At 39.3% G+C, this 72,089-nt stretch overlaps 2 protein-coding genes and 1 long non-coding RNA gene across 14 annotated transcripts; 1 reads left to right on the forward strand and 2 right to left on the reverse strand.

Moving 5' to 3' along the window:
- Positions 1–16,112: 16,112 nt before the first annotated feature.
- hook3 (hook microtubule-tethering protein 3) lies at positions 16,113–46,128 on the reverse strand. 7 transcript variants are annotated; one of them, XM_083531100.1, is made up of 24 exons: positions 45,515–46,128; positions 38,012–38,097; positions 37,667–37,739; positions 37,527–37,577; positions 36,386–36,518; positions 36,146–36,213; positions 35,954–36,016; positions 34,746–34,829; positions 30,076–30,239; positions 29,755–29,859; positions 29,182–29,322; positions 28,846–29,047; positions 28,654–28,764; positions 27,325–27,409; positions 27,143–27,215; positions 26,830–26,970; positions 26,469–26,556; positions 24,040–24,074; positions 23,833–23,915; positions 23,566–23,666; positions 23,317–23,421; positions 23,138–23,209; positions 21,618–21,754; positions 16,113–18,638 (listed from the first exon to the last, which is right to left on the reverse strand). In XM_083531100.1, the coding sequence occupies exons 1-24, from the start codon at positions 45,569–45,571 to the stop codon at positions 18,623–18,625; spliced, it is 2,274 nt and encodes a 757-aa protein (XP_083387226.1). In that variant the 5' UTR covers positions 45,572–46,128; the 3' UTR covers positions 16,113–18,622. The 7 variants fall into 7 exon arrangements, 5 of the variants coding, with proteins under 5 accessions (XP_083387226.1, XP_083387227.1, XP_083387228.1 ...); XM_083531101.1 differs by having other exon boundaries at positions 27,143–27,212; positions 45,515–46,126; XR_014531759.1 differs by lacking the exon at positions 29,755–29,859 and having other exon boundaries at positions 16,113–20,997; positions 21,095–21,754; positions 27,143–27,212; positions 45,515–46,122.
- On the forward strand, positions 41,275–51,890 carry rnf170 (ring finger protein 170). 4 transcript variants are annotated; one of them, XM_083531159.1, is made up of 7 exons: positions 41,275–41,711; positions 48,929–49,135; positions 49,298–49,373; positions 49,725–49,836; positions 50,307–50,380; positions 51,092–51,223; positions 51,613–51,890. In XM_083531159.1, the coding sequence occupies exons 2-7, from the start codon at positions 48,984–48,986 to the stop codon at positions 51,880–51,882; spliced, it is 816 nt and encodes a 271-aa protein (XP_083387285.1). In that variant the 5' UTR covers positions 41,275–41,711; positions 48,929–48,983; the 3' UTR covers positions 51,883–51,890. The 4 variants fall into 4 exon arrangements, with proteins under 4 accessions (XP_083387285.1, XP_083387286.1, XP_083387287.1 ...); XM_083531160.1 differs by having other exon boundaries at positions 41,656–41,677; XM_083531161.1 differs by lacking the exon at positions 41,275–41,711 and adding an exon at positions 44,066–44,137.
- Positions 51,891–65,442: 13,552 nt separating this feature from the next.
- LOC310720548 lies at positions 65,443–71,172 on the reverse strand. Of its 3 annotated transcripts, XR_014531769.1 has the most exons (4): positions 70,832–71,172; positions 70,291–70,579; positions 67,281–67,396; positions 65,443–65,709 (listed from the first exon to the last, which is right to left on the reverse strand). It is a non-coding gene; the product is annotated as an uncharacterized lncRNA (long non-coding RNA). The 3 variants fall into 3 exon arrangements; XR_014531770.1 differs by having other exon boundaries at positions 65,443–65,704; positions 70,291–71,172; XR_014531771.1 differs by having other exon boundaries at positions 70,291–71,172.
- Positions 71,173–72,089: the final 917 nt, after the last annotated feature.

The following is a 72,089-nucleotide window of genomic DNA, read 5'->3' on the forward strand; positions in this document are numbered from 1 at the left end:
GTAGCCTTTAAAGCATTCAAGGTGAAAGAAAACTCAAGTAAATCAAATAATTGCATTCTGTTACCTCCTCCCTCTGAATCGGGGTCTGAATAAACCTGCAATTCACGAACGAACAGCGTTTTTTTTACCCCTGATGAAAAAGAATACGCAAACTATTGTGAACGTGTCATTAATCACAGAATGTCACTGGATTGGAATAGTGAGCGGTGTGTTTAGGCTGAGAGTTTAAGATTCATTGCCGTGCTGAGCTCCGGTCGCGTCTGCGGCCTAATTGAAAGCGAGCGCCTCTGCGTTGAGCGTAATGACGATGGAAGTCTCCTTTCTACTTCTCGGTTCAGGTTCTACGCTTCACGACCGCAAGGCTATACAACATCGCCCTGCTTGCGTTTTTTTCCCCCCTAAAAGGTAAATATGTCATAATTTGGCTATAAAGTCGTTGTACAATGACCAGCACTGGATTGTTTTTGTCTGTACCTTAATCCCGACGTCAGCGTCCTCATCAATCAAACGCACGTGCGGCAATGTTTACAGCGCTCCGTTTGAGGGGGTTGGAATCGATCGATGTGGGTGTGCGGTGTGTGTGTATTGGTTTGAGCTATGACACACACTCTGGAGTTTATTTTTACAAACTATAGTAAAAAAAAAAAAAAACACATAGGTGGCCATTCCCAGCGCACAGGCCCCGGGAGCTGAGGCTTGACAGCAGATGCGTAATCAAGAGCAGGACAAATGACCCTGCTGTACAGAGCTTATGTTAAACGTCTGCTGTGAATAAAAACACACACACACACACTTTTATGGGTTTCTGTTTCCATTTACGCAGCGATCCCATCTGGAGGCGCGTAATTAGATTCTTATGGACGTGCATGCCTTATGGCTACACTGAGTCAAATTCATTGCTCTCATGTTATTGACTCGTGATCAGTACGTGAAGGACCACGGATGACGATGTACAGTGTGTGTGTGTGTGTGTGTGTGTGTGTGTGTGTGTGTGTGTGTGTGTGTGTGTGTGTGTGTGTGTGACAGCTCGAGCTCTGCTCACAGCATCGCTACACCGATTTGCAACGGATTTACTGTACTTGCGTTTTTAGCATGACGTTACGTGCGCACTTTAATAGCACACCAGCAAAATGACGACACCACCGACGACACGATGACGTGAGCACACACGTGAAAAGAAAATAAATAAGACATAATAATGCAAACATGAGGCCTATCAAATAAGCAATAAAATGCTAAATCTGTCTATTGCGATTTATACAAATATAAAACAACACGTAACATTTTCAAGTCACGATGTACAGAACATCAAATATATAGAGAAGACATTGCATCGAACGAAAGCCCAGAAGCATCTCTATTTCCTGAGAAATGCTGTTGAAGGTAAAGTTTCTACCACCTGTCCTCATCATGCTCATCATGCTCACGCCAGAGATGGACCATCGACACAATCCTGGGCATTAATGCTCGGTTTGGGAATGAAGCGAGGATGGCTGAGAAGATCAGGGGTCTCTCTTTCCACCATCATAGATATTTACACAACATGATGTGTCCAGCAAGCATTGTGGCTGAACACACACACACACACACACACACACACACACACACACACACACACACACACACACACACACACACACACACACACACACACACACACACACACCCTTCACCCAATCTTCAATCTCCAGCAAAGAAGGACCGAAGCAATGGGGCCCTCACAGCTAAACAGTTTCTTCACACACACACACACACACACACACACACACACACACACACACACACACACACACACACACACACACACACACACACACACACACACACACACACACCATGTGTTCTGGTGGAACTTTGTTTTGCTTCACTGAAAATGACAATCAAGGCCACTTGACCTAATTCACATATTTAAATGCAAAAAACTGACTTTAAATGTAAATCATTAATTAAATTACTATATATTTTTTTTAAAATGTTTATAGTTGACTTTAATTAAAAATATATAATAATTATAAATGATATAAACATACTATATGCAATTATGCTCTATTACTATTTTACATTTATTTATTATTTATAATTTTTTGCTATAACAAACTACTATTTAAATTCAGTAATTAACGAATACGTCTCTTAATTGTTTAATTATTTCAAACACATTTAACATTAAAACCTCATTTGTACATTTTCCAATTCTTGTATTTATTCCTATATTTGACCAGTAGGTCTAATCAAATTTAAAGCTGCTGTAATGACTGGGAAAAAAAAGTACTTGGATACCTGACTTTTCCAGCCTTATGTGATTCTTCCCCAAAACTGTTTCCACAAATTTGGAGACACACAATTGTATAGAATGTATTTGGGTTTGGTAGCATGACATTTTCCCCTTCACTTGAAGTAGGAAAGCCAAACCTGTCTCAGCATTACAATTCCAGACCTGTGCACAAAGCCAGCTTCATGAAGATGCACTTTACATTGGTTGGAGTGGAAGATCTCCGTCTATAGAGCACAGACCTCAACCATATTAAACACCTTTGGGATGAATGTGAACGCTGACTGAGGCCTCCTTACCCACATCAGTACCTCCTTTTATTAATGCCCTTGTGGCTAAATGATCACAAATCTCCACATAAACACTCCAAAATCTGGTGGAACATCTTCCCAGTAGAGTGGAGGTTATTATTACAGCGAATGCGAACTAAATGTGGAACGGGACACAGACATGTGTAGCGTCTGGCAAAGAAACAGAAATATAGAGAAGAACAGACACAGCATCATCAAGGGTGTATAAGACAGGAAGATCTGAAGGTAAGTAATGCACTTCTTGATTCTGATTGGTCAGAAGATTTAGTGTGGGGTGAGGAATCTCACAGCAGACTCACCAAGACTTTTGCTCACTGTATGAGCGTAAATGAATCATCAGCAGGTCTTTGAAGATGAGAAGGTGGGCGGGGCTTCATGTCTGTCGTCCAGGTGGACGCATGTTCTTCACCTGTAGCTACAGCTGCTTAAGGCTGAGCTTCACTTCAAAAGGAGATATGAAACATACGAACAAGGACACAATCAGTGAGAGAAAGAGCGTGCATGCGTGCGTGCGTGTGTGTGTGTGTGTGTGTGTATGAAAAGAGTGAGTGCAAACACCTGCACTCGCCCCCCTCCTCCTCCTTTAATCTCAAAAATGTCCACAGATGTCATGTTGATTTGTGGAGCACGTGACCTCATTTCTTCTCTGTTTTTTTGTGATTCATTTCCATGTTTTCACGAGATAACTGATGGAGAAAAAGAGATTGTGAATTCTGGCTCACACACACACACACACACACACACACACACACACACACACACACACACACACACACTGTTTTTCTGGAACGCTCTTCAGTCTGCTCTCTGTGATTTGGCACTGAGGAAATCCTCAGCAGGAAACTAGCAAATATTTGCACGCTTTTTAAAGCTTTATAGAAAAATCACAAGCAACTTGATGATGAACCTGATGTGGCCTGAAATGTAAGCAAACACACACATGGGAATAACGAGGGACAAAATTCCCAAACTCTAAATGTAGTGTGACATAAAACAGATCATGTAAATAAAAAAAATCACAAGCAAAAAAACTTTGGAATCGTTTAGAAAAAAATGCAAAATCGTATAAATTGGATCATTTGAAAACAAAATCACGTGGAATATTAAATGTGATCAATTCACAATACAATCATATGAAACAAACGTGATAATCATTAAAAAATTCATACAACTAAAAATGCAATGTCATAAATAAAATTAATAAAAAAAAATTTAATTATTAAAAAAATTTAATAATGTGGAAGAAATTTAATTATATAAAATTCTATAACCTGAAAAATAAATGTGAAATAAAAAAAATATAATAATAAATTAAAGAGATAAATAAAGCATGTAAGGAGAAACATTTGTGAAATCCAATTAGACATAAACTAAAAATATATATATATATATATATATATATATATATATATAAAATAGCACGATATAAATAAGGTGAACAATGAATCGTCAATTAAATAAAAATAAAAGGAAATTATAAAAAAAAAAGAATCACATGCAAAAAAGAAACACGCGGCAAAACGTGTAGCACAAGGAAACTGATTAAATACAAAAAAATTTAATCCATTAAAAAATATTACAAATATAATAATTGTAAAAATAATGTCTTAAAATCTAAATTTAAATGTGCAGTATTAAAAATAAATAAGATAAAAAATAAAGTATAAAATGTCTAGATGTGTGACTAGTCTGTGTACTTTGTTTCTTAATTCGCAGCTAAAAACAATCTTTTTCTTTTTTTTTTATTTAATATTAAAAGCAGAAAAAGAAGAACATTTGTTATATATTTCTTTTCTCTATGTGGTGAATCACACACAGACTGTTGTCATCACACAATCACACAATACCAAATACTGATCAATGCAGTAAAGTGCACAATTTTTCCAATCTATCATCTAAAATAAAATTTCACTGGTGGTCTTTTCTGAGGAAGAAATGTCCACTTTGGTGCGATTTACCAAATAATAAATAATATGATACATTCTAGAGCAAAATATTCAGAGATTGCAGACAATCTAGTAGGAAACAGGGTAGGTCGGGCAGGGTTGGGCAGGGCAGAGTTGGGCAGGGCTGGGTTGGGCAGAGTTGGGCAGGGCAGGGTTGGGCAGAGTTGGGCAGGGCAGAGTTGGGCAGGGCTGGTCAGGGCAGGGGTTGGGCAGGGCAGAGTTGGGCAGAGCAGAGTTGAGCAGGGCTGGTCAGGGCAGGGTAGGGCAGGGCTGGGCAGGGCAGGGCAGAGTTGGGCAGGGCAGAGTTGTGCAGGGCTGGGTTGGGCAGGGCAGAGTTGGGCAGGGCTGGGTTGGGCAGGGTTGGGTAGGGCAGGGCAGAGTTGGGCAGGGCTGGACAGGGCAGGGTTGGGCAGGGCAGAGTTGGGTTGGGCAGGGTTGGGCAGGGCAGAGTAGGGCAGGGCTGGGTTGGGCAGAGTTTGGCAGGGCAGAGTTGGGCAAGGCTGGTCAGGGCAGGGCAGAGTTGGGCAGGGCAGAGTTGGGCAGGGCTGGTCAGGGCAGGGTAGGGCAGGGTTGGGCAGGGCAGAGTTGGGCAGGGCAGAGTTGGGCAGGGCTGGGTTGGGCAGGGTTGGGCAGGGCAGGGTTGGGCAGGGCAGAGTTGGGCAGGGCTGGGTAGGGGAAGAGTTGTTTTGCCATGAGTGTATGAAGATTTTGAATGTGGCATAACACTGTAAGAAGAGGACATTGTTGGACAATGTTGGAGTTCCTGTCGCTCTCTTCAAGCTTTTGAAAAGCACCTAGTGATCCATATGAACTTCTCAGAGTGAAGCCAGAATGTTGGATGAAGCCACTGATGGTTAAACAGTTATTTTATATCTGGATTGTTTAAGAGTCCCACACAATGAGATGCCAAGAAACCTAAAGTGAAGCAAATGTAAAAAAATGTGTAAATATTAAACGTTCTGAGCAATAAATTCTTTTATTCATCATTATTTTATCATTTGGTTTTCATTTTCGAATTAAAAAACACGTTTTGTGAATTATGTGATGATTCATGTGTGACTTCTCGGGAAGGATATTTATTACAGATCTTTTTCCTTCATCAGCAGTAAATCCATTTCAGAGCTGATTTTATCACACACGCGCACACACACACACACACACACACACACACACACACACACACACACACACACACACACACAGACACACACACACACTACTCCTCCTTTGAGGTTGAGGAAGTCGGCCTGTGGCTTTGATAAATTATTCATCGCACTTTTAATTCATATGTTGATCGCATCTGCTCTCGGTCTTCCACTCCAGCTCGTAAAAAACGATTGCTCTGACCACTGAGCGCTTCAGCAGCAAGCCAGGTGGACACAAATCTACTTTCCAAATCTGCACATGAAAATGATTTCACCTCCAGTCCATTTCTTTTAGTTATTTTGAAAAAGAGACAGGAGAGACGCTCGACTGCCAAAGATCCGAGTGTAATTTTTATCAAAGCGGGTCTCCGGGCCAATCTGCCAGGATTTATTCCAAACTAAACAGGTAAGACATATGCTCACTTGTTTGTCGATCTGAAAGGGCCATCGTTTGGCTCTGGTGTGAGCGTGCAGTGCCAGTTTCCCAAACGCATGGAGCCAAGCTCTGGTCCTCATTAAAATCCTTTCAGCATCATGGTGGATCTAATCGGCAGCTCGTCTGTGGCTAGAAGGCCAATCAGTGCTGTTAAACCTAAACATCACATGTATGACAAAGTGTTCTGTCTGTGCTCACAAGACCAACTACAGCTAAGGAAGGAACGCTGAACAACAGAAAAGAACGAGGAAAGGGCAGGACAGGACGGGGAAGGACAGCATGAAACCGAATACTACTGGACAGAAAAGGAAAGAAAGGAAAAGGATAGAGCAGGGCAGGGAAGAATAACAGAGCAGGGAGGGACAGAACAGGAAAGAAAGGGACAGGAAAGGAAAATGGACAGTACAGGATGAAATTAAAACAACAAAAAGGACAAAACTGGGGGAAAAAATGCAGTACAGAATGGAAAGAACAGAAATGGGACAGAATGGGAAAAAGTCCTGTAGAGAACAGAAATGAAAAACGAAAAGAAAGTAAAGAAAAAGGGTACAAAATAAGAAAATGAAAATAAAACAAATGGAAAATAAAGGACCATAATGTTTTAAAGAGAGATTTCAAAACAATGGAAAGTAAATGAAAAAAAGAAAAGTGAAAGAACTAAGAAATAAGATGGAACGATAAATATTTGCTAATGCACAAATCAAAACAGAGTTCCTGCTGTATCACACCATTTCAGTATAAAATCCCAGACCTTATCATTCCTTATTTACCCAATTCCACCACAGTCCCTGAGAGGGTAGAGTCAGCATCTGAGCAGATCACAGAGGATGCCGTTTTCTGCTGCGCTGAACACACCTACTCAACCTCCTGCTCTGAGAGCAATGCTTGAAGTGGAGGCCAAGGACCGCAGGAGTCCCGGGGAGTGTCAGCAGACCTTAGGCATGCTAATGTGGTCTGAGGTGTATAGGCTTTCTCTTCAAAGCCCGAGAGGCAAAAAGAGTCGCAGCATGAGGGTGAAAAAGCGAGGCGGTGGGCAGTTTACAGCCGTATTCCGTTACCGTTAATATTAATACGACAAAGCAAAAGCAGCCCAACTGAATACTGAATGGCCGTGTGAAAACGAACAAGGCTGAAATGTTGCCATACAGCTGCAATGGAGCCATTGGATCTCTCACTAATGTAAACGTGGTTGAGCTTGCGGTCTGCCCGAGAAAGCCCCTCAAAAGATAGTTGTTCAATCGATTTTGGCAGTTTGTGCTTGTAAAAACTGGGAAGGGCATTTTTTAAACATTACTCATTTACTCAAATTATAATGTTTTGCCAAAAGTCTTGCGTGAGGAAGTGTTCAATAGAACAACAGTTTTAAGACAGTCATACCTCTGCAACAGACCATGCAACCACATGAAACAAGTTTTCCAGTAAAGAGCGTGAATCAGAAGGTCCAGATGGGCAATGAACTGGAGTAGAAGTTAGTCAAGCTTGGCAAGGACACCTGATGGTATCAGTGGACTTGGGAATAGTAGTGTCCAGCCAGAAACAATTTCAGTATATTTTTATTTTATTTTGAAAAAGATCCATCACAGCACTGGTTTGTGACTGGTCATGGCACCAACCTCTTTTATGAGAAGTTGCAATTAGTCAGTCAACCAGGCTTGGCAACAAATGGTGGTGTCCGGGCAAGAAGTAATGATCTGATATTTAAAATGATTTTATACCGAAGTTTTGTGAGCCATTTTTGCTCTTACAATATTCTCCACTTTTCTGGAAAGGCTTTTCAGATTTTCAAGCAAATAATCATGGAGTTTGCACAGTGCAAAGAAATATTATCAATCTTAAACAGGTTTTAGTCGTCTTAGTTCCAGTGAAGAGAAATTGCAATGTAAAATAAAATAAAATAAATACAATTTATACAATTCAGCACTTCTTTCTAGCAACAACTTGGAGAGGAACCACATATGGGTGTGATAGTCAGTGGTGGATGAAGTACACAAAGCATGTAATTGAGTAAAAGTAGAGATACACTCTGTAAAATATTACACAGTAAAAGGATAAGTGTCCCTTTAAACTTTCACTTGAGTAAAAGTACAAAGGTATTAGCCTTTAAATGTGCTTGAGTATCCAAAGTTCTATGATTTATTGTAGCTATAATAATGTCTTATAATAAATTGTGTCACAAGACTTATTGCTTAATAAACTCAGTTTATGTTAAAAGACTCTAATGTTACTTTAAACACACAATTCTATTAATAGAATGATATTAATAAGTCAAACACTGATTGATATCTAATAAATTATCATGAGCCCAAAATCCTCTTTTCATCCCTGTTTGAGTTTAAGTCAGGAGTTTCTACCATCATTTTTTTCTCTCCAAATGTTTTGCTTGCTGTTGAACTGATGCTAAACTGTATATTATATACTATATTATATTATATACATACACACTCCTAATATATCTATTAGGGGTGTAATGGTACACGTGTTCATACAGATTTTTTCTGGTAAAGGGCTTTCGGTTCGGTACCCATGTGTACCAAATGCAAAACTTTTTACGTGTGGAACATAATTAAAATCTGAGTTTCCTCAGGAACGTATAAAGTGGCGGAACGCAAGTTTGTTTAGTCTCTTCGTCGCACTTTTCAGCGCTTTGAGATATTTAGTGTTTTAACGTCAAAACATACACAACAATGCCAAGGGTTTTAGAATGAGACTTGAGTTAGCGCTGAGCCACTGTGGCTTCTTACTCCATACCAGAAATAAGATTTGTTTTTTCACATGCATGAAAACGCTAAACAATCAATAGCGCTAGCGTTATGGATTCAAGATTCAAGATTTTTTATTTATTGTGATGTATGTAATTTATTTATACAAACTCTGCTTTGAAATTTTACTCCGAACCTTCGATTCACTCGTGGCTTCTCGCAAACTATCGGATTTTTTCCGTTGTATAATTTATGTCCAGTCTCTATAATGGTTGGGTGGCAACATTGTAGTACTGACCCCCAAGGTCTCTTGGCTTGATCCTGAGTTTAGGTCACTGCAGACTTTCACACATTCTTCCAATTTCCCACAGGTTTCCTCACTTCCCATCACATGCCAGTACAATGGCTTCAACAAATTGCCCCTTCGTCTGATTGCATGTGCATGCTGCCCTGAGATGGACAGAACTTTCGTCCAGAGTGTATTCCCACATTACATCCAGTGTTTTTAGGATAGACTGCAAATAATGTGACACCATAACTCAAAGTTGTTTGTCTTTTTGTCAACAAAGCTCCATGAAACTTTCCACAGACCCAGAGCTGTCCATCTCTTTGGCTTTAATTAAAACGTAACGTATTTTAAATAAAAAGATAATCACTATTATAATATACATTTTCCACTTCATTTAGTACACCGGCATTCTGTTGCAAACTGTAAAAATTTTCATGTCAAGATTTCAATTCCGAGCTTTCCGAAAAATCCAAAACACTCCCAAATGATAACTAGATGTTAAACATAAAATGTTGAATAGTCCAAAAGTTTTTTTTTTTTCAACTACTCATTCAGAAGCTTGCAATTAACATAACTGAGACATGATGTAAACACTCCATTTGTTGAGAGCGTATTCACGATGCGGGTCATCCGTGGAAAATGAAACGATTGAATGGTGAAGAGAGTAAATTATAATAACACTTCTGTCAGAAGAACGATATGAACTTTGGAACAGACAGCACTGGCTGTAGGCCTGATGTGTGTAATTACTGATGGAGTAATTAGAGTTTGGCCTCTGCTTTTTTGGCTGAGGCGTGCTCCAGAAGGCCAGACAGGCAGGAGGGAGCGATATTTCCGAGAGAGAATGTGACTGATTTGGACCCGGAATGGATGTAGAGACAATCTTAGTGAAGGAGAATGAACTATTGCTCAACCTGGCTTTATCTTCTCTCTTCTGTCCTCCCTTTTGGGATTCTCACACACCTTCGCGGTTATAGATTTTGCGTGATCTATAGCGGTTTCATTTTTACACGTTTATTTCCACACTCCCAAAGACACAATGACTCACATTATAGCGAGACAGAATTGGGACGCACGGTTCGGTTCAGAGTTCTTTTCTTTCGTTAAATCACGGTTGTCGAGACTTGAGGCCGTAGTTCCAATTACACATTCTTATCCATCTGCATGAAAAATTGACACAGAGTTTTGGATCCATCTACACATCTTCTGAATAGATAGACACTGGAAATGAACTGTATGTGCAGGACAAAAAGCATATAAGGACATATGGAAAGAGAAAATGCAAATTACCTCAATTTCCCATTTCTCTTGGAAAAGTGTGGAGATGGAAGGTCCAGGATTTCCAGCACTGGGTTTTCTGCTCAAGCAGAATTTCTAGCAAATTAATTACTGGAACCTTGTGGTGGAAAAGCACAACCGCAACCTCATGGACTGTTAACTCTGATCCAGAAAGAAGCATTTCTTTGATTAGTGGTTGACCGATTGTTCAGTTTGGCCAGTTAATGAATCCAGGCAATTTATCATGATCTACATCAAGCATACGGAAGTCTTAAGAGGCAATGCCTTATAATATTTGTTTTCTTTCTTGTTTTCTCATGATTACAAACTAATTTTCTCGTGATCTATATAATGAGATTCAAACGCTAAAAGTGAAGTATTTACTGCTAATACGTTCATATGACTGACATTTCCAAGCCTTATTGTTCTACCTTTTCTTATTTGTCACATTTTGGGTTACTGTCCACATTTTTCTGGAACTTTCTGATTTAAATTTATTTGCTGTGGATTTTAAAAAAGGCTGTTTATCGGCTTTAGCTCCTTGTGTTGCGTAACAGCTACTGTCAAAATAAAACTATTTTCTGTGTAAAACTTTGATTTAAACCCCAAATTGAACAGTTATTAACCTCACATTAGTTGAGCATTGCAAGTGCAAACTCGGCATGCTCTTTAGCCACAATCGTTTGATTCATTCAGCAGGACTTTTCTTCTTTTTTTTTGTATTTAAGTGGCTAAGAATGCGAAAAAGTAGAAATATCTTAAACAAACATCAAATTTACCCAGTTTTGCCTGATATAACAGTAAACCAAATATTTAAAACAAAAAGCTTGTTCTATTAGCATTTATTTGTAAAAAGAAAAGCTAAATTCTCTGCCTCGCAAAAAAGAAACATTTTACTAACAGCCTGAAATGATTGGTAAGATCCAGAAATACAATATATAGTCAGAAGTTTTGTGGACTAACCATTAAATCGGCTGAAGGTATTTGAAGTGTGCTTGTGGAGATTTGTGGAGATTCATTCAGCAAGGTTGTTAGTAAAGTCTGGTACTAATGTAGGTGAGGTGACGAGCCGGTCAGCGGTCACATTTATTTCAAAGGTGTTGAATAGGATTGGAGCTCAATAGCAGGCCACTCGAGATCTTCCAGTCCAATCCATTTAAAGCATATCTTCATGAAGCTGGTTTTGTGCACAGGGGAATTTTTATGCTGGAGCATTTTGGGGCCTCAAGAGATTTAAGTTGAGTTGTTCCAATACTTTTGTCAGTCCTATCTCAGTGCTGAGATTTTAATCCAAATTTACTGAAAATACCAGAGCTTTACTTAAAACTGCAGCAATAAATCAGACACATGTAACCCTAGACCTTCTATCTCCCATCATTACATTTCCACAAGGATGGCAATTCTAAAGCTAATTGAGCTTATGGCTAACTTCAAGACATCCAACAAAAATGGAGCAAAGTCCAAAATATTCGATCCCAGCTCGCCAGGACTAGCTCAGTGAACAGCGAACCTGCACGCTTTACTGGTTAGCTATGCTTATTCAACGCTTCTGTGAAAATTTCCCTGTTTTTTTTTACTGGAACGTCATCCGGCATGGGCGTCTGCACAATCGCACATAAATCAGTTACTCTAAAAAGTGAAGGATGGCTCCTGTCACATGCTGTGTCACCTCATTTGTGTTTTTAATCAAGGCCCAGAGAAAAAGCAACAAGCACAACAACACAACAAAAACGCAGATCTGAATATATCAGTCTTTAAAACGATTGCATTCATCAAGCAAGAGATGGAAAAGTTATTGGATACGACATCTGCATCAAGTGGATGCGCTCCAAAGGAATGGGGTTTCAGCAATTAAAACTGAAGTCACTGGTTTGGCTTTTCGTCAAAAGTTCAAAGGTCATTGTTTTCCAAAAAGGTGCAGTCACTTGAATGAAGTTCTAAGTGACTCAGAGAAGTACATTCTTCAGGCTTGATTTTGAAGACCCCTCCAATTCAACAACCCCCCACACACCCACACCACCACCACAAAACCGACAATCTCACCCTTAGAGCACTTTGTCCTTCCATCGCTACACCACATTTGAAATTCGAACTAAAGACTTTTTTTTAATGAGAACATTGTGTGGTCAAACTTTCCCCAGGGGTTACCAGAATATAAGTATTATGCGCTTGCTTTGAGTGGCAGGGATAATTTATCTGTTTTCCAAATGACATCAATAGGCCTATAGGGAGTCAGGGTAAGTGAAAGCAGCTCAAAGTTACGCGTCAGGTTTGGCAGATGGTCTTGATTGCGCAGTGCGTCGGCTGATGAGAATCATATTTTAACACTAAGTCAAGGCTTCAAAGTCTGCTTTACCACTTGACCACTTAATTCCTGCCATAGCTGGAATTGTTGCCACATCTTTCTCTTTACGCTTACATTGGCAGAATTCAGTCATACCCTTAAAGATTACAAATAAGCAAGCTGGAGAAAGGCTACTCATCAACTAGTCACTGACCACCACCGTCCTCACTGACCAATTACGGACCACCAAATCATGAGCCCAAAACCTTCTTGAAAAAAAAATTACGCAAATGAGGCCACAGGTGTTGTGGCAAGTAAGAGTCAGGAGTTTATACACTTAAAATGTTGTTCTTGCTGTTGAACTTATGCTGAAATGTATGTTGTTGATAAGTAGATACCACCAAGCACCAATTAAAATAAGTGATTGGTGATTTGCTGCGTGTTTGACCAATTGAAATTTTATAAACTCATTAATAAAAAGGAACGACTGATTTACCAAATTGTAGTTGAGTAAAAAGTACGATATTGGATATGAAATGTGGTGAAGTAAAGTAAAAATCTCTGAACGCCAGCGCATACATCTACTAATAAATGATCTACTAATTCTTGTCAAGCAACCACCACAGTTCTCACTAAACCAACCTCTACTGTCCTTACTTAAGCATTGCTGTTTTCTTCAACCAATCACTGACCACCATTGTCCTCATTGACCAATCAGTGACCTCCATTGTCCTCATTTAACAATCCATAAGCACTAGAGTTCAAATTGGCCTATCACTAACCACCACCATCATTGGTGACTGATCACTGTCTCACTGCATTTACATCCCATAATTAACTGAACTTAACTGTCCTGCACCAGAGAGGGATTAATCTACAAGTGAACGATTTCAGACACGGGACTATTTGTGCAAGTGTGGAGATGATGCTCTGAGGTGTAGCTGTGGAAGAACTTGCGAACTTCCAAAAACGAAAAAAATCAAGGTGGCCTTTCGCCCTCTGGACACTGAGAGCACATAGAACATGTGGCACAGGCAAGGTTTTTGAATAGAAATAGTCCAAATTACAGTATTTACGCCACAGTCTGCAGTGTGTGCTCATAATGTAAACAGCACATGGGTGATATTTCAGTCTGTAGTCTGCAGCAGCAGACGTTATGGAAACTTTGTGAATTTTTTTTTAACTCCACTGAAATCACTGTAACACACGTGAGAATGAGGAAAAGAACCTGCCCCATCACCCCCCCCCCCCACTTATGCATTTTTAAGCTACTTTTTAAATGTAGATGTAATATATATAATGGGTTTTGCATTGACCTGGCAACCCTGCCCATATATATATATATATATATATATATATATATATATATATATATATATATATATATATATATATATATATATATATATATATATATTTGACTGCACCCCAGGCCTCATCACCACACCGACACATCAGTATCTCACTTTACTAACTTCCTTGTCACTAAATAAATCTCCACAAACACACAATCTCCAAAATCTAGCAGAACATCAATACGCCTCGGCCCATGACCCTATTAGACCACAAGAGCTGAGTTTTGGAGACGCGCTGACCCAGTCGTCTAGACATCACAATTTGTCAAACTTGGTCAAATCCTTACGCTCACCCATTTTTCCTGCTTCTAACACGTCAACTTTGTAAACAAAACGTTTACTTACTGCCTAGTAAATTAATCCCACCCACTAACAGGTGCCATGATGAAGAGATAATCAGTGTTATTCACTTCACTGCTCATAATGTTATAATTCCATAATTTTAGGCTTGATCGTGTAATTGACCAATCACAATTGAAAAATCGACAAATGTAAAATATCACCATATTTGCATTATATTTATTGAGAAGGTCTCAAAATAATAGCTACAAGAGCTCAACAGTTAAACTTTGTTTTCTGTTAAACAGCTTAAAAAAGAGGCATTATGGGTATTCGGTACCAGCTGGATCTCTTCATCGGATCACATGTCTGTTATAGACTTCAGCGTCCTGATTGCAGTGGATTTTCTCCTCGATGTTTTTGGATATGATTACAAATTTTGATGAGTGAAATTAGTCACATGATCAAACTTTGGACTCCGATTGGTCGAGTGTATGAACTAACCTACCAGACAGAGATTTTCTAATTTGGTTTACTGAATAAAATTGTTGAGACCTTGGGGTCAAAGTTTAAACGCCGGTCATACGTCATTGTATTTAACGAGCTCCAGCTTGTCTTTACCTACAGACACACGGTGAAGCCGAAACTCCAAAACCGGCCCCATTCATACCGCTACAGTAAATTGGTGTCCTACATCCATCCAACACATATGATAGTAATCAAAGTGTGTTCAGTTCTTTGCTTCATCTCCGGTCTGGATTATTCCAAATTGCTCCATGGAAGGAAAATCATGTAGCCAGTGCAGAGTTCTGTGCATGATCTTGTGTCTTTTCTTTCAGGCCATGACCTGTAAATAACTCCACATTAAAACTCTGATCTCAGGCTGTGATGATGTGATCTCTCAGCATACGGTAAATCAATTAATATGTGTACGATTTAATATAAATACACTATACAGACCCAACATTTTGGACACCTGAATAAATAAGGTTTGTATGTGCTTTCTCATTTCACATTGATTTCCCCATTTGCTGGTATAATTACCACCACTCTTCTGGGAAGATGTTCCACATGATTTTGGAGTGTACTTGTGGAGATTTCTGGAGTTTCCTTCAGACGCAAGGGTGCAGTGCAGTCAGTGTTCACACCCATTTCTCTATTGCATATTCCGTCTCCAACCATGTAGAGCATATCTTCATGGATCTGGCTTTGTGCAGAGGGGCATCATCATGCTGGAACAGGTTTGGGTCAATGAAGTGAAGGGAAATTTTCATGCTACTACATCCAATGTTTGTCTCCAACTGGCTGGAAAAGTCATGTGCCCCAATACTTTTGACCACAGAGTGTAAACACATACATTAATAAATAAACCAACACATGAAATTAATAAAGAATTACATTATATCTAGGCACTAACATTTATTATTATATATATATATATATATATATATATATATATATATATATATATATATATATATATATATATATATAAAATATATTTTTTAGATTATTCTATCCATATATTATTTGGATATAATTTGCTTCTTTAAATCTTTTTACTATTTAGACAAATTTACTATATATATATATATATATATATATATATATATATATATATATATATATATATATATATATATATATATATATATAGTAATCTTTATTTATTTATCCATCTGCAGTGTGAATGTATGTATAAGTACATGTTCATGTTTAATGGTTTATGGTTTACTACCACATCATAATCAAATACAAATACATTATTCACAATCATCGCAAATATACGTATAAAATACAGAAATGCACACATTTGCACACAGTTTTATACAAGCTTTATTTACAACTTGATTACCAACTGTACATTTTTGCAGCATAGGAAGCACATTGTTTTTCCTCTCAGAGTTCAAACAGTGAATAATCCGTCAGAAAATTATCCATCATCTTCCCTTTTTTAATATATATGTAGAAACTAGTGAGCAGGAACATCCTCCACTGTCTTACACACACACCCACACACACAGAGTATGTACATACTGTATACAAGCGATATAAAACTTGGCAAAATGGAAAGATAATTTGCTACTTCGACTAAACGTAAAATCTTCCTATGCATAAAAAACACACACCCCGACCGTGAAACAAACTGTAGTCAAATGTCATATTTGAGTTCTTCTTGTATTTTTTGAGGGTTTTTGACCGAGGTGAGGAGTCTGACTGGAGCAGATCCACTGCTAATGGACGGTTATACAAGTTAATTTCTTTTATTGATTGAATTTCAAATGCGCCAACACTGTTACCTACTTGTGCATTCATCAACTCAAAAACACGCCCATAAATCTTAAACAAAATGGTGCTGTGGTGCATAAAATGGATATCATGAGGCATAACAGCGGAGTAACAAGAAGCAGCGGAGAAAGTGTCAGGACTTATAAAGGGCACGTAATTTTCAGCATTAGTCCGTATGAGCTATTGTTTGATTGGAGGTTTAAAAAACAAACAAAAAAACCCCATGAATAAAACAGGACACGCCCCTTTTAATCGTCTTCAACACTACTGGTTGGGCAATTGACCTTTTGTAAACCTTGACACAAATACCAGAGACCTTCCGGCTGATGATGTCATACTTTGAGTCCGAGCACTAGAGGGATTTTTAGGTAGCTATGTTAGCTAGTTAGTTATTTTAGGCTGCTTTTCAACTTTTTTTTTTCTTCTGCAGAAACAAACAAATTCTAAATGCTGCTTACGCATAAGTTCAGTGTCACCATGGAAACGATTTTACAAATCGTAGCTAGTATCAGATACCTAACTGACCTAGCTCGAATTCGACACGTATTATTAGCATTAGTAAATTAAATGGAGATCGATTTCGGAAAAAAGGTGAACTGATCACATCAAAAATGTTTGTATTTAACGTGTTGTAGATCTCTTATTATTAAGACTTCACTTTCATTCTTCATGTTGGTAGCTTTTAGTTGTTTTTTGGTTAGGGATTTTTTTAAAGCAAATGTCAATTCTTTTATTTATATATTTTTTTAATCTTCAAATAAACTTTCTCGGATAAAGTAATTTTTTTTTATTACAAATAATTTAGTTTTGATGCTTGGATCCCCCTAACTTGTGATCTGATTGGTTATTAACAAAAAAAAAAAAAAAAAAAAAAAAAAAAAAAGAATATAGCAAATTTTTCACCACCAAATTCTTTCTTTGTTTTTGGCTTGGCCCCTTAACTTGGGATACGACTGGTCAAGAGAAATTTAAATATATATAAAATAAAAAATTTCACCATGCTGACTTGCGTTCTGATTGGTCAAGAAGAAAGAAAGAAAAAAAAAAAGCACTCAACTTTTTCTTTTTCATAATTTGTACTTATCTACTATGGAAAAGCTTTGCGGTAACCAAAAACAAAACGGTAGCATTTTGAAAGGCTCAAACCACGTAGCCATTTCCTATAAAAAATGACCCATAAAACATCTTTTTATCGGAAGAAGAAAAAAAAAAAAAAAAAGTGTGTGAAAGCAGCCTCAGCTTCAAAATGTAACAATTTACACGTCACATATTAGTTGCGGAGATCTGATTGGGGGTCGTGGTATTTCACAATCAGATATGTAGAAGAAAAAGACATTTAATACCTTTGGAAATAAATCCTTGTCCTTTAAGTAGTGCACTTCCTGTTAGGTGTCTATCCATGATTTATACGCTTTTCATTTCACGTGTAAACTCCTTAATGACCTTTTTTTCCCCTCCAAAATACTGGTAGAAAAGCGATGGAAATCTGGGAGCTTTTTTTAAAATACAGTACTAAGAATTTCGTGCAGAAGCTCGCGATTTGTTCACGATGCACATAAAATGAATAATAATAATAATAATAATAATAATAATAGTAGTAACACTTTGCTCCAAAGAAGAAGGACTGAAGATATAAAAGAAGAAATGATAATAAATATGCAAAATAAAAAATACAAAAGTTTTGACCTATTGATACATTATAACACTTATTACATCACTTTGAGGCGAATTTCAGGAACCGCCCAGTGACTGGTGCATGCTGGGTCCTAAAGACAGTTGTTCCGGCCTGCGTTGTGTTGATACGTCATAACGGTTATTACATCACTGTGCAGTGACTTGCAGGCCCTGCCGCCAGAGAGCCCCGGACCGGTGCATGCTGGGATGGCGGAGGAATACAAGCGGGACACACGTGCATGCTGATGAAACGGGACCGGAAGCGGGCGGGTGTTAGTGTGTGTTGAGGTTTTTGTTATTCGAGAGCGGAAAATCTGTCATGCAAGCGGCGACGTCATGCAGCCGCACTGCCTCGACCCAGACACTCATGCCTTTACATCACTGCGGAGGAAGAGAGAGAGAGAGAGAGAGAGAGAGAAAGAGAGAGAGACAGGATATGGACAGCGGTCAAACAAAATGGCTTCATGATGATTTCTGAATGTTAATGACTGTTAGTGGATTATCATTTTATGTATGTTTTCTGATGCAGGCACAGAAAAAGAAAAAAGAAACCATGCCAACATCAACGGTTCGAGACGGTCACATGCAGACGATTCCTACAAAGTTTTCGATTTCACATCACATCTGGTTGCCTTCAAGTGAAAAATTAAGTAGGGGGAATAATAAAAAAAAAAAAGAAAAAAAAAAAAAAAACAAAGCTACGTGAAAAGTGATGATTGGATATTGATTTATCGGTTTCAGATTCTGGTGCTTTTTGAACGTCCCATTCCACATCCCTTTGCTGCTATAATAATTATTCGGTGACAAGGGTGTTCGTAAAGTCACGTAGTGATGTAGGTGAGGTGAGGAGGCCTGGAGGCCAGAACTTTAAAGCAGGAGATCTTCCACTCCAAACCATTTACAAAATATCTTCACCAAGCTTGAACAGGTTTTGATCTTCTAGTTCAAATGAAGGGAAAATTTCATGCTACTGCATCCGAAGGAATCCTATACAATTGTGTGCCTCTAAGCAGTTTGAGGAAAAGAAGCACATAAAGCTGGAAAAGTCAGGTGTCCCAATACTTTTGTTTATACAGTGTATATTTTCTTATTCCCCCTCAGACTTTTAATATTTTATTGTCTATTTTAAAAAGTATATTTATTATTATCGTTATACAAGCACATTATTATATTATTGACGTTTTTGAGTAAAAGCCTTGATGCTGCAACTGTATGTTGCACTGGATTACAGAGTAATAGCGCAGATTTATAGCATGTTTTTTGTTTTTCCTATTTTTAAAATTTTTTTTAAAACAAACACCGTCTTTTACATTCTTCCCCTCGCAAAACCTCCAAAAGAGAATCCTATACTAGAAATGCAAATATATAATATGTACTATAAAGCTGAAAATAGTGTTTACTAGAAAACCTAATGAAAGACTGAACGATGAGTCAGCATTTCTGAAATTTGTTTAAATTAAGTTTGTGTTGTTTTAATGAAACACACAAACACACACACACACACACACACACACACACACACACACACACACACACAACCACACACACACATATATATAGAAAAATTACGAGAAAATGCCTATACTTATATCACATTTATAATCAGTTATGCTGGGATTTAAACTCACAACCTTCTGAGGAGAAGTTTTAACCATTGCGCCACCTCGTAGCAATAATAAATGGGTCGAGTCGGATTGGTGTGTTTGAGAATCTGAGGTTGATCCGACGAATTAAGGTGTGGCGAATGAGAGGTCATGGAGGTCACAACCATACAAATTCACTTTTTCCGCACCAGCGTGGAGTCGACATCTTCACAGCGTTACAACTGGGAAAACTTGAGGCTGCCAGAACCGTTTTGTCGCCAGGACGGGTTATTTAGTCGACCCGTACAAACGTGAACAAATCGCAATAAATTTGCTGTAGTGGGCGGTGCATGTTTTTTTTTTTTTTTTTTTTTTTTTATTCATAAATAAGTAACTTCTTTCTTTATCTCATCCACAGTGAACGATTTGTCTTTGGGTGGTCCATAGGATCCTATAGCATTATTTTCACACTGCTTATTAGTTTTTTTTTGGCCATTTCCAGACATCCAGAGCGACTTTTCAATTATCTTACCTATCTAAGGGATAAGGGCCTCGCTCAAGGGCCCAGCAATGGCATTGCACCCCATTTTTTATCAAATGCAACGCAAGAATTTCACACGTTTTCCCCCCAAAATGGCTCTAAACGGACGTGACTCCATCAATTTTCAATAGATTCAACGGATGACTGTCTTCTTGAAGTCTGCTGGGACTCGCGACGAGTTCTTATTGCACGTAATGCACATTCTTTCATTTAAAAAGGTGACATGACAGAGTATGAATAAACGAAGCCCTGATGTAATCTTTGAATGAACGGTGGCGGGGGAGGGGGGGATTAAAATTATATCGTGACCGTATCGTTGCTACAGCATGGAGGAAATCTGAAGCCCTGTATATTGTGAAAAACGTTTATTGACTAATCGCTATGACAATCCCAAAAAAACAAACAAAAAAAAAACGTTCTCATAATTTTTTTAACGTTTGAGATAATTTTCTCGAAAATATAAAATGTGTTTGCTTTTATGCATAGATAATATCGCTAGGCTCAAAACACTGCAGGATAAAAGGAAAGGATGAACCCCAGAGGGAAAAAAAGAGAGAGTGTATAAATGCTCGTATTCCCTTATGTGGTTATTTTGGAGACGAGTCGTAGCGCTGATCTGGGATCAGCTAGTTTGGGATTTGTACAAATCCTGCACTGTGATATGGAGGAAAACGAGCCGATCCCAGATCAGCGTTCTGAGATAAGGCTTTCACTGAAAGGGATGTAATCAGAGACGTTGTAATGGCTGGAGGACTCCTGTGCATCCTGACAGCGTGAGGATGTGGTGATGATAAAAAAATAAAATAAACGAGCGTTGTTTATGTAACAGTCGACAGACTACATCACTTCCTGGACTTGCAGAAGAGTGCATGTAATAAACACTGCACCAGTAAGCGATCACTTAAAGAACAAAACAAAACACACTTTCGAATAACAAGATATGTAAAAGTCAAGGTTGCAGTAAGAGCAAGCTTTCACTCCTTTACATCTACATCATCATCTACATCATCAGCCTCACCCCCGACTTGCATCTCTACTTAAAATCCCCCAGAGTTTTTATTTTTTTTTTAAAGGGAGAGTGGGATTGTAAACAAGATTCAACACCCTGTGTTGATGCTCTGCTGGGAGAAGAAGAAAGGGAGACGGACGAATAGCGAGGAACAGCCTCAGGGAAAGAGACAGGCGTCCTGTTTGACCACAGTGTTGCCGTGGTGATGTCGGAGCGGGGGGGTCTACCTGGCTGTGGCGGGCTGCACGTGGCCCGGGTACGAGCGGCGTGTGCTGGTGGCCTGCCGCTGACGTGCCAGGAACGACTGACCCGATCCTGTGCTGGCTAAACGATCCTCCGCTGCCTTTTTCTGGAGAGCCATGCCCTTAAAAAATAAGTAAAGAGAGAGAGAGAGAGAGAGAGAGAGAGAGAGAGAGAGAGTGAGTTTAGGAACATAAATCAACAGTCCCATAATAAATAACAGAAATAACTATTAAATGGGTAGCAATTTGGCAAAAACAGGCCTCCTCTTTATTCTGACTGAAAGGTATCAAGGCCATGCCTCCTCCAATGTGACTGACAGGTGCAGAAGCCACACCCCTCTCTCTATTCAGATTACACCTCCTCTTTAATCAGACTGACATAAATCTGACTGTCCTCAGATTAGATATTGAGGCCAAACCTCCTTCAATGTGACTGACAGGTGCATAAGCCACACCCCCTCTTCATTCAGACTATTTAGTTATTGAGGCCTTTATTTCAAAGTGACTGACCGGTACAGAGGCCACACCTCCCACAAAATGACTGACAGGTGCATAGGCAACATCTCTTCCAAATGTGACTGACAGGCAGTGGCCACACCCCCTATTTATTCAGACAGAGTGGTACAGAGTCCACACCTTTAAATGAGACTGACAGGCACAGTGGCCACACCCCATTTTATATCAGACTGACAGGTAAAACCAGAGAGCCACGCCTCTTTTTCTGTGACTGACAAGCAAAATAGCCACACCTACACTGGGACTTACAGATAAAGAGGCCATGCCTCCTTTAAAAGAACAGACAGGTGCTGGAGTTATTACTGGAACTAACAGGCAAAGGAGCAACATCAGCTTCCATGTTTGATCAAATAATGCCGAAGAGCCGATTCACGTATTTTTAGCTGTTGTCAAAACATAGTAAAGAAAAAAAAAAGGAAATTTCAAGCATAAAAAAATAAATAGAAAATTCGGGTTTCTGTATTTATGACTTCCATTAAGAAGTTTTTTTTTTTAAATACAAGTTTAAATTTGAGAATACCGGTCAGTATGACAATGGCGCCATCTATAGGACAAAACTCTCCATCACTTTAAACATTATTGATTACTGAGAGAAAGTGAATCGAAAGTGGATCGTTTTTAGACAAAAACAGCGCTTGTAATGAATATTTGGACAATTTATAATTTTTTTTTAAACAAATTGGTAATTTTATATTTTAGAAAATCGAATTAGGCGATACTATAAATCTTTTTTTTTCCCATATTGATCCAGACATGAAAATTCACTCAAATCAAATTCCATACTTTTTCATACTTTTCCCATCATGAGTAGGAACCCTGTACCTACAGGAGCATCCAAAAGAAGAAGATATGAAGTGTTTAATCTTATTGGTGACTAATTTCTACTATTAAAGGAATATGATATAAACTGCCTCTTAAACCACCTTTTTGACCAATCAGATTTGAGAATTGGAAGTTGCTGTGGTCATCATTAATGTTCACATGCTTACCATATTGTACCAGGCAGACACAATCAGTTTCTCCTCGTGGTCTCGCTGAGACTTCGCCTTGTCATACTCCTTCTGTACGCACACACACACACATCACTGTTAAACACTGGAAACACTATAACGGAGACACTGTGTGTGTGTGTGTGTGTGTGTGTGTGTGTGTATGTATGTTTAAACACCTCCAGGGAATGCAGCATCCTCTCCTTCTCCTGTAGCTGGTTCTTTAGAGCCTGTACCTCAGGAGCTGAACCCTGGTTCTGTTTGGGGTCCAGTGTTCGAATGACCTGATCACACACACACACACACACACACACACACACACACACACACACACACACACACACACACACACACACACACACATTAAAAACACACACAGGCTTTAAAAAAATCATCACATAGGCTACACACCATGAGGTGTCTCTTACACTCTTTGCTTTCTCCAGATATTTCTTATATCTCTCTTCCATCTGCTTCATCTCGTCGTCCTTCTTCTTTAGAGCCTCCTCCAGTTCCTCAATCCTCTGAGCTGGAAACAGATGTAGGTGTTAAAACATATGGTACGGAAGAAATCTGTCTGGTTTCAGGATCAATTTCATGCTCTATTTTTTGTCAAATCATGTTAAAAACAACACTTTATTCAAGATTCAAATTCGTATGCGGGATTTGACTCCTTTTTGCGCATCCGAGCTCACCTCCTGCGTTATATTTGGGCTCCAGGTCTTCAATAATTGCGATCTTTTTCTGCAGCTCGTTTGAGGCGTCACTCAGTTTCTCTCTAAAACATCCAGAGTAAAAAAAAACAACAAAAAACAAAAAAAAACAGTGTGAAAACCAGAGCTTTCTTTGCAAAGATGGAAAAGTCATGCCAAATATATACAACTTTATATATAACAACTCACAAATGTTCCTCGCACTTCCGCTTGAGCAGGACCGACTGCAAGAGACCAAAAAAAAAAAAAACCATTTTTTTTTATACATTTATACACATGCAGTGACGTTTCAACTCAGCAGCTCCCTCTAGTGGAGATGAAACACATTACCACATGTAATGACAATAAAATTATGACTATATACAGTAGTATAACATGCTCTTGAACACAATACATATTAACATAATTGAACATGGGGCAGCACAGGGGGCAAAGGGCCAACAGACGGCCAACAGGGGGCAGCACACATTCATTTCTGTTCATGTAAACCCACTGGGCACTTTTTACTGCAGTTTCAGCAGCACCAGATTGACTGTTCAGGCCTGTTTGCTGACCGCATCACCATGTGTACCCGAGTGTGACATAGCATAAACCATTACAAACTGGAAAAAATGCTGCCTGTGGGTTTATCTCCCCAAACTGAATGAGATTAGCGATTGCGAGAAAATTGCCTCATCAGCGTTCATCAGCTAATGAGTAAGCACACAGTCAAGTAGCTACAGAATAGCTACAGTTATTCTCTCTCTTTCTCTAAAAGAATGAACAAAAAGCTCCAGTCAGAAGACTCATTTGCTTGCTCTTTGGAACTGTCAATTCACCGACGCTTTATAATACAGTTGTGTAGTTTTTAAAGTGGATACTAGATTGAAAAACAAACAAACACTAAAATAGTACTGAACTTTATTACAAAAGAAAAAAAAAAAAGAAAATATAAATATATGTAATAAATTGTTAAAAGAGTGCCAAACAAAACAGTGGTGTCAGTGATTCGCCTCTAGAGGCCGCTCTCATACTGTATAATGACAGCAGACCTTCTCAGGCACAACCCGGAAAAACTATCTGTATGGATTTTTGCTGATAGCCGATAGTTCCTGCAAACAACTATCAGAATCACAATCCCACACTATCACTATTCTTATAAAAAGGTTTTATAGCGAACGCTCGTTGCGCACTATTTCACTGCTCCAAAATAACTAATGACAAGGGGTTCTAAATAAGCTCACACTGGATCCACACAATTGCCCACACCCCAGGGTCGTCAACTTCTTGATTTAAAATTCCCCCTTTCCCTGCAGCCACCCTGTATTAATAAAAACATCGAAATTCACGTGAATTGAGCTATAATTCATTCAGCCCTGACTGAAATACCAAACTGAATCCTGTCTTATAACAATACTAACAACTCAATCGTCTACATTTCCAAAAAAAGTGGATATTGAAACGCTGATGTACGGAAACACAATCTGACTGGAGCTTGAATCGATCATGCAGCTGCTCCATGGGTGAGTTTTAGCATCGGCATGCTCGCCGCATCACGAAGTAAAAGATGGAGGAAAAGAAAAGAGGGACAAAGTGGCTCCATGCTGTACTTACAATCACCTGAGGGAAGAGCAAGTGTGAGATAGAGAAAAGAGGACTCGGATTGTGACAGTCCTGTCCGCAAAAGAGAGACAAAGAGAGAGACAGAGGGAGGATGTGTGGAATGGATGAAGTCAAATGAGAACCAAACTAGAGGATGAAGAGAGACGTCTGTGGAAGGACAGATGACCTTTACGCTAAATAGAATGAACTCCATTATAGGCCTGAAAGTAATTTGAATACAAAAAAAGCTAATTATTTGCCTCAATTCTTCGTTCAGTCCATTTAACTACTCATGGAGCACCATGTTTCTCCACGGACTGTTATTACTGAGGCACCATCCGCTAAACTCTGGACCGCTCCGGGGTCTCATAAATAAAATGTGTCATACGCACAAAATGGGGGGTGAAAACGTACAAATAATTTGAAATCGATTTTTATATTTTTAGTTATAATTTTTATTTATTTATATAATTTGCAGTTTGAGGTAATATGGCAATTTAAATGGGTTTAGTTTTCACAGGTTGCAATTCCGGTAATAATAATTTGACTTTTTCTAAAAAAGGAATTTAATTAGGATTAGAATTTATAATAATAAGCTTATAGTTTGCTGTAACTTATAGTTATAAGCTTTATGACATCACTGGATTTCGCTGTACTTTTTTGTATTTAACATTTTGTATACATTTGTATTTAATGTATTTTAAATTATTATTATTATTTTTTCTAGAACCTTCTTAAATACGGCTGTTCTATTGTTTTATTGCGAGTTACTTGATGTACTGAGTGACCGAAATACACTGACATGAAATCATTTGTGCTGCGTCCAAACAAATTCACTCTTAGTTTATAATAAATATTCATCTTGTATTCGTATCTCATATTCGTTCTACTTTAGTTGCAGCCGATTTCAGCTCGATTAAGAAGCTAAACAAGCAATGTTAAGTCCATCGCACCTTAAAGCAGCTAAAAGCGTTTTTATTAAGGCGTGAAAATCTGTGATTTTGTGAGTAGTGTGAAATGTCGGGAGCGTCACTCACATCGTCTGCTTTTGAGCCCTGCTCCTGTAAATTCTTCTGCAGCTCCTCCACCTGACTCTGACCTGCCATGAGCCTCTGATTCACCAACCTGAGAGGTAGAAGAAATACAGCGATCACACACACATTATATACATGCACTATATGGTCTTTACACAGTATATTACCATATATACATAAATTATTATCTACTGCACCTTCTGTACATTATTCACCCTCATCCCTGTACGTATATATATATATATATATATATATATACATATATATATATGTGTGTGTGTGTGAGTGTGAGTGTGAGAGAGAGAGAGAGAGAGAGAGAGAGAGAGAGAGAGAGAGAGAGAGAGAGAGAGAGAGAGAGAGAGACCTGTTCTCCGTTTCCAGTTCGTTCTTCCTGGCGTTTGCGTCCTCCAGCAGACTCTTGAGGAGCGCGATCTGCTCATTGTCCGAACCCTCCTGATTCAGCTTCAACATTTTATTCTCATGCTGCAGACGGATCAGTCGCTCCCTAAACACACACACACACACACACACACACACACACACACACACACACACACACACACTGGATAAACATCTATCAGAAGGCATGCTTCCCAGTTTCTGGTTCGAGTGCCCATGCTGTAGGGTATGTGTGTGTTTTTTCTACCACTAAAAAGTATCAATAAAGTGGAACATACCGGATCTCTGGGGTCACGATTTCTGCCGCTAGTGAATCCGAGGCCTCGCTGCTGCCCAGTGGAACCAGACCTACTGACACGCAAACAGACACGCATCAAAAACGGCAAGCGCACACAAGCTCCTCCCACACCATTAAACTCCGCCTGTAATGCGGTATAATTGAGTGTAGACCGTTTCTGACCTGAGGTGAGCTGACCCTCCTGGGCCTGAACACAGCGCAGCTCCTCGATCGTTTCCTTCAGAGAGTCGCGCTCCGTCCTCATCCGCTGCACACACACACACACACACACACACACACACACACACACACACACACGTTATACTCTATACTCAAACTGCAATTATAAACCCATATCTAAATCATAAGACAATACAAGTTATAATAATCTAAATATATAAATGGAGGATCTCACATGGGTTTTTTATACACTGCTAATTTAACACAGTTCCACCTCTAAAAGTGCTGTGCAACTTATCCAGAAGTGGTAGCTCAGCGGTTAAAGATGTGGGTTACTGATCAGAAGGTCGGGGTTCAAGCCCTGATATAGCCAAGCTGCCACTCTTGGGACTACAAGACGTTGCAGTTCTGCTGCGTAGCCTTCGCTGGCATTAGATTTCAAATCCTGGTACTCGCTTACTAAACAAGAATTGGTTCAAAAGCTCCCTCTGATCATCAAACACTGCTTAACTGGCGCCAACATCTCATCATCTGGTCTCAACATATTTTAAGGCTACAAGGAAGACATGCGTCCAGACTCTTCACTTTTCTGGCACAAAGATGGTGGAACGAACTTGCATTTGATCTAAAGACCAACCTCTGGTAACTATTTTTCTGATGGTACTGATGGTAAGTCCAGGTCATAATAAACCAGGATTAGAATGTATTTATTAATAAGAATAGTTTTTGCTGCTCTTTAATGACATTTTAATTTATAATATTCTCCAATAATGTTTTTTTTTTCTTTTTCCTGATGCAGTTTTGTTCTTTTCGCTTTTTCTTTTCTTTCTCTTTTTGTTTTTTTGAACTGCTTTAAGATCAACTGGCTTAAAGACCGAACAAAAGATGAAGGGAAAAAAAGACAGAACAGGAAATGTGTGTGTCTGCATGTGATAATGGCACAGGAAGAAACTCATCAGGACGGAAATGACAAAAAAAAAAAAAGAAAAGGAGAAAAGAAAGGAACGTATGTATCGTGGGGGCAATCGTCTCTCTCGCGGCATGGAGATGTAATCTGCGTAATCAGCTCGTCTCTGCAGGTTCTTCCTGACTTTCTGATTCTGTCGACACGCACACTCTCATCGACACTAATGCACTGCCATACCATCAGAGACGTGTTTTTTAACAGAGGGCTGATAACAGGACAGATCGTCCCTCTCCTCTTCAGTATGGAGGACGTGGTGTCCATGATTCTTCTCAACGCACACTCGCATTCTATTTTATTCTAAATCAGATCTTCACGTTCGCTCTGAGGGAGTCTGGGAGACATTATGCGAGACGGCTCGTCCTTACGTCTTTCTCTTTCTGAAGCGAATCCACTTTCTCCTTCAGACGCTTGCACTCGAACTCCATCTTGTCAGCTTTCTTGGATTCCTCGGACAGCCGGTTTTGGAGCTCGACCACCTGCAGAGACCCAGCATCATTATCTTGAGCGATAAGGAGCATGCGGAGTGTGAGTTCAGAATAGTGTGTGTGGGGGGGAACCTGTCTCTTGTAGGTCTCCAGCTGGGTGCGGGTTGCGTTGGCTTTGCGGAGCTCCTCCTCCAGGCTCACGGTGTTCTGCATGTAGCTGGTGTTCTTCTCCTCCAGCAGCTTCACCTGGCGCCGCAGATCCCCCAGATCCTCCAGCTTCTTCTTATACGACTCAACCTGCGCCTCCAGCTTCGACACCTTATCAGATGAGTGTCTGCAGGACAAGAGACAGAAAGAGCAGACAAATAGATCAAGAGTCGGACAGGGAAACAGAGAGATGGACGATCAGAGACAGACATAGAGAAAATACAGACAAAGGTCATGACCGCAGAACTGCAGGTGTCTCACCTCAGGACGTCCATTTCATCTTTGAGTGACTGAGCTTCGTCAGCCAGAGATGTTAGGTCCTCGTTCTGACCTTTGACCTCAAGGAGCTCCTTCTCAAGCTCTTCGCAGCGGATACGGTAGTCGTCTTTAGCCGCTTCAAGCCTGGCGCGTGCGCGCACACACACACACACACACACACACACACACACACACACACACACACACACACACACACACACACACACACACAGACTTCTCTAAAGCTACTGTTTAAATAAATTAAAATAAAATTCTAACATAATACAATAATATATAATAAAACAAATCAATAAATATTATCAGCTAGACAGATAGACAGACATTAGATAGATAGATAGATAGATAGATAGACAGACAGACAGACAGACAGACAGACAGACAGACAGACAGACAGACAGACAGACAGACAGACAGACAGACAGACGAGACCAGACCAGTTGTGACCCAGATGCAAAAAAAAAGACCACCGTCAGTTCAATCAACTTCCCCTGAGCCCGTGAATTGCCCCAGTGAGAGGGTGGGTGTCTATGCCCCGTGTGCCCTGGCTCTAGTTACCTCCACTGGGGCAGGGCCTGAATGGGACTGAGGCCCTCAGAAGCCAACGGGAAGGGCAGAGCCTGACAGTCCCAGCTCAAATGAGAGAGATCCGACTCACTCATCCTGTGGCGAGAAGCCGAATTAACTCGGGTCAGCGGAAACCGTACAGCACAGATCTCTCGTTCAGCTCTACATCAGCGTGTAGGCAAAGAGCGTTCTGCTCTCCGTAATACACTCATGACCAGTGGGATGTCTTCAAGCAGTTAGCTATCTCTACTGTTTCAGAGGAACACCTCACAGGAGGTGGACAACAGTCCCCCAGCTCACTTTATCTCTTACCTAAACGTCTCCTCCTGCAGCTGCTCCAGCTGTGCCTGCAGCTGGAGGTGGCGCCTCCCGGCTGGGCTGTTCAAATCCTCTATGGAGTCAGACTGGTTAAGACGCTCCAACAGGACCTGATTCTCGACAAGCAGGCTGCTCTTTTCCTCCTGTAAGGCCGCCACCTGATGGAAAGAGAGAGAGAGACACAAAGTCAAGAACCCTCCATCACCATCATTAATAAATCAGGATATCCAGTGTAAAAGTGTGTATCATGTCTGAACTATATTTTTTTATTCATGTTACCAAATAATATAATAGTATTTGTACACACACACACACACACACACACACTACATGAACAAAAGTTTGTTGACACTAGTTGATTGCTGTGAACATCGACAGAAATCCATACCTATAGTTTTTCCGGGTTGTGTTATACAGTAATCCCGTTATTCGCCGTGGTTACGTTTGAAAACCGCAGATAAACGAAAAACCGCAATAAACGGACGCCAAAAATATTTTTTTAATTGCTTAAGCCGTAAATCATCCTCCCACACAATTTAAACACACACAGAAAATATTTCCAAGAATATAGCGAGATGAACTTTGTGTTAATTCGTAGAAATACAGTGCACTGTGTCACATTTATAGTGAGTACATGTACTGTACAGTATACAGTTGTGATATGTGATGTCAAAAAAAAACTGAGTTAAAAGATACACGTCACCGCGTTCTTTACATTCTGTACTGTATTAACATTTTACTTCGTATTTTAAATAATAATTAGATTTTATTAATAAATTTCATTATTTCATAAAACTCCATAAAAAACAATTCCCTATAAGTTTATTGGTCTATCGTGCTCTCGGCGAGAGACCGGAAAAATCAGCCAAAATAATTAGTTATGTGGCAATGCAATTCCGCGATAAACCGGGGGCGCGAGATAAAAACTGCAATAAAGCGGGGGATTATTGTACAGTATAAGAGCGACCTCTAGGGGCGAATCACTGATGCCACATGCTGTTTATTTAATGTGTTATTTTTATTCATTTTGGGTATAAAAAACGTTGGTTTTTCTGGAGTGCTATTTTTGTTTCAGTTTCAAAGCACGTCACATGAACCTGCATGCAGCTGGACTTTGTGGTAACAGTTTGGAAAAGCATATGGCTATGAAAGTCAGGCGTCTCAATACTTTTGTCCATATTGTGTGTATAAGATATGTGTGAAGAATATTTTCAAAATGAAACTGGTCTGTAGTGTAAAAGATTGGAGACCCCTGGTTTAAAACATAAAAGCAAAGTTAAACAAAAAAAAAATAAAAAAAAATAAAATATTAAAAAAAAAGCAAGCCCATAAATTCAAAAGATGTCAGACAAAAATGGTAAAAAGACGCTGGAAGGGTTTTCATGCAGATTAAAGAGGTGGATGTAATGCGCTCGAGAACACGACAGCCATGACGGTGTATACACATTTGCAGATAGTAACAGGAAGAAAATTTTTATTGCCTGCAGATGACACAGAAACCCTTTACGGCTCTTTTTGAACCCCTTGCCGTTAGTTATAATGGAGCAGTAGATCAGTGCGCAACGAGCGTTCACTGCAAAACCCTTTTAGAATAATGGTGATGGTGAGGAAGGGAATTTCGACATTTTACCAGTTAGGACTAGAGTTTGATAGTGGATTTTACTGATAGCTAGGTTTAACCGTACTTGCTAATAACGGATTAATCAACCGCTATTTTCTAAAATGGATACTGGATAAACAAACATACATAACGCTCAATGTAAAACATTGATTCACCTCTAGAGGCCGCTGTTGTCATGAGAGCAGACCAGAAGCGGGAAAAACTATCGCTATGGATTTTTGCGGATATCTGATTAACCGGCAAAACTTTGAATTGGTCAACCACCAGTTAGGACATCATCGTGTCACGTCTGCCTATGCGATCATGATGTCTTGACTGGTAATAATGCAAAAATTCCCATTTGTGCACCACTCACACCATCACCATTTTTATAAAAGGTTTTAAAGTAAACGCTCGTTGCGCATCACTCCACTGCTCCATCATAACCAACGGCAAGGGGTTCTAAATGAGGTCACTACGGTTCCAAACAATTACCCATGCCCTAGAGTCCCCAACTCCTAGTTCCAAAATGTCCCGTTTCCCTGCACCACCCTGTATAAACTAATTATATATACAATGTGCAAAGTGCCTGTAAAGCACAGCACAGCAAACCTGATCCTCGATTTTTTTACAACATCCCGGCTCATTGGAATCTGTGATGCAAATCGCTGCAAAGACTCATGGGTAAGAGCAGTCTGTTGGTGCTATAGGAACCCAGGGGAGGTCGCACACAGATGAGGGTGGGATTAGTTTGTGGAGCAACACTAGTGCCACTAAGAAGCAGCTACAGTCAGACACACACGGTAGAGCTTGCCTACTACTGAGGGATGTTATACGAAGCAAGGCACAAACTCTGGCTGAACAAGTCAGTGGGAAAACAAAGCATGAGAGATTAAAGAAATAAAAGGGAGGAACATTACCCTCTCCTCTAGTTCAATAAACTCTAATCTCAGCCTATCGCGCTCCTCTTGGACGAGGTATGCCTTCAAAGCAAGGCAGGGGGTCCGAAAAGAAAGGATACAGAGAAAGAAAGAGGGGGGGGGGGGGGAGAAAAGAAGAGAACAAAGAAACAAATACGTGGAAACACATTTCCGGAAACTTTACATGGCCGACGGCTGAGATGCGCCACAGAGAAGCGCTGAGCTAAGCCTTTCCGTCTGCTGGGGTTCGAACGAAAAAGTACAGAATTGTGTTCGAAAAGAATCAGCGACGGGAGCTACAGCGCTTCTTTAGCCATGTTTCTACTCAGAACTTAAAGGATATTGAAAGGAAACCTTGAATGGAAAAAAAATCGCTACAGCATTTTTTCCAGTCTTTATCCGCTGTATGTGTAGCAAATGTGGTGTGAGGTGGAGAAAAAAAAAAGCCTGACATTTCTCGTGTTTGTTGCGTTCAATACTTGGAAATTACGGAAGAAGCTAAAAATAAATAAATAAATATGAAATTAACGCAAAATACAGGCTTTTTTTTTTTTTTTTTGCAAAGTGCAGAACAGTGTAACTTACAGCTACAGTTCAGGCAGCTATTATAAACAATTCCTAGCGACTTTGCTGAGGTAACTGGATGATTTTTGTGTGTCGCTCAATGTCTACAGCGAATGTGGCGATTTTAAATAATGGTTTAAAATGGCACAAGATGAATTTGATGAGAAGAAAACGTTCATTATTTTATTATTTACTTCACTGTATTAGTCTGCATTGTGTCGGGTGGTATTTCACCTCCATGCTGCGCATTAAAATCATGTAAAGTACAAATGTATACGGTAGAAAATAGAGGTCGACCGATTCATTGGTTTTGCTGATTAATCAGCACTGAAGGCTGATTGCTGGAACTATCGGCTATCTGCAAAAATCCATACCGATATTTTTTCCGGGTTGCATCTGTTCCTGAAGCAGCTGAGAGAGCCTGCTATTACACGGTACGAGAGCGGCCTCTAGAGGCTAATTACTGACACCACGTGCTATTGGCATGCTTTCTGATGCGAAGAGGAGCCGATTTACTGGACACCGTGCACACCAGCTCTGCTTTCTCAATTATAATTTGAGGATTCTAACCTTCGAATATTAAAATAAAAGTAGAACTAGAAATAGACCATGTCATACTTGAATCGCCTGCAGTTCTTTAACAGTACTATTTAAGTTCCCGTTTTGCAAGTTCAGTTTTTTTTTGGAGTGTAACTTTTTGTTTCAGTTTGAATCGTTGAGTCTTTTTCTCAATACTTATTGATATAATTCATATATTCATATTTATTTAATTTAGTGCATTTTCATTAAACAGATTTATATTTTTTTACATGGAGCGCTATGTTTGTTTTAATGCAGTATCTTTTTATGCAGTATCCATTAATAAAATAAATATTGGCCGATTATTCCGTTATCGGCAAGTACAATCCAGTTTATGGGTATTGTTAAAATCCAATATGGGTTAACCTCTGGTAGAAAAGCTTTTGGGGTCCATGCACAAATAATTAGGAATTATTGCAACTTGAATGAAAGATTACAATCAAGGGTTCTAAGCATACCAACATGGAACATTCTAGAACATAAAACACAAATCCTTTAGGGTGATTTATGGAACCTTTATAGACACACGTATATTCTGTGAGAAAATCTGCCACTGGTGTTTTTCTTTAAGATTTAGTCGCTTTTGATCAGAAGGTCATGAGTTCAAGACCCAGCACCACCAAGCTGCAACTCCTGGGCCCTCAGATGTATAATTATAACGTCACTCTGGATAAGGGGTTCTGCAAAATTCTGTAAAGGTATAATTGTCTACCATACTGATCAGGATTTCACCTGTCAGTCTTCCAGATTCTTATCAAATGGCTGAAGTATGGCTGCTATAGCAGGAGGAGAGCATGACATTTTGTGCATTTTTAAGAACTCATTTGATAATGCAGTGGATAGAGAGAAAAAAGTGCTGGAGTTTTTTCTTAAGAAACTAATAAAAAAAATAAATAAATAAATACAAGCAAAACTAAGCAATAAAATGGAGCATATCCAAAGAAGCAAAGCCTTCAAATGAAGTTCTACGCAAGCTGATGTTCGTATGTCTTTTTCCTCACCTGCATATCGAGCTCGTGGCAGCGCTGCGCGATCTCTTCTTTAGACGCCAAAGCATCGCTTAGGTCCTCCACCGTCTTCTTGAGCTGAGACAGCAAACGAGATGAATGATAAAACGTTACTGGGTTTAAAATCCAGCTGTGGAGTGATGAGCAGCGATCAACGGGGTCCAAGCACAACAAATATAGCAGTATTGCAAAAACACTCAAGGGATCTTACAAACATGGAACATTCCGGTGTATTAAAGACGATGAGGGGATTTACGAACCTTCTTTGGAGCATTTGGTGCTTGGACCCCTAACAACATACTGTCCTTAATCTTTCTTTTAACAGATCTTATTCATGAGTTCTGTAGGTTGTTCAAGGTTATTAATAAGGAACATTCTGGAACATAAAAAAAACTTTGACTGCTAGATGGAACATTGTTTTAATGTGTTTATTTAATTCTTTATTCACGGTAACCCTTCAGTAACAAATGCTTGGACCACTAACTGTATATGAATATGGTCAAACTTTAAAGGGGACATAAGACACAAATTTTTGTCGGAACCCATGTTAATCTGGAGTACTTTCAGCCTTTATATATTCGAAGAGTCTTTAGTTTTATCAGATTTATAAAATATACAGCTTTATCGCTTCTCTCAGAAAACACCTGAGCTCCTAAAGGCAATTCTTGGACATAGCTAAAAAGTTGCAAGTTGCTACCCAGGAAAAAACAAATTGCATCAAATGTTCACGTAACGCTGGGTTTTTTTGGGAAGCTGAACAAGATTATTCTTCCTCACACCCAAAAACACACTTTGTTGGAGACATTTTTCCGAGCGAGTCGTGTACAGCGCTGCCGACAACATCCGTGGCTGAATGAAGCATGGTGGTGGGTGTGCTATTGCTCCGCTTGCTGCGTACATGCTCTTCTGTGAGAAAATGTCCATACAAAGAATTTCCTACTCATAAAAAAACTTATACAAACATGAAAAGGAGTGTATTTGGTAAAGAAATTCTCCTTTAAAGCATCAAATTTAAAGCTTAAAATGGTTCTTTGTTTTCACTTACAATCTAACCAAAATAAAGAATTTGAAAGTGCTTTGAGAGGCTCTACCTCTAAAACTAGGTTCTGAAGAAAGACATGGAACAGTGGTGAGATCCTGTCTGTCAAAATTTGGTGTCTAGAAGTGAGACGATAAATAAAACTAAATGTAAAAAAGCATACCTGTCTGTCCAGGTCAGCAAAGGAGTCATTTCCTGTTGAAACAGGTGTCTCTTTGCTCATTAGCTACAAACAAAGAAATGTATAAATAAAAAAAATAAAAACATTTATAGAATATGGGTATAAAAAATAGAGAATATAAGTGTTAATAAAAGCAGGGTCAATGTGGATTGTATTAATTGGTGTTGATGTTACCTCCTGAATAGCCGTCATGACGACGTGCTGCACCGACTCCTCCATCATCATGATGGTCTGGATGTTCTCTGGACGAATGTCATAATGAGAGTCATGGTTAAATGCAGTTTGTATACTTCATATACTGGTCAAATTACTAAAACAATATATTCAGATCTGTGATCTCAAAACCTCTCTCTCTCTCTCTCTCTCTCTCTCTCTCTCTCTCTCTCTCTCTCTCTCTCTCTCTCACACTCACACCTTGCTTCTGTTCACAGTTGACCGCACAGCCGAGTATGAGTTGCAGCATTCGTCCGAGTTCTGCTGCATCTGAGTGTTCCCCAATCAGATTTACATCAGGCAGTGTGAAGTCATTAATCTGCTGTCCCAGGATCTGTGGAGAAAGAGAGAGAATTTCAAGAAGAGAAAAAAAAGACAGAAATGTTACATAAAGGCAAAGAGAATGAGTGACAGAAAACAAGAGGAGTAGTGTAAGAGACAAGGCAGACAAAAGATATAGAAAGTGTCAGCGAAAGAGAGAAAAGGAGAAAGTAAGAAAATGAGACAGTGAGAAAAGAGAGACCGAAGAAGGGAGGTAGTGAGATAGACAAGAGAGAAAGAGAAACAATAAGAAAGTGAATGAGACAGTGGGAAAGAGAGAGACAGGATACATGAGGTAATGAGAGAGGGGGACAGACAGACAATAGAAAGAGACAGCAAGAGAAAGTGAGGTAATGAGACCAAGGTGGACAGAGAGTGACACTGAGTAAGAAAAAGAGTATGAGGCAGTGGGAGAAGAGAGAGAAAGAGAGAGAGAGAGAGAGAGAGAGAGAGAGAGAGAGAGAGAGAGAGAGAGAGAGAGAGAAAGAGAGAGAGACTGTGAGAAAAAAATTTGTGAGAAAAGAGAGAAGAAGTGAGGAAACGAGACAGACACAGTGAGAAACAAAAAAGATAGTGATGAAAGTCTGCAAGAAGAAGTGAGGAAATGAGACAGAGAGAGCGAGAGCGAGGGCGAGAGCAAGAGAGAGAGAGAAAACAACAGGCAGAAGAAGTGAGGAAATGAGACTGAGAGAAAGAAAATAATTACAGACAGTAGTACTGAGGTAACATAACACAGGGAGATAGAGACAGTGAGAAAGAGAATGAGACAGTGAGAAAATACGGGCAGGAGTAGTGAGGTAATGAGAAAGAGAGGGTCAGAGAGACAGTAAGAAATAACAGACAGAAGAAGTGAGTTAATGAGACAGAGCAAAAGAAAGCAAGAGAGAGAGAAATAGAAAAATGAGAAAAGAAAGAGGTAGAAATTGTTGTCCAATCAGGAACCAGCTCCATAGGTAGGGGACACACTCGTCAATCCGGTGTGCCCTCGATCCCTCACTATGGTGTGGGAACATGTCCCTACCTCATGATTGTAATCCAGAATGCCTTTTAATATCTTCTTGAGATTGCTGATCTGAAAAAGAAGGAAATAAAACAAAGTGAGGGACGAGGAAAGCATGAGCCGCACTGAGTTCCACCATTTCTCAAATCGCGCTCCTTCACCTTTAACCTCCAATTATCCCCCACTTCAGACTTGATACGGCTGATCCATGTGTCGCTGAAGTACACCACGTCTCTAAGGACGAGAAGGAAAAAGATAATCAGATTCAGAATCTGAGAACTGTGTGTGTGTGTGTGTGTGTGTGTGTGTGTGTGTGTGTGTGTGTGTGTGTGTGTGTGTGTGTGTGTGTGTGTGTGTGTTTATGTGTTTATGCATCAGCTGGAACACAGAACGCACTGAACAAAGATTCCTTCATGTAAGGTCATGCCCTGAGAACGTATGTAATGTGTGTGTGTGTGTGTGTGTGTGTGTGTGTGTGTGGGTGTGTGTGTGAAGGAATGTCTCACATTTTCTGCAGAACTTGTGCCATGACCACGCCACTCGTCAGGTCTTCTACTGTTTTGCATGGCGCTTCCACGCCAAACGTCTGTATCTGAAAATAAAAGCGGAGACAAAAGGTGATTTAATCGTTTTTTACACTCTGGCATCTTGGGGGAAAAAATTTTATCTCTCACACACACACACACACACACACACACACACACACACACACACAGCTAAATGACATGAAATCGTAGTGTGTCTATGAATGTAAGTGTCCCTATAAGTACCACACGAATATATATATATATATATATATATATATATATATATATATATATATATATATATATATATATATATATATATATATATATATATATAAAAGAATTTTTTGTTTCTGTTTTTATTAGTTTCAAGTTCCATCTGGCATGAGCGAAACGAGTCAGCTTAAAATTGGCACAGCTGCCAACAGCTGTTTCCTCACCACTCCCTCTTTTTTTTAATTAACTGATATTATTATTAAAAAGAAGAAAACATCAGACTTTATAGAAAAAAAAAGGAAAAATCGCCACACTACAACCCACTGTATGGTCAAAAGTATTTAGGACAAGCGACTTTTCCATATGTGGTCCATATGTGGTTCTTTACTTATTCTGTATCATCAAAGCTGGAGGCACACGATTATACAGAATGTCTCTGAATGCAGTAGCAAAAAATTGTCCCTTTATGCATAGAAATGCCCTTGTGCACAAAGACATCTGCATTAAGATATGGGGAAAGGGTTTAGTTTAGTGTTTAACTTGTTAAAAAGCCTACCATAGTTATGGTTAAATGTCCACAAGGAAGTCAGAAATAAAGGAAGGAAGTGAAAAATAAAGATGGAGTGTGTACCAGGCGTCAATATTAGAACGAGAGATAAAGACAGTCAGTAGGAGTGAGGTAAAGAGAAAGGGAGTGAAAGAAATAGAAAGAGAGACAGTGAGAGAGACAGTCAGTAGGGGTGAGGTAAAGAGTAAGAGGGTAAAAGAGGATGAGAGAGATCAAGACAAAGTGAGAAAATACACATATTTAATTAGGCCCAAACACCCCACTGATCTCTCTCGCTTTCTCTTCCTGTCTTTTTCGAACTCTGCGAGGCAGCGTCCCCCCTCACTGCTTCCGTAAACATAGCAGCATGACACGTTGGTGTTAGGCCTCGATAATCCTCCCCCACGCCCTCATGTTTCCCTAAACTTCAGTCGTCTCTCCTCTATCCTAAATCGCTTTGCTAACAATTTACCTCAAGCACATAAACAGCACATAAACAAACAGTGTGCTGGATTATTTCGGATTCACCCTGAGAAGTCAAAGTCAATATCGTTTAGAGTAACATTGTTGTTGTTACTAAAATGCATACACAATGTATGAGCTTAATGATAATGATGCTGTTCCATCAGGTACTGTTGGTACCATGATTCCTAATAATAACTAGGCCTAAAAAGCCTACATAAATGGAATGCAAAATATCAGCTTACTAGTCATACCACGTATGTCTTCCTTACCATGGTATGTTTGGTTTTGGATGATCATATGTGCAGGAGCTGACTCGAAGAGTCAACTGTAGCATCAAAGCTCTACCAAAATGCCGAACCTTTCTCAGAGTAGCACACGTGCACACACACACAGTAAAACAGGCTTAATGAAACACTAGACACAAGGTATGCAAAGCGACTAAAAGACGTGCTAAAAGATATTTACAACTCAATAGGGTACATCAGGGTGTGTGCATTAAGCATTCACAATAAAATAGCATGTAAAGAGCATTGGTAAAACAATGCTATGTTAATAAGCATTCGCAACCAAGTGGGGCCTTAATAAACAACTGCGTCCCATGGGGTCCACCAATCAGAACTGACCACTCAGGGGGCTTGAATAAGCACTCGCGTCGCAAACGGAACGTTAATAAGCATTTATAATCCCAATTGTGTATTAATAAACATTCATAGCCCAATGGTTTATGAATAAGCATTTACAACCCAATGTTGTATTTGTAAGCATTCATAGCCTAATAGTGAAATAATAAGCACTCACAGGCCAATTATATATTAACAATAGCTCAAGTGTTTACAGCCCAAAAGTGTGTTAATAAGCCTTCATTAATAAACATTCATTGCCAAATGTTGTAAACATTCACAAGCCCAGTGGTGTAGTAATAAGCATTCCCAAGCCCAATGACATATTAATAAGCATTCATAACTCAATGTTGTAAGCAATCATAAGACCAATGGTGTTTTAATAAGCACTGACAAGCCCAATGGTGTATTTATAAGCATTCACAAGCCTAATAGTGTATTAATAAGTATTCAGAAGCCCAATGACATATTAATAAGCATTCATAACCCAATGTTATAAGCAATCATAAGACCAATGGTGTTTTTACAAGCATAGACAAGCCCAATGGTGTATTCATTCACAAACCAATGGTGTATAATAAGCATTTATACTCCAATGCTGTATTAATAATCATGTATACCCCAGTGGTGTATTAATATGCATTCATAACCCAGTAATGAATTTCCAAACATTCATACCCCAATTCACAAACTCATTATGTATTAATAAACATTAATATCCCAATGCTGCCTTATTAAGCATTTAAAGCCCAATGCACAAAATAACCACAATGTGTAAACATTAATAAACAAAGACTGTGTTAACACATGCAAACATTAATAAATATTATCAATACGATGCAGTTTATAAACTGAACGCATGCTGAATTCTGTCCAATCTGTTTATAATAAACTGATCCAGAATTCTAGTCGTATCCCCTTTGAACATGGATCACCGTGGATCCTGTGTAAGAGGTTAATTTTAGCCCTCACATGCTGGTTACGAAATCCAAACTCTGACTACACAAACAAACTGTCTGCTGAGAATAAATCCCACCGTGACACACACTCCGTTATACTGCTCATTTACTTAATAAACTGCTACGATTGCAATTCTCTGTGATTCAGAACGATGACGGTGTTGCCACGTTAACAATAGGCTTATTAGAGAAATACAAGCAGCTCCTCCGTGTAATCTGTGAACCAAAACTACACAAAAGAATGGTGAAGTCAATGATCCTTCAGAGGAAGTGTACACCCCTGACCTTCACTCAGTGTGAGGAAACGAAAACTCTGGGAGCTGACGTAAAGTAGACAGTTAAATTATATAAACTGAGGCAAACAAGACAGACGATAACTGATAGAGCTGAGGAAAAGAAGATGGTAGGATAATATTAATTTGAATGAGCTGAGGAAAAGAACACTGACAAGAACATTATGCTTAAGTGAAGACAGTTTAATAATATAAACAGAGTGAGTTAAGGTAAAGGAAACATGATAACTGAGCAAGCAAAGGTAAAGAAGATGGAGGCTATCTGTGTGACCTGAGGTAAAGAAGACTGACATTAAGTGAGCTGAGGTAAAGTCAGTTAGATATTAACTAATTGAGCTGAGGTAAAGACGACGGAGGCTATCTGAGTAATCTGAGGTAAAGAAGACGAAGGCTATCTGAGCGTTTTGAGGTAAAGAAGAAGGAGGCTATCTGAGCGTTTTGAGGTAAAGAAGACGGAGGCTATCTGAGCGACCTGAGGTAAAGAAGACGGAGGCTATCTGAGTGAGCTGAGGTAAAGAAGACGGAGGCTATCTGAGCGACCTGAGGTAAAGAAGACGGAGGCTATCTGAGCGACCTGAGGTAAAGAAGATGGTTAGATAATATTAGCTATATGATCTGAGGTTAAAAAAAGACCATTGATAACCTGATATAGCTGAGATAAAGACGGTTAGATCATATTTTTTTAGTGATCCGAGGTAAAGAAGACTAACGCTAACTGAGTGAGCTGAGGTAAGGAATATGGAGGCTATCTGAGCGACCTGAGGTAAAAAAAGGAACAACAAGCATATGCACAAAAAATAAGATATATGAAACTTATATTTATTTACAAAATCAGGGTCCTTTTTAGAACTTTTTTGATTCGCCCCACGTCTGGTATTTACCACAGTTTATTATTATTTATTGGGAGTTTATTATGACACGGCATCACACACTTAAACCTTCGGGTTCACATCTGCTACAACAGCTGGTGCATAGGAGCTGCTTGGCTCAGCAGTTCTGCTTTGGCGTGTCGCCTGGTGGTTATGTGAGGAATGTGAGCCGGCCGCATTATTTCCGCAGAGCAAAAATGGCAGCTAGACGTCTTCACGCGAGTCGGGCGTGCCCAGGTCACATCGCGATCCTGCACCGGGAGGAATGTCGGGATTCCCTGGAGCAGCAGTGTGTGGAAAAAAGTGCCGACAGCACCCCTGGATGGGCTTCGGTGTGCAAAAACAGAACTTTTTTGGGTCACGTGACCACTTAACAACTCTATGAAAAGTGCTAATTCGGGAGTTATTTGATCGAAAGGTTGATATTTTTTTACATCCTGAAGTGTTTTATTTTCTCCTCATACCCATTTTGTCACTAAAAGAGCACCAGCTCGCACTGTTTTCCGGTTAAAAGTTACATTTAATGAACATTCAGTCCTGATTACACCCCAAGCAAACTCGTTTGTTTTCCTAGTTATGACTTGAGAAACCCTGATACTGAAGAATCCTTACACAAATTATTGACATACGCCATTTTTATGTTTGGACTTTACTGAAGCAGCACTAAAGCAGGCCGCAGCCCTCGAATCACAGCACAAACATCCTCTTTTTGCTTCTCCAAATGAAGTGTCAAGTGCTAGACGAGATGGTCAGACTGTCAGTTCGTCACTTTTACAGCGACTTCTCTTTTAGAGCACATAAATCAGACACATCACCGCACAGATACAAAAGTGTCATACCAAACTGACAGGATTCTGTCTGGAAGATGCACCGTGGGTGGTGAGAATGAAAAATATATATATAGATGTAATAGAAAACAATTTCGTAGACTGTTTTAGCAGCTGCGAGCGAGCACGTTGCTCCATAAACCCGTTTATACTGTTTGAAGGAAATAGACATGCGGGTCAGGAGCAGCGTGGACTGAATGTTCTCCTGCTGAAAAAGCAGACCAACTTGAACTTTCTCTTTGCCAGGTGAACTTTAACACAAATTTGTGTAGCTCATTTAATAATAAAAGAAAGAAAGAAAGAAAGAAAGAAAGAAAGAAAGAAAGAAAGAAAGAAAGAAAGAAAGAAAGAAAGAAAGAAAGAAAGAAAGAAAGAAAGAAAGAAAGAAAGAAAGAAAGAAAGAAAGACCAGGTTTATCAATCCCTTAGGTTTCAAGGCGATCCATCTCCTTGTCCATCTTTATTTCTGGCCTTCTGCTGAAGCAGCAAAAAATATATTCCACATGCACAACCTAAAGATACACTATATGGGCAAAAGGTTTGTGGACACCTGACTTTCTGAACATCCCATTCCACACTGTGTCCCCATTTGCTGTCGTAGTAATCTCCACTCTTCTAGGAAGATGTTCCACTAAATTTTGGAGTGTACTTGTGGAGATTGATTCAGGTGAGGTGAAGAGCCCTGAGGTGCAATCAGCATTTCAATTCATCCCAAAGGTGTTCAATAGGATTGAACTCTATAGCAGGAGATCTTCAACTCCAACCCAAGTAAAGCATATGTTCATGGGACTGGTTTTGTGCAAAGTTGGAGGTCCTGCTGGAACACGTTTGGGTCTACAAGTTCAAGTGATAAGCATCTTTTATTTTAAGCCTGATGTGATGGTTAAACACATGGATGACGATGTTCTCGTCAATGTTCTCCGGGGTTCCTGCTGTTGAACCACAAGGCTTTATGAACAGTCCATCATCCATTTGATCCCGGGGTCTTATGATAAGAGTAACAGAGTGAGGTTAAAGGTCATAAGACCATGATTAAAGTTCACCCGAGGTTCCCGAGATTTGAAGGTTGTTCCTCTGGACAAACTTTTAAACCAACAACTTTCACAGAGTCGAAACTTTAAGCTGGAGATTCGTTGTCATGACTCACAATCTGAGTGTTTTGGTTTTGTGAAAGCAGGTGGTTAATGCGAAAGTCAACAAATCCACAACATCCTGTTTATTGCATCAGAAATCAGAAGGTGATTGATTCATTTTAGAGAAACGCAGTTCTGATGGCAGCTCCAGCTTTGACGGGAAAAGATCTTACACAGGTAACTTCCACGTAATTAGATTATACTTAATTAATGAATCAGGTGTTATTTAAAACCCCTCAAAAAAGATTTGCGGTATTGTGACATATTCTGTGAGGAAATGTTTCTAAAGGATGGAGTCTCCAGTGTGTGGGTTTTTCCACCACAGGAAAGTCTTCAGCATTTTTGTGCTTTCTAGTTTCGCTTTTGGATTCTTTTACGTCTTCGAATAAGAGACGGCGCCGAGGAAAAGAGGTGCGATTATATCTTCTAGAACTTAAAAAAATGTGAGGCTCCAGAGTTTTAATCAACTTTCTGAAACATTGGATTACTAATGCCTGTGTAGAAAGGCGTCGGACGCAGTGAAGGACAAAACGTTATACGTTCAGCCTCGGCTTGTCATTAGTAGTGTTAAAACAAAAATAAACAGTTGTTATTCCTAAACATGGCCAGTGACGGCTAGACGCTGGTTTAGAGAACCAGTGATCCAGTTCGAGACGAATTTCGAGCTCACGTTCACAACATGGCCTCTCTCAGATATTTCCCCTTCACGTGGCATGGAGAGTGACGAGTACCGTATAGCCATCTCTCTTCTCAGTTATGACAAAGTCACATCATATGGCCGGCTCGAGTTTCTGAGCTCGACCGTCTGACCTTTAGAATCTGACCCGGAGAGCTCGTGTGGTGACGGAAGCAGTTGGTCAGGAAAGTGAGGATCACGTACAGAATTGGTACTCCAGTCTGGTACGGTTCTGTAGATTCACTTCGTTCTGTGGCGTCCAGTGTAAACTACTGAAGATTTCTGGACGTACGCTAGGGAACGATGACCAACACACGCGGTTTCTGCAGGTTTTACACTCAAATTTAAGACTGTTACAGTATCGCGAATCTTGCACTTCCTCATAGCTTAAATAAAATCCGTTTTCGTCTGCAGTACAACCCACAGAGATTATTTTCGCCAATAACAGAAAGCTGATTGGCTGCTGCATGTTGGTCTTATTTGTAGTAGTAATATAGCGAATTATATTTGGACCAGCGACAACAACACGGAAACAAACAAAACAAAAACATTCAATTCACATTGTGTGCGTGTGTGTGTGTGTGTGTGTGTGTGTGTGTGTGTTGGGGGGGGGGGGTTGTCACTGTCGCCCAGTGATGTCATCAAGGCACAACCTACGATTTCGCAAAGCAATAGTAGAAAAACAAAACGATCCAATTGGATAGAAGTGCAATTTGTAAACACAAGACAATTCGTTCTAGTGGAATTGGTTTTGATGTGTTCATGGTGGACTTTTCACTGAACATCTGGAAGAACCCAGACATCTGACGGAACCCAGACCAGTGAAAAACGAGACCGAGACACACACACACACACACACACACACAGAGATTCCTTACCCATGTCAGAAGACTCTCACACAGCTCGACTCGATCCACCGCGTCCAGATTACTCATCTTAACCCACACCTCGATCGACCCACACACAGGACGTGTTTTCAGATCCCCAACCAAAATCCAATCTAATCGATCTGATCAGCAACAAAAAAAAAAAACAGATCGCGACGTCTAAAAGATCCTTCCGATCAACTTAAACACGTCTTAAACACGTGCCGGATTTAGTAAAAACCGAATGAACCAAGATCCGACAAAAGAAACTGTTCTCTCGGAAACAAATTACGTGGAGACTCACGCAATCGCAACCGCTCCACCGGTGAAGCTACAGCTCGCTCGCTATTCACATTACTCCTTTTTTTTAAAACTCCTACCCGTTTTCAACAAAACCCCGCCTTCTTAGCTGCGATTGGTCAATTATATACAATCGGAACCTTTGTTAACCTCGTTCTCAACGAATTAACCAATCATATTTTGGAAGGCGGGACTTATTTATCCTATACGGGTGGAGAAAATAACGTCTTGATTTTTCAGACTGTTAGCTGGAGGGGTCCTTCAGGTGCCACCCTGTAAAAAGTACCCGTATTCACGCCTGATTAAAAATATATACTCGAGATCGATTTTAATCCGTACAACTGTATAATAAGCTTTTTATTTACAAATAATAGTAAAATTGAGGAAAGGATACACAGATTGTTTTTCTGAAAAAATAAAAATAAAAAATGCGGGGGCAAATTTAAACAGGCGAAATCGAACTGCAACGAAAAACAGGACCAGGTAGAAAAATGCGGAAGTGATTTCCTGTTGAATTGCGATTGGTTCAATTTTAAATCGCTCCATAGTCCCTGGTTAGGCGCACTAGTTCTTAGATAACGTTTGATTCAATACACCCTAGGTAGTGCATTGGACAAGTAAAGAAGTGGTGGTTTGGGTTGCGGCCGGTTCGGGTTGATAGTTTACAGGACAGTTTGGTTGTAGAAAGTGTTATATGCGTTAATTGCTCTGCGGAACGGATCGCTATGAACTCTGGTAAGTGTGTGTTTACTGTTTAATAGATAGTAGATAGTAGCAGTCGTGGTTTACTAATAGCCTCGAATACTGTGTATGTATATATACATACAAACATAAAAAACATATGCAGTGCATTTAGGCCCTGTTTACACGGAAACGATCTGAAGAGAAGATCTGGCGTTGCGTTATCACTTTTTATTCTGCGTTTAGACGAGCGTTATGGGGGGGGGGATTTGCGTGCATATGGTGACGCAAAAGTGTGTGAAATTCGATGTAGTATGCACTCCAGGCGGCTAGGTGGCAATGTTAAGCACTGCCACACAACAACACCAAGTCCGCGCGCCTGCGTACAACCTTCCTCCCACTTCTCTCCCCAGTAGCGCGAAACCCAAACACAATGGCGAAGCGAACAGAAAAAGCTGACAATTTTGTCTGGACAGACGAGGAGGTGGAGTTGTTGCTCCAAACAACTTTAAATAATTTTAAACAACTTTAACTAATCCGACATGTTTGTTATTTTCCTGTACTGGCGCATGCCTGTGACGTAAATGCGTACGCGACGAGAGCCACCGTGAGCAGATTTTTGCGTTTTTACCCTTTAGACGGGAAGGCGACGGTGGAGCGTTTTTAAGATTTCCACTCTGGAGGGTGCGTTTTTATGCCCCAAAAACGTCTAAACGAAAGGCACATCTGATAAAATATTTTAACGTTTTCACCCGCGAGCGTTCTCGTGTAAACAGGGCCTTAAGTATTCACATCGCCTCACTTTTTTCACATATTGTTATGTTACAGCTTTATTTATTTATTGTTTATTTTCCTCAGAAGTCTTCAAACAATCCCCCATAATGACAACACGAAAGGCGTGTGTTTGAAGTCTTTGCAAATTTATGAAATAAAAAAATTTTAAAAAGAAACATGTTCATAAATATTCACAGTTTTTGCTCAAAACTTTGTTGAAGTTCCTTTGGCACAAATTTCAACCTCAAGTCTTTTGGAGTTTGATGCTACAAGCTTGGCCCCTATTTTTTGGGCAGTTTCACCCAATCTTTTTTTTTTTGCAGAACCTCTCATGCTTCTTCAGGTTGGATGGGGAGCGTCAGGGCACAGCCATCTTCAGATTTTTCCAGAGATCATCAATCGGGTTTAAGTCTGGCCTCTGGCTGGGCCACTCAAGGATATTCACATCGCCCCCAGTCTGAGGAACAAAGCGCTTTGGAGCAGGTTTTCTTCAAGCATGTCTCTGTACATTGCTGTATTCCTCTTTCCCCTCCATCCTGACCAGTCTCCCATTTCCTGCTGCTGAAAAACATCCCCACAGCATGATGCTGCCACCACCATGCTTCACTGTAGGGATGGTATTGGCCAGGCGATGAGCAGTGCCTGGTTTCCTCTAGACATGAAGCTTGGCATTCAGGTCAAAGAGTTCAATCTCTGTTTCTCATGGTCTGAGAGTCCTTCAGGTGCCTTTAGCCAAACTCCAGGTGGGCTGTCGTGCTTTTTACAGAGGAGTGGCTTTCATCTGGCTACTCTACAACACAGGCATGACTGGTGGAGTGCTGCAGAGATGGTTGTTCTTCTGGAAGTTCTCCTCTATCCACAGAGAAACGCTGGAGCTCTTTCAGAGTGACTATCAGTGTCACCTCCCTGACTAAGGCCCTTCTCCCCTGATCACTCAGTTTGGCCAGGCGGCTTTGCTCTAGAAAGAGTTCAGGTGGTTTCAAACATCATCTATTTATGGATGATGGAGGCCACTGTGCTTATTGGGACCTTCAATGCTGCAGAAACTTTTCTGTTCCCTTCTCCATATCTGTGCCTCGATACAATCCTGTCTCTGAAGTCTACAGACAATATCTTGGACTTCATAACTGTTGGACCTTTTTATATCAGGAGTGTGCCTTTTCAAATCATGTCCAATCAACTGAATTTACCACACGTGGACTCCAGTCAAGTAAAAACATCTCAAGGATGATCAGTGGAAACAGTTTTTTAGTGTCATGGCAAAGGCTGTGAATATTTATTTTAAGTTGGATAAGATTTCAAACAAACTTCTTTCACGTTGTCATTATAGGAACTGTGAAAGGATTGAGTGTAAATGTCTTTTTGACAAATATGTCAAAAATACAGCTGTCATTATTATTATTATTATTATTATTAGTTTTATTGGTAATATAAGAAAGTGTTTCGTTGATGAATATTATAATTATTATTAACCATACTTGAAACAAATAATGTTCATTTTTTTTAAATAATAATTTGTATTATAAAATTTGTACAGAACTGTTGATATTTAAAAAAAAAAAAATTCTAATTGATAATGAAGATGATGATTTGTTATTATTATAACCCATATTCAAAAATAATATAACAAATAATTTTACTCTCTAACTGGAATCGCAAACTGTTTTTAAGGACTTTCGGGGCGTTTCCGAAGCAGCGCTTGTTTCCAGTGAGAGATGAGAAGGAGATGAACAGGTGCAATGGGAAACCCGACTCTCTGGAGGGTAATCCTCCCATCACAGACCAGAACTCTCTTATTGAAGGGGTCAGTGACCCTGTGCTGCTTGTGGTCATCTTTTCTGTGACTTTCCTGGCTGGGCTCGCCACACTGCTGTGCAGGTGCGTACACACACACACACATTCTCTCTTTTTACATCTTCTTACCTGCTTGATTATGGGCTTTAGAAATCTCTGACACACAATCCTGATATACTATTTACCTTCTCCTCACCCCCCCCCCCTCTCTCTCTCTCTCCCCCTCTCCCCCTCTCCATGTCTCAGGAATGAGCAGCAGAGGATCCACCCGGAGAATCAGGAGCACGTGCGAGCAGTTCGACAGCAGTTACAGACAGAGCAGGTGTGTGAGGAGTACAGGAGCTGTCTAAAACACAGTGCATAAGTATTTACACCCCTCATGTTGGCTGGAACTAAAATAAACCGAATTGTCTCTGTCTGTCTGTCTGTCTGTCTGTCTGTCTGTCTGTCTACCTACACCTATTTAGTTATGTAACCTTAAAGATAGTGTCCTTTTTACTGCCCCCTGCTGCCTGAAAAGTCAATCACTTGCAATCAAATTTTGAATTAAGTTTTAAACAAAAGAATGGGTGATGTGTATCTGGGGGGGGGGGGGCATAAATATAGTTAAGATACGTGACTTGTTTTGCTCTTTAATGGAGCAATTTAATTGAAATTTCTCTCATTCTTTCAGGAAGCAGCATCAGCAACACCGAGGCATCAGTACTACTCAGACATGTCCTGTCCGGTGTGTCTCCAGCAGGCCGTTCTTCCCGTGGAGAGTAACTGTGGTCATCTTTTCTGTGGTAAAACCTTTTAAATAGCGTCCTGTGTTACAACTAGAGGTCGACCGATAGCGGATTTTACCGATACCGATGTTGGATTAAAATGAATACTGGAAAAAACAAACAAAAGACTTTATGCAAAACAGTACTGAACTTTATTACATAGATTAAAGGACAGTACTGGATCACGGAAATGCGCAAAATGAAATAGATTTGAATGTGTTATTTGCATGAATAAATATTGAGGAAAATAAGACATGCATTCAAGCAAAAAGTGACACAGCACATGTTTTCAGTGATTCGCCTCTAGAGGCCGCTCTTGTGCTGTCGGTATCGGTATACGTTTTTGCCAGTAGATCCTGTAATAATCGCAATCGCTGGAAATTAATCGGCAAAACTGATAAATCGGTCGACATCAGGTTAAAAGGAGTACTTTTTTTTTTCAATCATGCTCAGATCTTGTACTGATCCATGTAGTGTGTGTTCCACAGGTTCCTGTATTATTGCGTACTGGCGCTACGGAACGTGGCTGGGAGCCATTAACTGTCCCATCTGCAGACAAATAGTAAGAGGACAAGCACAATCACCTCCGAGATTCACAGCTGCTTCTGAGTGTAGTGATGAAAGTTCACCTCTTGGGAAGATGAAACTCTAGTTACGATGTTGGCTTTTTTTTTTTCATATTACATACCCTTTTAATAAAAAATTATAACCACAAAATCAATACTTTTGCTCCAGTGGGGCTCCCCATTTTCACGGCACCATTTGGTACTACCTCCTATATACACATGTTCTCCCTCAGTAAAAAAAGTGGGGAAACATCTAGTCTTTTATGGTTTTTGTACGACAAATGTATGTTTTACCAGTTTCAATGCAGCAAACCAGGTCATGTAAAGTTTGAAATGGCGGCCATGTTGGTTCAAGTCTCCAACCAGATGGATCTCGGTTTGACTGTGGGTGTGAGGTAGTCTGATAACATCTCCTCTCCCGTTCTCCGTCTTATACGTTTTTCTGTTAGATGTCACAATTGGACTAACGTGTCCAGCTTCCTTCTAGTCCTTCACTATCCAATTTCTGTGTGTTTTTGCCTTTTCACTGAGTTTGTTGTATAGAAACAAAAGGAACATGCTTGTGTCTCAAATACCATTAAAGATTGAAATACAATAAAAATAAATAAATGAAGATAATGGAGTATCAAATCTGCTCTATTGTAAGATAATACATTAAAATCTGACAGCTTGGTCTTCATAACCCCCCCTCGCCCGCCCCTCCTCAGGTGACCCTGCTGCTCCCGCTTTTCCGTGGCACACATCAGAACGCTCAGACGCAAGATGGCCAGCAGGACGCCACCCTAATCCTCAACGACATCAACGATTACAACCGCAGATTCTCAGGACAGCCCAGATCGGTGAGTCTCCTTCAGCTTCCTTCACTATATTAAATCTGGGGGAGCCAGAATGTTGAATGAAACCACTGATGGATTCTGTGCTGATGGTTGATCAGTTATTTTATATCCAGGTTGTTCAAAAGTCCCACACAACCAAATAACTTAATAATGCTGAGGATGAAGCCACAAGGGTGGAGGAAAAGAGGAAGGCCATGGAGGAGGTTTATGGATGTGGTGAGGGAAGACATGCAGGTTGTTGGGTAGAGGCAGATGTAGAAGACAGGGGGGGTATGGAGACGGATAATCCGCTGTGGCGACCCCTAATGATTTAGAATAAGTATACTGTGTGTTGATTCTGCTTTCTGTGTGTGTGTGTGTGTGTGTGTGTGTGTGTGTGTGTGTGTGTGTAGCTCCTGGACCGTTTGCGTGACGTCCCCACTCTACTCCGCCACGCCTTCAGGGAGATGTTCTCTGTCGGCGGACTCTTCTGGATGTTCCGCATACGGATCCTGCTGTGCCTGGTGGGGGCGCTGACCTACCTGGCCTCTCCGCTCGACTTTATCCCAGAGGCTCTATTCGGCCTGCTTGGCTTCATGGATGACATCTTTGTCATCCTCCTCCTCTTCATCTACATCTCCATCATGTACAGGGAGGTGGTGACGCAGAGGCTAGCCGGCTGAGCAACAAATTTCTTCTAACGGGTTTACAGTTTTATCTCTGAGTGTGTATGAGAGTGTGTGTGTGTGTAGGTGGAGTCATGTAATATTTAGCTTTAATAACAGAGGTCAGGTGGAGCTCCTGTTCTTGTATAATATAAAATACATACTGCCTGTAGGAGGTTGAGCTTGTTTGTGTTTCAGGAGCCTTTTATTGTCTTGATGACCATTTCATCTGGTGATCTTCGTGAACTTTGATTAAGCTAAATTTAGCAAAGCACCGCGTGTGGCATTGGCGTCACTGAAACATTTGCCGTAGTTATCAATCATAAACGCTAGCTAGCTCGCTAATTCAAATCGGTCTTACTTGTGAGGTACTGATGTCGGTGAGATGAGGAGGCCTGAGGTGCAATCAGCATCCCAAAGGTGTACAGTAGAGTTGAATTCAGAGCTCTATAGCTGGAGATGTTCCACTCCAACCAGTTTAACCCATTTCTTCATGAAGCTGACTTTGTACACAGGAAGATTGGCATGAAAAGATTTGGGAAACTCCCTCGTTCAAATGAGGGGAAAAGGAAATTCCATGCTACCGCTTCCAGAGACGCGCTGTACCTTTCGGCTTGTGTCGAATTTATATTCATTGAAACACAACGTATTAAAATCTCTTAGCATGTGAATTTCCCAGTCTCCAGTTCCAGGAGCTACAATGTTCATAACATGTTCATTGTAAAAAGTCAGTCGTTCAGTTAAAGTAGCAGTTTGTAATCTTTTGAGACATTTTTCAAAAATGTAAATGTGAACGAGGTGTTTGTCGAAGCGAAAAAATCTAAATAATCGTCTTTTAAGGAAAAGCAACAGAACAGTATGGCACTGTTCTAGCTGGGGGCGGAGCTTATTTCAGGGCCAGAAAATGGGGAAAAAAAACAAAAAACAAAAAAAAACAGAAATACAAGAAATCTAATTCATTGTATATCGATATTGCCCAATACTTGCTGTTGTAATTCTGAAGTGATGAAACCTACACAAGGGACTTCGCTGACTTTTCTTGACATAAAAGAAAAATGTTTAAAATAATAAAAAGCATCTTTAAATTTGATGTATTCCTTGCTCCTGGTTGAATTGTAAATAGAAGTCACGTTTAAGTTTAAAACAGAAACATTGTATTTTGTAATAGCAAGCTGGGACTAAAAAAATAAAAAAATTACAAAAAATCGAGTAGGAATTATTTTTTGCGATCGTCGAACTTTTCCGAATCAGGCCAAGCCATTTTATTTATTTTTTATTTTTATTAAAAAAATTGGGATTGTAAGCAAGATCCAAAACTTTTGAACTGTTGTGCGACAACGAAATAGTTACAATTTTGAGAAATTTGCTTACATTACAGAGTTTGTTGTTTCTTTCAAGCCCCACAGAGGGCGCCCTAGATTACACAGATCACTTGATTGATCACTTGCAAATGAATCACAACCCCAGGTTTTACTGAGGTATCTTAGAATCTGTATGATTATTATGTCTGGAAGAATTTCGGACAATAACAGATAACTTTTTTTTTTTACGATTTATATAGTAGATCTCCGTAAATAAATAAATCAATAGGATTTTTAAATTTAACGAAAAATTTACCTCAGTTCTTTTCAAAAACTAAACCTCCTAATCATGTGTCCTAAAACCTCTTAATCCTCTGAACCTTTTCTTAAAAAAATATTACATTATAAATAAAATATGAAATTATTATTTAATTATAAATTACAGTGCAGTCACCGTTCCAATTCATCATAACGGTGTTCAATTGAGTTTAGTTTAGAGCTTAATAGCAGGCCACTTAAGATCTTCCTCTCCAACCCATGTGAACCAGATCTTCATGGAGCTGACTTTGTGCACAGTGGCATCGCCATGCTGGAACAGGTTTTGGGTTTCCAAGTTCAAGTGAATCCAAAATTGTATTACAGCACATCTAAAGACGTCCTGTACAACCGAGTGCCTTCAGCTTTATGGAAACAGTTCTGAAAAGAACCACATAGAGCGGGAAAGGGCAGATATAGTGCATCTGAAAAGGGTTAATCAAGGCTTTAGGTAGTCTTATAATCATTACTCCTAAAACTAGGAGACCAAAGCCTGTGCACAATTAAACTTCATGAAGATCTGATTTAAATGGGTTGGAGTGGAAGATCATAAGTGACCCGTATTAGAGCTCCTACTGAACACCTTTGGGATGAATGCGAACGCTGACTTCACCCCAGTCCTCCTCACCTACATGACTTTACTAACATGTAGCTGAATGAGCAAAATCTCCACAAGCACAGTCCAAAATCTAGTGGAACATCTTCCCAGAAGGGTGGAGGTCCCCATAACATGACAAGAGGACATACCAATATTATAACCAGGTGGTCAAGTGTCTGTTTAATAAATAAATAACACAATAAATGACTGTTTATAATATGAAAGAACAAAATGTACAAAGATCGTATTTGGTGAATGAAACTACAATCAAACATTTTGTTACTTTGCTAGTGACTCGAACCAAATATAATTTGTCCCCACATACACATTGGGTTTAAAGCAAATAAAATATTCCCATTTCATAGGAAAACTGAGTAAATCGAATGTGTACATGCGTGCTATAGCTATCTCTTCGGCTATGGAAGTTTGTCAGGAACTGGGCCTTGATCTGGTTTACAATATACAGTGGTCCCCAGTAACCAGTTCCGAAAAACTTTGGATGTTTCCCCGCAGCCCCTTTAGTACCTTCGTAGTGAAAACATCTAGATATTATGTCACTTTATAAACGTAATAGTGTGCAGTATTTGAGCAAATTCATAGTTTATTCCTAACGTCCCTGAGGATTCGATCCCGCCGCGGATTTTAAGATAATCCGCAACTTGCTGTTAGTCGGGTTCCGAACGAGAACCCGCGAATTTTCCGAGCCGCTAATAAACAGGGGTTGACTGTATATTTATTTATATGGGTAAAAGGCAAAGCTGTGAGCTATTAGCATGTAGGCGGAGCATTTTCCATCAGCGTCTGAAGCGAAATGAAAAGTTCAACTTCCACAGAAAGCATGCGACTAAATTTCGAGTGAAATGCGTGGGTGAGCTTTGGGGAAAACCAGAACAGTATAGGAAATATTTTATTTTTATTTTCCAGAATCATGACCAGCTGTGAGTTTCTATATAAAGACTTTTTTTTAATGATGTTGACCAAAAAAAATTTTTTCCTTTAAAAACATCTAGAACTATCTAGAAACACCTTTTTAATATTTTGCTAATTTGCAGCTGTTTTGTGTTTGTTGTTTATGGGATTTTTTCACTTTCTACCAGGTCAAATCCGAACACGACGATGTGGTTAACGTTTGCGTATTTATGCCCACTGTTCATAAGGTTAAAATACACCTACATAAGTGCTCCCATGTGTCCACCTGAATATTTTAAAAGCTTCAGTATAACACACCAAAGCAGGCATCAGCTCATGGAAAGATTATTCAGAGCAGTAGAACACGACCAAAGTCTGCTTTATGTCAAGGCGACGATATGATGTTATTTGGCGTAGATCAGAGGTGCACAAACTTTTTCCTATTCTTGTCTTTAATAAGCTGCTCGATGAGGGTTTGAAAGTGTGCTATTGTTCATTAAATAAATTTTTTTTAAATAAATTTACATTCTTAATATTTAATTTCTGTTGACATGAGAAAGTTATGTTGAATGTTAAATTATTAAAGATGATCTGTGTCATTTTTATTATTCTTTTTTTCTTTTTTCACTTCTCATATAAATGCATGGTGGGCCAAATCAAAGGTGACCCCCGAGCCCCAGTTTGAGCATCTCTGACATTGATCTTTCGTGACAGATTATAACATGTTATGACTGAATGACATTAGAAATTCATGACAGTCAAATTTGTACCTCTGTATATCATTTTGTTATATTTTTGCTTATAATACACATACATACATACATACATACATACATTTAAATTATGCCAATGCTACAATATGTCACTGTAATGAACAGTTATGAGCTATGAGATATTATGATAAAGATGTGCATACGTATTTTGAGTCTTAATGAGATTGATCTAATAAATGTAGACGTTTTAATAAGACTTATGACAGTCTTGTGACATGGTTATGACAAATGAACTGTGATTGGTGTACTAATTATACAAGTTTCATGAAAACATATAACAGTGTTGGAATATGCTTATGACAGAGGTATAGTGTTACTGGTGTACTGAGTATAGGAGGTTTGTGAAGACTTATAACAGTGTTGTGACATGATTATAAAATAGAGGTTGATTGGTGTACTGGATATTAATGTTTATTGCAGACTTATAAGAGTCTGGTGATATGCTTATAGAAGAGATAGAGCATGATTGTTGTACTGAGTATAGGTGTCATGAAGATTTATAACAGCGTTGTCAAGTCAAGTTTATTTCTATAGCGCTTTTAACAATGGACATTGTCTCAAAGCAGCTTTACAGAATTTAAGAATTCAGATGAGTGATGTGTTTATCCCTGATGAGCAGCCTGGGGGAGACTGTGAGAAGAAAAAACTCCTGTAGGTGTTTGAGGAAGAAAACTTATAACATGCTTATGACAGATCTGTGTATTTCTACAGTCCCGAATTTAAGTGAATGTGATTTAATAAAAACTTGCAAAAAAACAAAAAAAAAAACAATCCTATGACATGTAATGATAGAGCAAGCTGTAGATGTGGCAATGTGTTACATAGATTCTACCACAAGGTGGCAGCAAAAGCGCTTTTTTTTCTACAGAAAAGGCGTAATTTGTCCTGCTAAGCGCTTATGCTATGTTCATAAACAGCTAATTTTCCAGGCCTGGTGCTGGTGCTGTTATAGTGAACATCAAATGTTCACTCAACATTTTAGACTGAAATAACACAGCAAAAACAGCAAAGAATTGCAAGTAGCTTGATATAAAGTTAGCTGGCTTGATGTTGAGACCTTTAATTGATATGTGGTCAGTGTTTTAGATTTAACTATGTACAGTGTTCTGTATATCAACTGTTCTAGTCAAATATGCCGAATACTGTCATAAACCCAGTAAAAACTACTGAGCGGAGACTTTACATTGTTGATTCAGTGCCATTTGATGAACAGGAAAGAAGCTGGAAGTTGACCAGACTACTCCCAAGTTAAAAATTCAATCGAAGATGTTTTTGCTGGCTTTTACTGGCTTGTAGATGGGAAATTACAAGTTGTGGATTCTCTACAAAGAGAAACCTACAAAGAGCGAATAAGAGAATCTCATTTATGTATTTATCCAATCAGCCAATCATGTAGCAGCAGAATGCATAACATTATGCAGATAAAGATCAAGAGCTTCACTTAGTGTTTACATAGATTACATTTGTGAGGACAAATGTCAGATTATCACAGTTGAAAATCCTGAGAGAGAAGTACTTTTCCCAAGCAGCATTTCTGACTTTAAAAACCATTGGTTAAAATCATAGAGAATTCTCATGTTGACTGAAGCTCTTGGCCTGTGTCTGACCTGTATGATGTGAATAAGCTGATTCCTCTCAAGGTTTCTTCCTTATGCCATCTCGAGGAGTTTTTCCTCGCCACAGCTTGTTGTGTTTCTGGAGTATTGCCCTTAACAATTTTTTTTTATTTTAATGAGTTTATTAGAGGGACAGCGCACGTAGGATGTTTTTGCGACAGGGTGAGGGAGGTGAGATTGAAATGGTTTGGACATGTGCAGAGGAGGGACATGAATTATATTGGTAGGAGACTGCTGAGGATGGAGCCACCAGGTAGGAGAAAAGAGGAAGGCCAAAGAGGAGGTTCATGGATGTGGTGAGGGAAGACATGCAGGTAGTTGGTGTGAAAGAGGCAGATGTAGAGGACAGGGTGGTATGGAGACGGATGATCCGCTGTGCCGACCCCTAATGGGACCAGCCGAAAGAAGAAGAAGAAGAAGAAGAAGATCATAGCTGTTAATGAGTAAAAAAATCAATTTAAAAATAAAAATTTTTGAGAATGCAGTGTCCAGTAAAAGCGTTTTTGATTCATTATAGTGAAAAACGTGGAGTTGTTTTACACGTGTGCTCACTGTCTGAATTCTGAATCTGCGTTTGAGATTTTGCATAACTTACATAAGACTCAAGTCATCGACTGTAGGTTTTATTTTTATTTTTAACAGTCAATTTTACTAAATTTTAAATGAGCTAATTTTTACTTTGAATTTTTGCTTAGGTATTTGAGCCAGTAACTTAATTTGTACCTAAGTACAATATCATGGACGTAACAGTAACTTTTGCTTGAAAATAATTTATTTCTCACCTCAGATGATTTCAACCAATGTCCTGCTGCCATTGGATAACACACGTGCCGGTGTCCAGGTGGTCCTATTAAAATGGAAGTTGAGTGTCGCGTCTTGTTTTGTTGACAATAATTCCTGGAACTAGCACATCATCTGGGAATGGATGTTTAGTCACACTTCACACAAATTATCGAGAAATTCACACACACACACACACACACACACACACACACACACACACACACAGGCATCTTCCCCCAGCTGTTGTTAAAAACTCTTTCTCTGTTGATGTCATTATCTACACTGGTTAGTAATAGCATGGCATTTATAATAAAGAGATAAACACAACAAAAAAAAATTTATTTCGATTTTTCTATTTACTTATTTTTAAATAAATCCCGGATTAGAGCTTTCAAATATTACATATTTTACCTTTTTTTTCCATATTATATATATATATATATATATATATATATATATAAAAGAATGCTCATAGATCATATAAAAAAAACTGACAACACCATTTGAAAGAAATATATTTATATGTATTTTTGACCAAAAGTCAGACAATCATGTTGTACTGCTGATGGGTTAAATTCAATAGAATAACACAATATCGGAAATGTCACTGATCACACAGGATTCTTCGAAGATGACTGTGTCCTGACTCACTCCTGAATCTTCTGCTGGTCTCTTGCTGAATCGGAGCTGTCGTGTATCTGCATTATGTTTTACTTAGTTTTTATTTTATTATAATTCGTCCCTCAGGTGATGGACTTCCTCCAAGACATTTTAGTTTGCAATCGGATGTGCATAGTGACGGGTTCATTATGTTATACATGTCTGTGCGTGTGTGTGTGTGTGTGTGTGTGTGTGTGTACAGTATGCATGTGACCTCTCTCACCCTGCCTTTCCTCTTTTCCACTCTCGTTCTGTTTTCTAATTTCCCTCTTGAATCTCTTTGCTTTTCTTTGTCTTTGTCTGTTGAAAGGCAGATGAAAAATTCTTAGGAAATCTCTCTGGCTTGATTTGATTTAAGCATCATGAATTGATACTTCCTGGTTTCTGTAAAAAGAGAGAAATTATATATATATATATATATATATATATATTATTTCTCTCTTTTATTTGGTGTCCCGATGATTTATGTTATTTAAAACACCATAATTAAAACATTAACAAGTTATTTTTTTAATCTAAAAATGTAAACAGGCTTGTGTAGATACATTGCTCAGTGCAAAAAGAGAAATTTAATGGGAAATGTATGTTCTTTTTGTCATGTGTCTTATAGACATGAAGTTCTAGTGTCTAGTTTTCATGCTCTATGTTGAGTTTGGTTTCACTAATATTTAACATATATTTGCAGAAATCATCCATATTCGTCCATGCCCATGTTGATTATGAGTATCAATTTAAGGTACAGAACAGATACAATTGTATGATTAAGTGATTAAGTTGCGATTATCACAAGGTGACTCATGACAATCATGCAATTAACTACAGCCCTAACCCACTCCAACTTCACACCGATACTCTGGCCAATAGTTTGTTTTGTTTTCAGACAGTAAAAAGCAAACCCACATGAATAGGACATCATGTGGGTTTGTATGAATATGTAAAGACCATGTAAAACTCAGGATTGAGAGCTTTAAGGTATAAAATGTCAACTTGTTCCCCACTGCATCGCTGTTCTGTCATATCTAGTTATATGCTTTAAAAAGCTTTCCCCAGAGGACAAAAGCTCATACTAATGGTAGATAAATGATGCAAGAATCAGCAGTGATTTCGTAAAATTAAAAACGATACAAGAAAGTAGTTTAAAATAACGAAGCTCCTTTTTAAATACACGTGTACCTTTTTAAATACACATTCCTAATCAGGAAACAGGTAGTGTATGAATGCCTTTGCCTGGAAGCCATGTTGAAATCTCCGACATGCTAGTACACTGACACAGTAAGTAATTGCACAAGTGCATTCAAACAGTTTTGTTTTCTTTCACCAGTGCCAGGGTGATCTTATCCTAAAGCATCAAACGCCACAGGATTTGAAATCATCCTGAGGCACTAAATTTCTGACTGACTTCTGGGAAAGGAGGCACTTTGAGTGAAGCACGCTTGCGACAGAAAACCCGCTCAGTCAGAGCCAAGCGTCTGACGCAAAATGCAACAGTCCTCCCCAGACCTTGTTGGCCCGTCTTCTTCATGGCTGTGGCATTAGAGTCCGTGGGAGCCTGCGAGTGGGCGATGGTTTCATCAGTGCCGCCCGTCTTGGGCACTCCAAGTCTGGTCATCAAGTCTGTCTTCACTCTTTCATGCCTTTTCTACCCATCTGGCATGAAGAGGTGGGTGGGGTTTCTTTCAAGTCTGGAAATCCAAGATGCCCACACAGTCAAGGCAGATGCCCAGTGACTGCGTGTATGTGTGGGTCAGGGAGAGCACACAACCTAAGGAACCCTACAGGGTGAAACCCATACGTATATTCACAGTCTTTAACACACAGGAACACGATGAGCTCAAACACACCCTCATGAAAAGCTCGAGGGAAAGTCTCAAGAGTCAAGATCAGAGGAGATCTGGAAATTTGTAGGTCCCTCTGTGCCATTTGTTCTTTGCTTTGTCATGGTGCATGTGTTCATGGTTTCTTTTAAAGCCTAATGTTTCTTTCCTAACTATCAATAAAGCAGAGAATTATGGCATTGTGTAAAATTTATATCTGTAGAGACTCATCTTGTTCACTCAGCTTGTTACGCTGTTTATGAACTTCCCTATACAAGGTCACCTTGGAATGGATTCAATTTTGTGTGTGTGTGTGTGTGTGTGTGTGTGTGTGTGTGTGTGTGTGTGTGTGTGTGTGTGTGTATCACTATCAGAATCTGTTACTGTTCAGTGCTCCAAATGTTCATATCCATGTCAGTATTATGATTTAAAAAAAGACTCTAAGTGGGTGTGGCCTAAACGGAAACCTTCAAAACAATGGAAAAACCCCCAGAGGTAAAAAAGCCATCATTTGAATAGTTTCTCAACCTCAGCTATAACATTTGAGTTTCTAGTTGCTTTCATGTAATTATTACTTATTTTTCGGAAAAAAAAATGTATCTGGTTGCGAAACATTTTGTGTGTGTGTGTGTGTCTATAGTGTATATATATATATATATATATATATATAAATATATGCATGTATGTGTGTTTGTCACTATCAGTATCTGTAACTGTTCAGTGTTACTAATGTTAATTTCCATTTCATTATAATGATTAAAAATAAATCAGTGGGTGTGGCCTAAACTGAAACATTTGAAACAATGGAGAAAAAAAAAAAAACCAGAGGTAAAAACTCCAGGAACCCGAACAGTTTCTCAACCTCAGCTACATCGCTTGAGTTCATAATTGCTCTCATGTAATTATTACTTCTGTTTCTAACAAACTTACTGGTTGTGAAAGATTTTTGCCAAAATGTTCCGGCTTGATTTTCACTATCAGGAAACTGAGCAGGCTGATACTAAGAAGCATGTTGACTGTTTATGTTGACATTAAAGAGATTTTTCAATTCGTGAGTTTCATAGCCATGCCCTTCATTTTGTTCATTATTCATTGAGATTACATTATCTGTTTAAACCTAATAATGTACATATAGGTGTTTTTCTGCACATGGGACAGGGCGACTGCACTGTATTAAGGAGAGGATGACCGGGGCCATGAATTGCGAGATTTTGGGGAACAACCTCCTTCCCTCATTAGAGCATTGAAGATGGGTCGAGGCTGGGTCTTCCAACATGACAATGACCCGAAGCACACAGCCAGGATAACCAAGGAGTGGCTCTGTAAGAAGCATATCAAGGTTCTGGCGTGGCCTAGCCAGTCTCCAGACCTAAACCCAGTAGAGAATCTTTGGAGGGAGCTCAAACTCCGTGTTTCTCAGTGACAGGCCAGAAACCTGACTGATCTAGAGAAGATCTGTGTGGAGGAGTGGGCCAAAATCCCTCCTGCAGTGTGTGCAAACCTGGTGAAAAACTACAGGAAACGTTTGACCTCTGTAATTGCAAACAAAGGCTACTGTACCAAATATTAACATTGACTTTCTCAGGTGTTCAAATACTTATTTGCAGCTGTATCATACAAATAAATACTTAAAAAATCATATATTGTGATTTCTGGATTTTTTTTTTAGATTATGTCTCTCACAGTGGACATGCACCTACGATGACAATTTCAGATCCCTCCATGATTTCTAAGTGGGAGAACTTGCAAAATAGCAGGGTGTTCAAATACTTATTTTCCTCACTATATATATATATATATATATATATATATATATATATATATATATATATATATATATATATATATATATATATATATATATGTCTGTGTGTGTGTGTGTGTGTATGTGTGTGTGTGTGTGTGTGTGTTTGATTTTAGGTGAACATATGTTGGCCAATTAAAAAGCCCTTTCTCTCTCTTTGTAATCTCTCTGTCCCTTGTGGCTTCGAGGTTCCTTGTTGCTATCAACAAGTGAAATCACATCAACAAGTGAGCGCTGTTTTTTTCCTTCAGCGTCTGTAAGTGAGAATTTATCTGACAGTGATATAAGACTGACGCCTTTGCAAACGGGAAGAAGCTGGTCTCGATTTGCAGCGTTTCCTCCAACAGAAGACTCCTGCCAACTGTCATGCTGACAATACGGACGGAGCAGAATGACCCGCCCACACGACCCACTCGTGACGTTTACTGGGAAAAGCACTTTGTTCTCCTTTTTTTCTCCTCTCTCACACCCTTTCTCAATCCTTTAAACTATTTCATCTTCCACACGTCCCAAATGTCCGACCTGTCCGCCCTGCTTTCTGGGTTGTTTTTTTTTATTTTGTATTTTTTTTGGCTAGTGTCATGCACTATGACGAACGTGCTAAATTTAAGCTTTCTAAATTGAATTAGCATCTGATGAAGTCATTTGTTTCCAGGGTGAATAAGCTCCCCCGTCTCCGTGGCTCTTGCCATCCTGTTTTCCGGTCTCGCTTTCCAAAAGATGCCAGCTTTTCCCTTCCAGTTTGTTCTGAGCTGCTGGTGTAAAGTCTACATGGAAACGACAGGCCAAATTTCGGGTCAAAAAGGGAAAGGAAATCTTGGTTGCTTTTAGTTTTCTGACCTTGTGAGATTTGTGTTCTGTTGTGTGTGTGTGTGTGTGTGTGTGTGTGTGTGTGTGTGTGTGTGTGTGTGTGTGTGTGTGTGTGTGTGTGTGTGTGTGTGTGTGTGTGTGCATGTGTGATAAGACACATACATCTCTTTAATGTACTCCAGCCCGTCCTGGTTGATCTCACCTCCTTAGAAACATTTGCAGTTAACAAGTTAACAGGGTTCTGCATGTTATTGAACAACACACACACACGTACCCAATTTCCCCATTCATATCAGGACTAGTTGAGCTCCTGCTTACTCTTTTTGCATCTAGTTGTTTGTCACACACCATTCAGTGTAGCACAATTTAGATCTTATAGTGAATTAAATGCTCAGCAGTATAATAGTAACCTGCTATATAAATTACCTCACATTTACTTTTTGTCATACATACAATACATGGACAAAAGTATAAGGAAACCTGTCTTTTTCCTGCCATGTGTGGTTCTTCCCCAAACAGGTACCACACATTTAAAGGCACACGTTTTGGATGCATGAAATTTTGAGTTCACTTTAACTAGGAGACCCAAAACTCTTCCAGCGTGACAATGCTGCCGTGCACAAAGCAAGCTCCATGAAGATATGGGTTGGAGTGGCCTGCTATAAAGCTCTGACCTCACACCTTTTGAACACAATCTCCACGAACTGAGAGAGAAACCTACATGTGTTTCTACATCAACATTCAGAAACCCTGACTAGGTATAAACGCAAACGAAAGACATGAAATGCACTAAATATCATTACTGCATAGTTAAGTTTAACTAGGAATTAATAAACATAAAGATGGATTTGGACTATAAATATTATAAACAGTTTGCTAAATTTCTCAGAAATTAATACTAAGTAAATAATAATAGTACAATAAGTACTATTTTTACTCAATTGTCTATTAGTGAACAGCTGATAACTTTAACAATGATGGAACTATAAAGAATTTGTCTTTTGGATCTGGTTCCCTTTCAGAATATCTTCTTTATGTTGTCTCAAGGAGATCTTCCGTGCCATTGTCACCACTGGCTTGTTCATTAGGGCCAAATTTATATTTGTCCCATTTATGTAAATACAGCGGGTAAAATAATTATTGAACATTTTTCACTATTTTTTCTCAGTAAATATAATTTTTAAGGTGCTATTGACATGAAATTTCTACCAGATGTTGTTAACAACCCACACATACAACGAAATCAAAAAGGCATGGAAAGCCAAGACACCAGCTGAAATCAATCAGTAATTAGAAAGCAATCCTGCCCCTTGTCAGTGCAAAGTGTAGCAAAGTAGAGTATTTTCTTTCTGTAAAGTGGCTTTTGGACAAAGTGTCTATTGTTGGGTTTGCAATACAAATTTGTTTTTTACTGAATTGAATTGAAACTTTTTTTGCACTCAAATGTCCATTACAGCTGAAACTTTAACAATGATGGAAGTATAATAAGTGAATATTGGGTGTTGAGGATGAGAATGGAGTCTGGTTCTTCTCAGGATTTCTTCTTTATGTTGTCTCAGGGGTTTTTTTCCTTGCCATTGTTCTTTTTGGCTTGCTCATTTATATAAATAATGAAATGTAGCCATTACTCTACTCTACTCTACTACTTCCTGTTATAGTGCCACGCTGGTAACTGGACCTCACATCATCTTCATTTCTTCCAATTTCTGATTATCAATTTTTTTATAATTTTTATTTCTTTATTTTTTTTTTTGATCATTACCATCCCAATACATTCCACAATGAAATTTCTGCACCGGTTTGGAAATCGTCAACAGTCAAATACTGACATATGTGCTGATGACTAATGTTATTTTTACTGGTGATAAATGTGAGTTTCAGCGAAGCAGGAAGGAAGATTTTAGCGTCAACATTGTCCATAGAAGATGAATCAGAGCTGAGAGATTTGCCCAGGTTTCCGCTACTGTGTGAGTAGGACCTTCATGTCCTCTCCTCCCCCACTCTTTTTCTCACTGTATTTCTCTATTTGTCTCTCAATGGATTTCTGATGCACTGAAGTGATGTTAAATATCACTGCCTTTATACCTCTGAGGTTAAAGACATAGGGCTTAAAAAAGCTTTTAGACCGAAGTTTCAATAATTCTACAGGAATGCCATCAAAAACAGAAACTAGCCAGAAGACTTGAAAACAAAAAACAGGCTTCTGATCTTACCCCAAATCTTGAACTTTCTACAGAGCTGGAGTTGCACTAAACTCCATTTAAGCTCTGTTACCTTGCGGTAAAAGCAGACCAGAGATGAGAGCTTCAGAGATGAGAACTCAGCCTCTCGGGATGATGAATCATCTCACTCTGGAACAACCGGGAGAACATCTCAATCCAGTTTGACTTAATCCATAATGGTCTCCTGTCTCTGTGTCTCAGCAGAGCTCCAGGATCAGACAAGACGAGACTCGAGCTGGGCTGGAGAATTGATAAAAAAAACAAAGAAAATGATGAACTTGACTATGATAACTTTGTGAGTGGGAGGTTTGCAATGCGGGGATACTTTTCAAACATAAAGATGATGTATTTTCTTGAATCAACACACCCAGAGAAGCTTTATTTCTCTTTAAACCACACTGCAGGCAACTTCTACAAAATCCGATACATCCACTGATAAGTACAGTGGTACCTTGAGCTACGAGTGAATTAATGTACGAGTTTTCCGAGGTATGAGGCGTCACGCGATCGATTTTTTGCTTTGTTACGTGAGCAAAAAATTTGGGTACGAGCTCGAGACGCCGCTGCTGGATGGCGAAGCGAAGCCAGAAAGCGAAGACTGTGATGAAAATTAAGATAAGCAAAAAAGAAAAAGTAAAAAATTTTAAGTTTAGGGACACGTAGTGTACAGGAGTGATAGCAAAAAATGAGTTTCCCCTCCGCCTCCGCCAATCGCCTCTTCCTCTGAAATGCTGACTAGACCCCAGGCCTCCTCACATCACCTACATCAGTACCTGACTTTATTAACATTCTTGTGGCAGAAGAAATCCCCACAAATCTCTACAAACACACCGAACATCTTCTCAGAGAGTGGAGGTTATTATTATAACAGGAAATTGGAACTTAATTTGAAATTGAATGTTTAGAAAACACATACAAATCTTTAAAGGGTCAGGTGTCCACAACCTTTTGTCCATGTAGTGCATGTTACATAAGAGAAACATGGAGAGATGCCAGTGCAGGGCATGTGCAAATAGGTTTAGGGAAATGAGAAAGCGAAATAAAACGAAACCGTATCAAAAGGGAAATCACCAAATTAGCGTATACAGACGCTCCCCAACTTATGAACGAGTTACGTTCCGAACTACCGTTCGTACCAGGAATTTGTTCGTAAGTTGTTACTGTGTTCATTATTGACTACACGTTTCATTGTGTTGAGAGTAACATGAGAGTCTTTTCACATAAACTGAGTTAATAATAGGAAAATTATAGCCATAATAAATCAGAGTACTTTGGCTACTTAAGTACATTTGAAGGCAAATACTTTTGCACTTTTACTCAACTGAAAGTTTAAAGGAAACGCTTACTTTTACTGGAGTCACATTTGATCGAGTTTCTCTAGTTTAACTCAAACACAACTCGTCTGACATAAGATTTCACACTTATGCTAGCTGCTAAGACGTTGAGCGCAAACAGTGAAAGCGTTAATAAAAATACACACAAATAAAAATCTTCTCATGAACTCCTAAGAAAAACTTTCACACACATTCACATCTTTCAATATAACACACAAACACACACACACACACACACACACACACACACACACACACACACAAACACACACACACAGACACACACACAAACAGTGGCAGTTATGTTCAGACCCATACTGAGATCATGTGCTAATTTTTTCCCTCTCTGAAACATTTCAAACCCTTCATTCCATACATCTCTCACTCACTCAGTGTGTTTGCATTGTGTGTGTGTGTGTGTGTGTGTGTGTGTGTGTGTGTGTGTGTGTGTGTGTGTGTGTGTGTGTGTGTGTGCACCTTCATCACCGGAGCTCTGACGACAGTGGTACAGAAGCGAGGCCTCCAATTGGCCAAGGCTGTCCGGCGAGTGGGAGACTGACTCATAGTAGGTGGGCTGGAGAGACGCTGACTCACTAGGAGATGAGGATAGAGAAGGAGAGAGGGAGGGAGAGAGAAAGAGGGAGGGAGAGAGAAGGAGGGAGGGAGATTTATATAGGGGAGAACTATCACAGCTACACGTGCCCTGATCCCCCTTTTCTCCCTCCTCCATGTATTATATCATAAGTGACATTTAGCTGCTGGTTGCTCATGTGCGTGTGTGTGTGTGTGTGTGTGTGTGTGTGTGTGTGTCAGTGCCAGGCCTGTGGGAGACCCACTGACTCCCCCTGATCATTTCTCAACTTTTAGATTCACTCAGCTCAGTGAGAGAAATACAATTATGTAGCGAAGTCTACACCAAATTCTCTTCTCACCTGTTGGTTCTTTCTGGCTTGTGTTTGTTTGTCTGTTTCTTTTTGTTCATATTGTATTTGCTTTCTTTCTTTCTTTCTTTCTTTCTTTCTTTCTTTCTTTCTTTCTTTCTTTCTTTCTTTCTTTCTTTCTTCTACTTTCTTTCTTACTTTCTTTCTTTTTTTGTCTTATCTTTTTTATGCTTTACGTTATTTTGTTTAAGTCTTTACAATTTTGTCTGTTTCTTTTTCATTTCTTTGCTTATAATTCTCTTTCTTTCTTTCTTTCTTTCTTTCTTTCTTTCTTTCTTTCTTTCTTTCTTTCTTTCTTTCTTTCTTTCTTTCTTTCTTTCTTTCTTTCTTTCTTTCTTTCTTTCTTTCTTTGCTTGCTTGCTTGCTTTGCTTTGCTTTGCTTTGCTTTGTTAGTTTTTTGCCTGCTTTTGATTCTCTCATTTTTTTTCTTTTTTGTTAGTTTTTTCTTTTATTTGTTAGTTATTTTTGAAATTTTGTATAAAAGTTTTTTAAAAACTTTTCAAATTGTTCTCACTCAATATATTTGTTTGTTTGTTTCTCTTTCTTTAGATTTTTGTGTTTCTATCTTGTACTTTGTCTGTTGCTTTGCTTATAACTCGTTTGCTTGCTTGTTTTTTTTTTTTTGCCTTATCTTTTTTTTCTTTTTCATTTCCTTGCTTATAATTCTTTTGCTTACTTGTTTTTGTTTGTTTGCTTCTTTCGTTCTGTAATTTTTTGTTTGCTTATTGTTTGGTTCTCTCCTTTTTTTAATTATTATGAACCCTTTTAACATCTATTTTCTTCTTTTGCTTGTTTTTCTTTTCTCTAACTTAACTATTAACTTGAGAAATTAAGAAGGAAAACAAAACAAATAAAGCAAAACAAAACAAAAGACAAACATCAAAAGGAAAGTTTCTTTCTTCTTTTCTTTACTTTGTTTCTTTTTTTTCGGGTTTCTTTCCCGTTGCTTTTAAATATTAGCTTTATTTTAGCACTGTGTTCTTCACCTCTACACAATCCCTCATCCCTCTATGCCTCCAGCAGCCCTATGCTCTCAGAGCAGACTATTTCCTTCAGTGAATGTGATGAAATAATATTGTGCCGCAGGAGAGACCAGCAGCAGTGAAGCTCTGTGCACCTTTAATTACTATTTCCTGAGTCCAATTACTTGATTAAGAAAAAAAACCCTTAATCAGCCTGATCACACGTATAATCAGCACAGTCTGATATGAAGTAATTGCCACACGAACGCTGCCGCTTGAGTCATATCCTCAGCTTGTTATGAGACACGAACAGTAACAATTTAATTAAATGCCACGCGTCTCTGTCCCACATGCTCGGTTGTAATATCGCAGCCCGCGAGGAGCCGCGAGAGAAAATTGGACTCGCTCTGGCTTACAGTTTGAGAAGCGGCGACGAGGAAGCACACGCTGATCCGCTGATGTCTTACGGAAATGTTTACTTCTTCACTGAGACGTGTGCAGCTATGAAACAAACATGTCTATGAAGGCTCATGTTTCTTCATTCATGGTTCCATTACACTTCCTGTTCAAGGGTTAACAGCAGGGATTTCTGATCATTTACTTTTACATTTAAGGCTTTTGGTCGACACGCTCATACAACAGCCCAGGAGTTGCAGCGATTTAAACTCACGATCTTCGGATACAAAGTTCATTTTCCAAAAGTTGCTCGTCCGCCCTGAAACATCTGCGCATGAGCAAATTGTAACAATTTAATTAAATGCAACACTCCATGAGCAAATTGTAACACGCTGGCGTTTATTTACTTTCCAGCTTCCCTTTTCACTCTGCTGTGAAAAAATTGCCGTTTTAAAATTGATCCACTTGGGAGATCGTTTTCAAAAGGCTATTTTTTCGTTGACTGAATACGCCATCTCAGTGTGGACGAAAGGCCAAAACGGATAGAAAAATATGCATTTTCAAATCAAAATGTATTAGCGTTAACATGGCCTAAGCGTCCCCAGTAGTAGCTTTTGATCTTGATCAGAAGGTCATGACTTCAAATCCCAGCACCACCAAGCTTCCACTGATGGGTCGTAAACCCTTGAAAAATTGAGAAATATGTAAGTTAGTTTGGTCAAGAGCGTCTGTCACTTCAAACTTGGACTTCCTGTGATCGGATCTGCATCTTTTTCACCCTTGATCCGTATGATTAACAAATGCCATGCATTTTAGCCTAAGAGGACGCAAACTTCTGGACTTGAATTTTTTTTTTAATATATAGATTCTGACCACATTTGTTAAACCTTCCTATTTTCCTATATTTGTTTAGTCTATTAACCCCAAAATCAACATGTTAAAAATCATATATTCATTTTTTCCCCCAAGAAAATCCCCTCCGATTTGTAACTAGTTGAGTATTTCTGCTCAGAGGGAAACACAGTCAATGGATGGACCTTCTCCAAGATCAACACAAACATGCCAGGAAATCGAATGATTCACCATCTTTTACAAAACCAGACATCTTTTTTTTCTTTGACTGACCGTAAATCAGACGTGTCATTTAAATACAGTATGAGACAATGAGATGATTTGTCGTAAACTGACCTGGGACCTGGGTTTTTCGAGCCGCAACAGGCTGACAGACTCTGATTCAGCCACTCAACCACGTGAAGTATGTATGAAATGGTTGTGGTTAGCCTGCCACGAGGGGATGTTAACGATCCGGCGGTTTCTGTTTACACACGGGAGCGAGACGGCGTGAGAGATGACTCCGGAGACTTCTGAATGACTCTGTGAAGAGTCCGGAGTTTAGAGTGAGTCAAACTTCCTCAGCTTGTTCTCTCCAGCCCCCCCTCTCCAAAAGAAAGAAGTTTTTTGTGTAAGGAGGCATGACCTAGAAAAAGAACCAGATTGAAGAGCTGAACCAGGAGATGGGAGAAAGATGTACAGGAAGAATCAAACAAAATTGGAAGGAAAATATTAGAGCTAGAGATAAAAGGAAAAGAAAAGACAGAGTGAGAGAGAGAGAGAGAGAGAGAGAGAGAGAGAGAGAGAGAGAGAGAGAGAGAGAGAGAGAGAGAGAAAGAGAGAGAGAGAGAAAAAAAACAGGGCTTGTTTGCTTTTGCCCAAGCGCTGATTGACGTACTTGCTTGCAGTGACTCAGTGAGTGGATGGAGGAACGTGAAAGTTCATGTTGGGAATAGTGTGATGCGAGTGAAGAGGGGGCCGCAGCCGTTCTGTCTCCTACCACACAGCATACGGACTGGCATGTGCACACGTACGTCACTCAGCTGGCCACGGCAACCGCCGTAAAAACGGCCTCCACTCAGCCCTGCTGCTTGGCCTCCTCCTTCTTCTTCATCTCCTGGACTTTGTTAGCCGAGAACCACGAAGCAAATAAAAATAGTAATCATATGTAATGACAGGGAAGCAAATCTACCATTTTTTGGTAAATAATCAGGGTACACAAACAATCTCCTCATTAGCATCTGATGCTGATTATGCTAATTGGTCAAGTCAATTATCACAGCATTCAATTCCGAGCATGTATTGAAAAAAATAAAACATTCCACATCCAGGCTGGTTAAGAAAACGTTTTACTTCATTTGTATATATTTGTAAGACAGGTATGTGCTTTTCGAACATTCAATTCCACTTTGAGTCCCCATTTGCTATTATAGTAACCTCCACTCTTCCAGGAAGATGTTTCACTAGATTTTTTAAGTGTGCTTGTGGAGATTTGTGGAGATTCATTCAGTTAGTAAAGTCAGGTACTGATGTAGATGAGGTGAGGAGGTCTGGGGTGCAGTCAGTGTTCCAATTTACCTCAAAGGTGTTCAATAGGCTTGGGTTAAGATCTTTATAACAGAAGATCTTCCACTTTAAAACAAGTAAAGCATATCCTCATGGAGTTGGCTTTGTGCACAGAGGCATTGTAATGCTGGAACAGGTTTGGGTCTCCTAGTTTAAGTGAGAGGAAAGTTTCATTCTAGGACATTCTATACAATTTTGTGCCTCCAACCTTGTGGTAAAAGTTTGAGGTAAAAAGACATATGGCTGAAAAAGTCAAGCATCCCAAAACATTTGTCCCTATAGTGGATATTAAATATTTCATATATATTTTATATATATAAAAAATACATTCTTCACCCTTTGGCAACTAATTGGGGAATGAATGTAACGATGTTTGTGTTGTATTAGTTACAAGCTAATAAGCTAACTGTGAAAACAGTGATGAGCTAACTGTGATAAGTATATTTTCCTCCTTAAATCATGGAACGTGTAATTAATAAGCAAATAAGTCTGTATATAATGTTTAAAAGAAAGTGATACTTTGGTTACTGTTGATGCTACGATCGGCCATTTCGATTTGGCATTATTGCTAATGTTTAGGAAACTGTCCT

Source organism: Silurus aristotelis, assembly GCF_946808225.1.
Source record: "Silurus aristotelis genome assembly, chromosome: 26".
NCBI classification, from domain to species: domain Eukaryota; kingdom Metazoa; phylum Chordata; class Actinopteri; order Siluriformes; family Siluridae; genus Silurus; species Silurus aristotelis.

Bases quoted from the DNA above. Each gene is read 5' to 3' on its own strand.
- hook3 (XM_083531100.1), bottom strand. From the start codon at position 45,571: ATGAGTAATCTGGACGCGGTGGATCGAGTCGAGCTGTGTGAGAGTCTT. The intron at 38,098-45,514 runs GTAAGGAATCTC...TTTTATTTTCAG, and splicing joins GTGAGAGTCTTCTGACATGG to ATACAGACGTTTGGCGTGGA. The intron at 23,667-23,832 runs GTGAGCTCGGAT...ATCTGTTTCCAG, and splicing joins GCCCAAATATAACGCAGGAG to CTCAGAGGATTGAGGAACTG.
- rnf170 (XM_083531159.1), top strand. From the start codon at position 48,984: ATGAACAGGTGCAATGGGAAACCCGACTCTCTGGAGGGTAATCCTCCC. The intron at 50,381-51,091 runs GTAAGAGGACAA...GCCCCTCCTCAG, and splicing joins GTCCCATCTGCAGACAAATA to GTGACCCTGCTGCTCCCGCT. The intron at 51,224-51,612 runs GTGAGTCTCCTT...GTGTGTGTGTAG, and splicing joins TCTCAGGACAGCCCAGATCG to CTCCTGGACCGTTTGCGTGA.